General features: G+C 39.5%; 4 protein-coding genes across 4 annotated transcripts in view; 3 read left to right on the forward strand and 1 right to left on the reverse strand.

Moving 5' to 3' along the window:
* Window positions 1-5,370: 5,370 nt before the first annotated feature.
* LOC131197918 (vomeronasal type-2 receptor 26-like) lies at window positions 5,371-20,360 on the reverse strand. Its single transcript, XM_058182420.1, has 7 exons — window positions 20,312-20,360; window positions 19,917-20,181; window positions 18,446-18,623; window positions 15,242-16,096; window positions 12,205-12,432; window positions 7,283-7,409; window positions 5,371-6,266 (listed from the first exon to the last, which is right to left on the reverse strand). The coding sequence occupies exons 1-7, from the start codon at window positions 20,358-20,360 to the stop codon at window positions 5,371-5,373; spliced, it is 2,598 nt and encodes an 865-aa protein (XP_058038403.1).
* Window positions 20,361-23,935: 3,575 nt separating this feature from the next.
* Window positions 23,936-36,525, forward strand: LOC131197919 (vomeronasal type-2 receptor 26-like). Its single transcript, XM_058182421.1, has 6 exons — window positions 23,936-24,237; window positions 25,115-25,403; window positions 30,468-31,313; window positions 33,180-33,407; window positions 35,136-35,262; window positions 35,627-36,525. The coding sequence occupies exons 1-6, from the start codon at window positions 23,936-23,938 to the stop codon at window positions 36,523-36,525; spliced, it is 2,691 nt and encodes an 896-aa protein (XP_058038404.1).
* A 2,981-nt stretch (window positions 36,526-39,506) lies between these two features.
* Window positions 39,507-52,190, forward strand: LOC131197920 (vomeronasal type-2 receptor 26-like). Its single transcript, XM_058182423.1, has 7 exons — window positions 39,507-39,519; window positions 39,989-40,274; window positions 41,732-41,909; window positions 43,239-44,093; window positions 44,542-44,769; window positions 50,552-50,678; window positions 51,295-52,190. The coding sequence occupies exons 1-7, from the start codon at window positions 39,507-39,509 to the stop codon at window positions 52,188-52,190; spliced, it is 2,583 nt and encodes an 860-aa protein (XP_058038406.1).
* A 16,232-nt stretch (window positions 52,191-68,422) lies between these two features.
* The window catches only part of LOC131197449 (extracellular calcium-sensing receptor-like), a 23,400-nt gene continuing 19,733 nt past the window's right edge, over window positions 68,423-72,089 (forward strand). Inside the window, exon 1 of the mRNA XM_058181526.1 lies at window positions 68,423-68,593. Coding sequence (XP_058037509.1) covers window positions 68,423-68,593 — 171 coding nt within the window. The remainder of the gene's footprint in view (window positions 68,594-72,089) is intronic.

Below are 72,089 nucleotides of genomic sequence, written 5' to 3' on the forward strand. Positions count from 1 at the left end.
TGGTTCTTTAATAAAGTCTGTAGAGTTGGCCACGACACCGATTGTAACGGCGTTGGCTCTGCCAGGGCTTCCGCGATATCAATGACCTCCGGACCGCAGTGGCTTAAGAAATAAGCCCTTTTGCGGTTATCTGGAACTCCTTGCAGTTCGTTGGCTTCTAGAAAGCTTTCGAAACGGGTCATATATGTTCCCCATTTCTCTTTAGCCGGGTCAAACGGTGCGGGCGGAGTGTAACTGGCCATCTCCGCTTTTCTGCCCTGTGTTTGCTGGGTTCGGGTCTATCGTGCTTCAGCTCGGTTCTGGTTCTCCTTAGCCTCGAGATCCCACCTTCGTCGCCAGTGTTAAGTTCTGGAAGTAACGAGGCTGGAGACCAGGGTAGTGACAACAGCTCTTTAATATAGGGTGAACCCAGCAACAGGCTGGGGGAAAAACCTCTCCTTTTATACAGTTCTGCTGGAGGCTTCGTCCAATCAGCAACGTGCTGATTTCCCGCTCAAATATTTAAAGGTACAGACAAGAATACATAACAGTAACCTTAAACCCCCTTCTCACCATTTTAACTTCAGAGAAATTTAGTGTAATAAAACGGCTTTTAGTCTTCCCATGCTGATGCTCAGTCAATATATTTCAAGACAGATTAAAATCTTGCTTCCCTTTTATTTACAACCTATTGACCTCATATCTTCTATGTATAATAAAAACTCATGAACATGCACCTCATGAACATGTTTATTTTCTGGATAAACATTTAAATTGAACACTGGGGACAGAGAATTAAATGATACAGAAAATTTCTGTCCCCATCAATCCAAAATTAATAAAATTAATAGGGTTATCAGTGCATGTAACATAGATGTCTGTGTGGGTTAGATTATCAGCCCTGCTATCAAGCAAAATCAAGCATTTAACAGTGAGTGCCATACCATGTGCACTAATCAAACAGATGGCAAGAAAGTAGGGGCAGTCAGGCACAACACAAGTTTTGTAGACAGTAAACACAAGGTCAATCAAAATGGACTCAAATGTCTATACTCCAATGCACAGAGTATGAGGAATAAACAGGGTGAATTAGAAATTCAAGTAAATGAGGGCAGATATAATATTGTTGCCATTACAGAAACTTGGTGGGATGAAACCCACAAATGGAACATACAGCTAGAGGGATATAAATTATTTAAAAGAAATAGACCAAATAAAAGAGGAGGTGGAGTTGCACTATATACAAGAAATAACTACATCTCTACAGAAATAGAGCACAACAATTATGAAAATCATCTTGAATGCATTTGGGTCAATATCAAAGTGGGGAGGGGATGATATTGCCATAGGTCTATACTATAGGCCACCCAACCAAACAGAGGAAGTAGACGAAGTTTTTGCTAATCAGCTAGCTAAGGTATGTCGGAAGCACATCACAGTAGTAATGGGGGATTTTAACTACCCTGACATCAATTGGGAGACAAACTCTGCACCAAGTGGAAGATCCAACAGGTTTCTAACAAACCTAGCAGACAACTTCATTTTCCAAAAAGTAGAGAAGGGAACAAGGGGATCAGCCATATTGGACTTAATTCTCACTAACAGAGATGAAATGATAGAAGGTGTTGAAGCTACAGGAACCTTGGGGGCAAGTGATCATGCAATACTGGAATTCAACATTATGCAAACAAAAGTAGTAGAACAAAGACAAATTAGAGTCTTGGATTTTAAGAGAGCTAATTTCAATAAACTTAGAGAGAGCTTGAGAAGGATTCCATGGATGACAATCCTCAAGGGGAAAACAACTCAAGAAGCTTGGGAAATTTTGAAAAGTGAGATTATAAAAGCCCAGTCTAGCACAATACCAGTGAAGAAGAAAAATAATAAATCTCAAAAGAAACCAGCACGGATGCATAAAGAGCTATCTGACAAATTGAGAGACAAAAAGGACAAGTATAAAAAGTGGAAAGAGGGGCAAATAACTAAGGCAGAATATCAGCAAATAGCCCGAGCCTGTAAAGATGAAGTGAGGAAAGCTAAGGCTCACAATGAACAAAGGCTAGTGACAAAAGTAAAAAATAACAAAAAAAGCTACTTCCAACATGTTAAAAACAAGAAAAAAGTCAAGGAAACAATTGGCCCATTGCTGGGAGAAAGTGGAAAGAAGGTTACAAGCAACAGGGAGAAAGCAGATCTACTTATCTCATTTTTTGCATCTGTCTTTACACAAAAAGAAAAAGCAATCCAACCTATCAAAAACAGCACCACAAAAAACAGATTAGGAACACAAGTTAAAATAGGGAAGAAAATGGTAAGTGAACACCTGTCTATCCCACACGAGTTCAAATCACCAGGACCGGATGGATTACACCCCAGGGTTCTGAAGGAACTAGAAGACGAGATCTCAGAACCACTGAACTATATCTTTCAAAGATCCTGGAGCACAGGGGAACTGCCAGAGGACTGGAAAAGAGCTGATGTAGTTCCCATCTTCAAAAAAGGAAAAAAAAAACAGATCCAGGAAACTACAGACCTATCAGCCTGACCTCAATACCAGGGATAATTCTGGAAAAGATAATCAAGCAACAAATCATTGAACACCTAGAAGCAAACAAATTGATAACCAAAAGCCAACATGGGTTTGTCAAAAACAGATCATGCCAGACTAATCTCATTGCATTCTTTGACAAAATGACAAAATTAGTAGACCAGAGGAATGCTATCGATATAATTTACTTGGACTTCAGCAAAGCATTTGATAAAGTAGACTATAACCTACTACTAGACAAAGTAGAAAAATATGGGTTAGACAGCACTACCACCAGATGAATTCGCAGCTGGCTGACCAACCGCACTCAGTGTGTATTCCTCAATGGAACTACATCCACATGGAGGGAAGTATGCAGTGGAGTACCCCAAGGCTCTGTTTTAGGCCCAGTACTCTTCAACATCTTCATCAATGACTTGGACGAGGGGATAGATGGGGAACTCATCAAATTTGCAGATGACACCAATCTGACAGGAATAGCCAACACTCCAGAAGTTAGGCTCAAGATACAGAAGGATCTTGACAGACTTGAACATTGGGCGCTAACTAACAAAATGAAATTCAACAGTGAAAAAAGTAAGATTCTACATTTAGGCAAAAACAAAATGCACAGGTACCGTATATGTGGTACCTTGCTCAATAATAGTAACTGTGAAAGGGATCTTGGAGTCCTAGTGGACAACCATTTAGATATGAGCCCGCAGTGTGCAGCAGCTGCCAAAAGTCAGCAGGCATGAGGGCCCATGGGGGCACCAGCAGCCAATAGAAGCAGAGGCGCAGGGCAGAAGGCATGTGATTCGAATGCACTGTGCAGGATGCAGGCAAGCTGAGAGATGTGAAGATGGGCCTCCTGTAGTTGCCTGACACTCCGGTAGGCTTGTATTCACATCTCTCAGCTTGCCTGTGGCCCACAGGGCATGTCTGGATCACCTGCCTTCTGTCCTCTGCTTCTGCCTCCATCTACTGCTGATGCCACCATGTGAAGACAAGCCTCTCATGACTGGCCACTGCTCCAGCCCATCGACTCTTGGCTTTTCCCACATCTCTGCCTCCATCTGCTGTTTGTACAAGTAATCAACTCACCTGTGCTATGCAGTCTGCGGCTGCTACCAGATACCATCAGCCCATGCATGCTCGCTGCCTCTTGTGCAGGGCACACCCATTTCTTTTACTCGGGCTTATATTTGGGGTAGAACACAGGCACAGGTGTGAAAATCATACCAGGGCTTATTTTTAGGGTAGGTCCTATTTTGGGGGGAAACATGGTAATATCTAAGTGGTTAACACAAAGAAGAGTGGGTCAGTCTATTCTCCAAAGGATCTGAAGGCAGGACAAGAAGCAATAGATGGAACTTATTAAGCAAAGACCTGATGTAGAACTAAGAAGAAATTTCCTGACACAATTAATTTGAAATTAATTTTTAAATTACCTAGAACAATTAATCATTGGAATAACTTGCCTTCAGAAGTTGTGGGTGCTCCAAGACAGGTTTTTAAGAAAAAATTGGGCAACCATTTCTCTGAACTAGTATGGGGTTTCCTGCTTGAGCAGGGAGTTATAATCTAAGCCCTCCAAGGTTCTTTCCAATTCTGTTATTCTGTTATTTCTAATCTAGTTATATCATTCTACTTGATTTATTCTTTGTACCGGGAGTTAAGTTCATAATTGGGCTACAATTATAAAGACAGTCAAAGTTAAACCAATGAGAGTCATTATTTTCAGCATATTTTAATCCAAGGCACATAGATTACTTTTTTTACATATTCTTAATTATTGTATTTTATATTCTGAGAACTAAATGATTAAACTAAACATTTTTAACAACATGGCCAAAATGAACTGTCAGTTTGCCAATCAATTTATTCACTATTAATATTTTAGAATATAAAGGACTATGTAATTGCTTATTGCCATCTCCATCTCCTTATACAGAAAGATATATGGCAAGTGAAAAGTAAAAAATAAAATAAAAAAAAACTATGATCTAAAAATAATAATTAAAAAATACATTAAAAAGAAAAGAAAAAACAAATAAATGTAAAGGGCAGACTCAATGGACTAATAGATCTTTTTCTCCCATAGTTTTCTATGATTCTATAAAAGTACATTTTCTCATAACCTACTCATAATTCCGATTCATAATGCCATGCATTGATGAAAAACTTGTACCCACTTAGACCTCAATTATGACCTGCTTTTGGATTTCACAATCTTCACTCCTATCCTCTTAATCTTTGCGGGGTTGTGTCTATCATTATTCATTTATTTATAGTGCCTAGCTGCAAATTCATGAGTATTTCCTGTGTCTTTGGTTTCCTAAACATTTTGTCTAACAATAAGTAACATTTTTCCTTAAGCAGCCTAGGAAATAATCATATGCTGGAGCAAAGCTTAGTTGAGCAAGTCTCTATAAATTACTCAGATCTTTGGGAATTAGAAGGAATTTACTTTGAGTAATGTTAACGGGATACATTACTTAGATCCATTATTTGGATCCAAGAAATGTATATGGTTGGAAAAAGGAAACAAGGATAAATGGCTTTGCAGGAGAAGGTGCATTCTGAGAATCAAAGAAAATTGAATTCTGCTGTGCTATAGATATTTTGAGAAGGCATGACTTAGTAGAAAAAGGCTGCCATAAGAGATAGCAGCAGTCATGAAAGTGATCAGGGCAAGGCTTCAGGCAGTGCTTAAATTTCTAGGTAGTATCTTAAAGACCAAATGTAGAGAATTCAGCTTGGAGAAAATAAAGGTCTTCATTAATGTCACTTTGTATTATTTTGTTAGAGTAGGAGGGAAGGCTGCATGGAATAAATGAGCAAATTGAACTTCATATTCAGGATTATTTTTTTATTAACTGTCCCTTTGTATTCAAATTGGGTCTCATAATAATGATGTAGCATTTGGGGGAAAAGATGCAGCTCAGTAATCCAGTTGCTGAAGCCAGAATGGAGAAGATCTCCACAGCCACCATATATTTCCCCTTGGTACTCAAATAGGTTGGAACAAATGATATCCAGACACTGCAAAAGACTAACATGCTGAAGGTGATAAATTTGGCTTCATTAAAGCTATCTGGTAACTTCCTAGCTAGGAAGGCCACAGTGAAACTGACAGCAGTCAAGAACCCCAGAAAGCCAAGCACTGTATAAAACATTGTGGTTGAACCTTCATTACATTGTAGGACAATTTCTTCAGCTATAGAGTGCATGTCAGAATCTGGGAATGGGGGAGAAATTGTCAGCCACACTGTACAAATGGTAAATTGTGCCAGGGAGCAAAACAGGACAATAGAAAAAGACAGTTTATTCCCCACCCATTTCCTCGTTTTGGAACCTGGCCTGGTGGCCATGAAAGCAAGAACAACAAGGATCGTTTTCCCTAATATGCAAGAAAGGGCTACAGAGAATATGATGCCAAAAGCAGCTTGTCTCATGAAACATTTTGCTTGGTCAGGTTGCCCAATGAAGAGCAAACTGCAAAGGAATGAAAGCAGGAGAACAATGAGAAGAATGTAAGTGAGGCTCCTGTTGTTGGCTTTGACAATGGGGGTGTTTCTCTGTTTAATGAAGACCCCCAGCACCAAAGCTGTGAGGAAAGAAAGGAAGAGACTAACAGTGGCCAAGGTGATTCCCAGTGGCTCATTGTAAGACAGGAAGGTGGTTGTTTTTAGAATACAAAGGTTTTGAGCCTTGTTTGGATATTGGTCTTCTGAACATTGAAAGCAGTCAACCGCATCTGGAAAAATCAAAACATTATGGTCAATTTCTAGAAATGCTCAGGTAGCAGAATTGAAGGTTAATTACTGGGTTTAATTTTTTCCTAATTAAATAATGGCTATTTATATTTAGTGCGATTTTTTAAATATGCTGATCTTCTGATACTTAGATATTGTTTGTGGTAACCCTTTCATTTTTAGTATTTATATTGTCAACCTTGTAGCCATTTTGGACCCACTTTAGGGCTGCCACAGCGAGGCTGGTTGGAGCTTTGGAAATGGCAGAAAGGAGTAGAGATAGCTGGGGACCTGTAGCCAAAATAAAATTCTTTCTCTTGGGAATCAAGGACGTTCCCACCGGGTGCTGGGGAGGCATGAATTGAAACCAACTGGAGTTTGGACTGTGACCTGGTTGTACCATGTGATGCAAGGGTAGGGTTCAAAAATTTTAGCAACTGGTTCTCAGCCCAGTTGCTGGGTGGGTGTGGTCATGGTGGGTGTGGCCTACTCAGCCTCCTGCACCATGGTGGGGAGGCATTTTTACCATCCCCGGGCTCCAGAGGCTTTCCTCAAGCCGCTGGGAGGGCAAAAACGGCTTCCCACTGGGCTCTGGAGGTCCTCTGGAGGCCAGAAACGGGCTCATTTCTAGACATCTGGAACTTCCGGGAGGCCCATTTTTCACCCACCCAGAGCCTCTGTGTGAACCAGTCCGAACTGGCTGAATCCCACCCCTGATATGATAGACATGTGGACTGGGGGAAGGAACTTTGGATTTAATTTGAGTGGGGAAAACCTTGGGACCTTCAGAGTTGGTTTTCACCATATGTGCCAATATGTCATGTCAAAATGTCAATTTGGACTTTGGGGAGCATCTTGGCCTCAGAGTTTTCATTGCGTTGGGTCTGTTACATGGAACCCTGACAGTTGTATCATTGGTTTGATCACCTCATTAGAAGTCAGTTGTAGAAGGTTTGGAAATTAGCATTTTGAATCACAGAAAAGAAGACTGAATAGTTTTGCACAACACAACTCTTACCCATCTGGTTTGAAATTTTTCCTTTTGCACATGGAAGGCAAGTATAACAGCAAAATGGCTTCCCTTCTATTTTCATCTTCCTCCACCCAGAATAGCAATGGTCATTGCAAACAGAAAGAGGTAGAATCTATCAGGAAGTGAAACCAGGATTTATTAAAACTCAAAAGTTTTAGAACATTCAACTTGAATGTCGTATTGAGAAAAGTAACAAAGTAAGAACAACAATTTCACCATTCTTCCTGTCATTTTGGACATAAAGGGGAAATTGGCAGAATCCACATCCATTATCCTCCTCCTCCTCCTCCCCATCATCATCAGAGTTGGAAGGGATCTTAAAAATACAATGTGTAAAAATACACCGTGGGTACTTTTATGGGTAGAGGGAAAAATGTGCTTTGAACCTAACTTGAAATGAGATGAAAGGGACTTTGGAGGTCTTCTAGTCCAACCCCATGCTCAAAGAGCAGACCCTGTACTAGCAGACCCTATACTATATCAGACAAATCAGTCCAATTTCTTCTTAAAAGCCACCAGTGAGGGTTCATCCATAACCCCTGAAGGCAAGTTGCTGATTGTTCTCATTCAGAAAAATTCTCCTTATTTCTAGGTTGCTTCTGTCCTTGATTAGTTTCCATCCATTGTTTCTAGTTTTGCCTTCTGGTGCTTTGGAAAATAAGTCGACCCCCTCTTCTTTATGACAGCCCCTCAAATATTGGAAGACTGCTATCATGTCCCTCTAATCCTTTATAAATTCATACCCCCATCTACCGTATTTATTCCTGTTTTCTGCATTTCACTATTCCTCTGCTGACTCTTTTTAAGCATTTTACCACTCTACTGCTGAATGCCACCAGAAGAAGAAGGAGGAGGAGGAGGAGGAGGAGGAGGAGGAGGAGAAGAAGAAGAAGAAGAAGAAGAAGAAGAAGAAGAAGAAGAAGAAGAAGAAGAAGAAGAAGAAGAAGAAGAAGAAGAAGAACAACAACAACAACAACAACAACAACAACAACAACAACAACAAGTTTATTGATATCGCTGTAGCAGGAGACACTAGAGTTGAAGAAAAAGAACTGGTAAAAATCACGAAATATTGTGACCTGGCCATCAAACAATGCTGCTATGGATAAAACATATAACAGCGATACCAATTGTCATTGGGGTCCTTGGTACCATGTACAAGAATTTTACAAAACACTTCAAGAAATTACAGCTTCCTGCAATACCACCAGCAGAACTGCAAAAAAACTGCACTACTCGGAACATCATATATTTAAGAAGGTACTTGGTTGATACCTAGGATGCTGGCAGCAACCCATATCAACCATTAGCACCAGTCAATAGTATTTGTGACACATTTTTAAATGTTCAGTTGACTGAGTTTCATGTTTAATGAATAAATGTAAGTAATAATAACCATCCAGACAGTCCAAATGAAAGACCATTGAAAAAAGAAAGCGGAGTTTGAGAATGGTGGAGTGGGCATACTTGCCAGAGTAAACCAGCATCCATAGGAAAGATAGCAGATGGGGGGAACCTTTGCTTTTGATATGGGAAAATAAAGCATGATTAGAAATAGCCTTCCCAGCATCTTAGAATAGGCTGAGGACAATCGTATTATTTCTAGTGTCCCCAAAATGGTAGGTGGCCATTCATCTGTTGCTGAAGGAAAGAAAAATGCTGGTTCAGCCCTCACTTTGGAAGTAAAAGAAAAAGAATGTTTTTAAAACAAATAAGAAAAAAAGTGTAAAAGGTGTAAAAAGTAGCTGCAGGCTTGTTCGAACATACAACTGAAGGTAATAGAGGAAAGGATTTTGCGGTTGTTTCCAAGGATTCAATAACAAGCAAAGTGGACAATACACGGAAGACATGTAGAAGAGATTCTAGGAAAGAAACCAAATGACTTTTTTAAAAAAAAGGATGAAGAATGAGGATATTTTGGTGACAAGTTTAAAAGATGGCCACCTATAACGCATGTCTTGGAATTGAGGACATAGAGGATAAAGAAGAAAGAAAAAGATAGATAGTTGCATATGATGCAGATTTCACATTAATATCAAGAGGAACATAGATGGCAAAAATAACTCTCAGGCCCAAGCAAGCAAGCAACAAGAATGTTTAGGAGGTTGGAGGCTAAAACCTATGAAGAATGGTTACAGGAATTGGGTATGTCTAGTCTAAGGAAAAAGAAGGACTAGGGGTGAAATAATAACAGTGTTCCAATATTTGAGGGTTCCTATAAAGACAAGGGGATAAAACTATTTTCCCAAGCACCAAAAGGCAAGATGAGAAACAATGGATTAAAACTAACCAAGGAGTCAAGCAACCAAGAAGTAAGGAGAAATAGCCTAACGACAAGAGTAATCAACCAATGGAAAGCGTGCCTTCAGAAGTTGTGGGTGCTCCATCACTGGAGTCTTTCTAAAAGAGACTGGACAATGATGTAGAGTCTCCTACTTGAGCAGGGGGTTGGATTAGAAGACCTCCAAGGTTGCTTCCAACTTTATTATTCTATGTACTATGTTCAATAGATCAACACATGAAGAATTCAAATTGACTAGTTCGACTTGTTCAAATAGTTCAAGTGTTTGGACTAAAAGACTGCCAAGATCCCTTTCAGCTCTATTCTGATTGATTTATGGACTATTTTATGGCCTTATGCATGGTCACTCACGCTCTGGTTATGTCTAGGCTGGATTATTGCAATGCTTTCTACATGGGGCTGCCCTTGAGGTGCACCCGGAGGCTGCAGTTAGTCCAGAATGCGGCTGCGTGAGTAGTAACAGGAGCCGCTAGTGGCTCCCACGTGACATTGCTGCTCCGTAGCTTGCACTGGCTTCCTGTGGTCTTTCGGGTGCGCTTCAAGATTCTGGTAACTATCTTTAAAGCACTCCATGGCTTAGGACCCGGGTACTTACGAGACCGCCTGCTGTTACCCTTTGCCTCCCACTGACCCATACGCTCTCACAGAGAGGGTCTCCTCAGGGTGCCGTCCGCCAAACAGTGTCGGCTGGCGGCCCCCAGGAGTAGGGCCTTCTCTGTGGGGGCAGTGACGCTCTGGAACGAACTTCCCCCTGGCTTGCGTCAAGTGCCTGATCTTCGGACCTTCCGTCGTGAGCTCAAAACATATTTATTCATTAAAGCGGGACTGGCATAATTATTGATGAATTTTAATTGGGTATTCTTAATATTTTTTAAATTTTAAATCTAAATTTTAATAATCAGCCTTTAAAATTTGCTCTTTTTAAATGTTGTTTTAAATTGTATATATTTTGTTTTTATTCTGGCTGTACACCGCCCTGAGTCCTTCGGGAGAAGGGCGGTATAAAAATCTAATAAATAAATAAATAAACAAATAAATACTATTTATAATACAGGAATCTCTCCAGACTTCTTGCCTTCCCTGGGAAACATATAGATAAGGTTCCATGGAGCTTGGGAGGATGTGGGTCCTTGATTGCTTGTGATTCAGGCTAATTGACAATATGTCAGAACTGTCGCGCAATTGGAAACTCCAAATTTCAACTAATAAATGCTCTGTCTTACACATTGGCAATAAAAATCAGAACACCAAATACAAGTTGGGCAGAAATGACCACGTAGATGACCCTCCCTTTGTCAAGGACATAGGAGTGCTCATCTCAAACAATCTCAGTCCCAGAGCTCAGTGTATCAGCATTGCCAAAAAGGCATTAAGAATTGTTAAATTAATTTTGGGAAGTTTCTTCTCTAATAACACTGTATTGCCAAACCAATTCTTGAATACAGCTTGACCACCTGGAACCCACACTTTATATGGGACAGTAACACAATTGAGCAGGTTCGGAGGTATTTCAAAAGAAGAATACTTCCACTTCTCTACTCACAATAGAATTCCCTATGCTACCAGGCTTGAAATTTTGGGCGTTGTCAGTTTCTGCAACTGCACCACCTGCGGTTCGATCTAAGCATAGTATACAAAATTGTCTGCTATAACGTATTGCCTGTCAATGACTTCTTCAGCTTCAGCCACAATAATACACAGACAAGCAATCGATACAAACTCAAGGTAAAACGCTTCAAACTCAATTGCAGCAACAGAGTGGTCAACACCTGAAATGCTCTACCCAACTCCATTGTTACAGCCTCAAACACTCTCAGCTTCAATCTCAAACTACCGTGGACCTTACCCCATTCCTAAGAGCTCTGTAAAGGGGGCCTGCATAAGTGCACTAGCATGCCTACCATCCCTGTGTTACTGTCCCCATTTATCTGTATTTACTTCCTTTGTTCATGTTTGTGTTCATACCTATACTTGTTATCTTGTACATGTTTGACAAACAAACAAACAAACAAACAAACAAACAAACAAACAAACAAATAAATCCCTGCTTGATTTCTTCTTTCTCCCTGGCTGGGCATTTCCCAGTCAGGATAATCAATCCCTGGATCAAATAAAGGCTGACTGCTCCCCAGATACAATGATTATCAAATGAAAACTTTAAAATCTGGACATGGCATTTAAGAAAGGAGAAGACTAAGGGGAAAATATTATTATTTTTTTGTGGGGAAAATCAACATTCAGATTAATGGGACTGTTTAACAGACAAACTGAGATATTTCTTATGTTATTATTTTGTGAATTATATGATAGCTTTAAATACTTTAGCAACTTTCAAATATATTTTTAAACTAGACAAGCTTGAAATGCCAGCAGAAATAGACAGCAGCTATTGGATTAAATTCTCCTATAACCATTAAGATTTAATGAGGATATACCAGTAAATTATTTTGCTATACAGAGATTTAAGTCTTTATATTTCAAAATCTCTGGTCATTATTCCTTCGTCTTTGTAGTTTTTGGCCTGACAACTTTAAAGGTAAGATCCATTCTGGAAACAAGAAGGCAAAGGGAAGAATATACAGTTTGAAATCTGAGCAGGAAATACCTGGTTAAACACGGAAGGCCATGTGATGTCTTGTGCAGGAATGGTCAATACCTTATCTGGAGAAGCCGCTGGGTCGATCTTTCCAACTTTGACTTTAACAAAAGTCTCATTTGGGAATGTGACCCAGTTGATAATGTCAAATCCAGTGTCTAAATCCCCATTTTCATTAAAGGAAATTTTCTCTCCTGCAGTGTTATTAAATGACATGGTTCTCAAATAGTGATGTAACTAAAATGAAGCAAAGGTTGGTAATAAAAAGAATGTAAGAGGAGGGGAGGGGGAGGAAGGAGAGAGGGGGAGGAAGAAAGAAGGGAGGGAGGGAGATCAATTTCAATGGTATTAAGATGGATATTGATTTAAAACAACTGAGTTCATTAATACAATTAGTGTTTTTCAACCTTCATCCATGTTTCTCCCCTGTCCCAGGTGTTTTGAACCTGTTCCAAACGGAGAAACCGGAAGTGTCACGGCGATACTGGTTGGGAAATAGCGAAGTTCCGATGAGCTTTGCGAAAACCCAACCAGACAAACTGCTTTTGGGGGGTCTTTGGACCGGAACTGTCTTGGAGGTATGGGGGAGAGAGTGAGGTGCCTCGGAAGACCAAGAAGAACAGGCAAGTTCCTCAAAAGGTCGGAGACAGCTCTTTGACCTGGCAGCAGGGGCGGCGGCCATTGAAATGACTGCTACAAGCTGGGGCAACTGGGCTAAGATTTGAGCAGGAACAGCGATTGAACTGAGTATTGTTACCGGGTAAGTGATTGGCCAACTCACAGGTAAGAAGGAAACATTTTTAAAGCTTGAAAGAAGTCCCAACCTGATATTAGTGGCTAAATGGCACATGGGAATTCAAAGTGAAGGAGAACAAAAAACAAAGAGGAACTTTAAGATTAAAGCCCTAAAAGGAACACTTTCCATCTGGATTTAAAATTGGACTTGGAAGGAACTAAAAATAATTAAAAGAAAAAGACAACTGAGGAAAAGCATTCTTTAACAACAAAAGGATTTAATTGAAGAAAAGGAAGTATTTATTATTTTGTGGATTAACAATTGACATTTTCTTGACGGGGGATTTGTGAATTGGAGAGAGACATCTGCTGGTGGAAAGAAAGTATTGCATTACTCAGACCATCGTGGATACTGGAGGAGTATTTGTTTAAATAGCTGGAGCACGATTTCAAAAAGGAGTGGAAAGAATAAAGACACAAACTGGAACGGTTTAAATGAACATTTGAATTGGACATTATTTGGAAAGAAAAAAGAGACATTATATGGACTTGAATTTGAATTATACATAAGCTAAAATAATAAATTTAAAAATCCTTTCTCTTTAAATTAATAACATGGAGAGTCAGAAGCATGAGTATAAGGATCTTAGGGAGATGTTTCAAAAGGTGTGAGAAGCATTTAAGGGAAATAAAGAAGTGGAGGATTATATTAGAATGCAAAAAAAGGGAAAAAGAAAATATGAGTGAGAAGCAAAAGGAGCAAGAATACAATGTTGAAAAGGAAATAATTGAAGATAAAAATATAGATGATTACACTGGGATCGACAGTGATAGAATAAAAATGGATATGGGGAAGTATATCTCAAAACAGAAGAGAAGAGAAGGAAATGGGAAAAGATTAATGGGGAAAATTAAAAGAGTAAAAATTAGAGAAAGGAGACAGAAAGAAAGTTACAAGAAAAAGAAAAAGAAGACGATAAGAGAAAGGGAGAAAGGGAGAAAAACATTAAGAAATGGAATTTTGGAGAGACCAAAAGAAAATGATTAAAAGGGGAAGAAAAATGGATAGCAGAAAGGAAATTAAAACATCAATAGCTTGATTTAAGGGAAGGATATTAGTAGTAGAAACTGTATGCAAGAAGTAAATTAGAAGAAATATATAGATTATTGTAAAATGGAAATAAGCAAGGATGAAATGAAGTGTACAGTATGTAAGAAGCAAAAAAGAAGAAATATACTGTTTAATGCAAAATGAAAAATAGACCATCAAATGAAATGTGAGAGATAGAATGGTTTATGGGTGAAAATAATTGAAAGTGAGATTTAAAATTGAACAAAATTGAAATGTTAGTAAATGATATATACTAATGAAAGAGAAAAACAATTATTGAACTGGGAATAAGGATTTAAAGAAAAGAAGAGGTGGAAGATTGAACTAACTAAAAGGTTGTAAGGTAAAAATGTAATAAATTGAAATTCATTGTTAATAATTAAAATATATGAGGGAAATTCTGAGAAATACATTCAATAAATGGAGGAAAAATCGGGGTTGTCTGGATACCATAGTGAAAAATACTGAATTGAAAATGAATACAGCAATAGAGAGAGATAAGAAGGAGTAGAGACGGAAGAAAGAGAGAAGGAGAGAGAAGAATAGAAAAAAGGGAAGAGGAGAGGAAGAAAGGGAGGGGAAATAAGAGTAGGAGAGAAGGTTAGATAGGGAGAAAGAAAGGAGGAGGGGGAAAAAAGAAGGGAAGTAGAGAAGGAGTAGGAGAGGAGGGAAGAAAGTAGGAAGGTTAAAAGAAGGGAGGGAGAGGAAAGAGAAAGAGAAGAAAGATTGCTGTGAAACAAAAAAGATGAAATGGAAGAAAGGCAACCTTGAATATGTTTGAACATATCTGGATAAAGATTGAATTATTTTAAAAATAATAAAAGAGAATATATATCAGTAAAAATGGAGAAATTAGAACCTGAGGGCAAAAGATGTGATTTATATAAACAAGCATAGAAATATTAAGATATGATTAAAAATATGGAAAAAGAATACTTTGGCAGAAATTGTAACTAAGTAAAATGTATTTGGATATGATAAGTTGTATAAGATATGATATGGCCTCCATATTGTTGTATCATTGTTGTAGCCTTGTTACCTATTCACAGTTACAAAGGTTTCTCTACATCCCAAAAGGATAGGGGAAAAGGAGTAGCCGGAGACTTAAAATCATACATGTCAATGGTGTATTCATAAAAGTAGGACAAAGCACTGCATTAGCAAGAAGAGCAATGGGAAATGTTCATTCAATCTTATTACCTGCCATGCCTTTTGAGTCAAAAGCATTTCTCTCCCAACTTTTGCTCTTGTTGTGTGTTTGGGGGAAAACATGGCTTGTAAAGCATGTCCCACAGCATAAACTGCATTGTAGATGGTGTAACTCTGTCCAGTCATGGTGGTATCAAAGACAGACTTAGGTAGATTTTCCAACTTCTCTTCTCCAGTGCACAGCTTCCCAGCATCTTCATCTAAATTATCTTTAGGAAAAGAACATTCAAAAACCACTTCCCAAAACACTCTCATTAAATGGTCTTCTGCTTCTGAAGTTGGTTTTCTCATCTGAAGGAATTTATTAAATCCAGAAATCTCCTTGGAAGAAACTTCAAAACTTATAACACCATGGAAAATGTCCATAGCGATAGTTTTTTGAAAGGGAAGAGATGTAAACTCCATCTGGGCTGGCATTATCCAAACTTTATCTTTTCTCTCAATGGGCAACTCTCCAAATTCTGTAAAATAGGGCAACATTCTAAAAGCGACTGTGACTTGGTTTTCACAATATAGGATAATGACATTGGTAGTGCTCTTCATGATAATAATGAACATTTCGGTATAAACTTTATAGGATTCCATTACATCATTAGAAGATGTTTCCATGGGCATCTCTCTCATGAATGCAAAGCAGATACCTTGTTTGGAAAACAAAGGAACAGTGTTTTGAATGAATCTGTCTCCACTCTCAATAGCTTGGCGAATCAGCCCAATCCATTTCCAGCTAAAATACAACAGCAACTGGAGAATAGCCACAATCTGTTGGTCTCCATCTGGGAAAAAGCAATGGAAGAAAGCAGCTTGTATCTGGTCATCTTGCATAGGAGAAGATCCATATATCAGCTAAATGTAAAAAAAAAAGGGGGGGACACACATGGTTTTCCAAATTGAAGTCTTTTATTTTTGAAAAATCTGTTCTTAATTCATGGTCTTTGTTCTAAACATTAATGCAAACATTAATAGATATCTAATCTTGGTCATAAATATCTGATGTTTAGAAGTGGTATAATTACAAAGCTAAAGACAGAAATGCATTCATTTGTGACCAGGATGTCAAAATCGACCGTTTTTAATTAAAGGGAACAATTTACTTAGTTTTGTTTTCGCCTGGAAACCACTTCTGAATTTACATTTAAAATGGAGAAAAAATGAAACTGATTTTAGATTTTGATGATTTGATCAACTTTGTTGTTATAGAAATGGTTTGATTTAACTGGAAATGTAAAGAAAAGATTGAGGTTGTAGCTTTTTCATATACCCGACTGAGACTAAAAAAAATCAGAAACCTTAAATCTAGGCAACAACTTCAGAACCAAGCGGTAGATCTAGCTTGGTAGCCTTATTTCCCGATTCAGTCATGATATGAGAAAGACGCTAGAACATAGAGTGTAAATAAAGAACCAACAACATTTGACAAAATGTTAATGGGACAGATGAAAAAGTGATTAAAAAAACATATAATTATTTACTGAACTATAAAATGGAGGAAGAAATGGTTAAAGAAACAATGATTGCCTGTGCAAAAAATTTCAGTTATAATATAGATTTAGAGAAATGGCAAAAACTTTGGGACAGCAATTACAAATTGACTATGGTCTTGGCCTACAAAGAAAACCTATACAAAATGTTTTACAGGTGGCATTTACCATCTGCGAGATTGGCGAAAATGTTCAATAACCTATCCACCTAATGCTGGAAATGCAACCAGATCCCAGGCACCTATTATCACATGTGGTGGATGTGCTGTAAAGCAAGAAAATATTGGGAGAACATACATAACTGGCTGGAAATAATAACTGAACAAAATATTGAATTCAAACCAGAAACATGCCTCTTAGGTACACTATCTATATAGCTATGATAAAGCGACCACATATTTAGCATTACATGTACTGACGGCAGCAAGGATCACATATGCTAAATACTGGAAAAATATGAACATCCCACCAGACGAGGTTGTAATTAGAAAAAATTGGGAGTATGCTGAAGTGAACAGACTAACTTTAAAAATTAAAGATAAAGAAGATAAAAATAAAATTAAAAAAATCAGAAACCATTGGTTTATATTTTTCTTTCTACATCTTTGTTTCTTTTCTTTTTCTTTCTTGATTTCTCTTGACTTTATCTTTCTTTTTCTTTACCATTCTTGATTTCAAAAATATTGATGATATATTTTATCATATAATAGACTTTAATAAAAACAGTTAAAAGAAGAATGCTATAACCATCTCATTCAAGAAATGATATAACCACCTCAGAATTGACTCTTCCTAATTTATTGCAGTGTAAAAGCTGCTGAAGAGGGAAGCACTTTTAGGTGGGCAAGATTGATGTCAATCATTTGAGGTAATCCAGACCATGAACCCACAATCTTGCAAGTCTGAAAGCATTTCCCACCTACTGGTTTCATCTACAAAATGACATTTAAGCAAAACAACACAAATCATCAATGTCATGAACAATGCAGTGGCGACCATATGACATAGATATGTTTAGGTACTATATTCGATTTACTACTAAATCTGAATCCAAACTAATTAAAATGCTATGATTCCTTAACTTATAAATACACTTAATAGAAATGTTAATATATTTATTAACATTTAATAACATTCAATTTAATTTAATTTAATTTAATAACATTCAAGATGGTGCCGACGAAGGCTGCCTCGGTGAAATGCTCTCTAATGGTTTCTTTTATGTACACTGAGAGCATATGACCAAGACAAATTCCTTGTGTATCCAATCACACTTGGCCAATAAAAAATTCTGTTCTGTTCTATTCTATTCTATTCTATTCTATTCTATTCTATTCTATTCTATTTTATTCTATTCTATTCATCAATTCTTTTTCTCACCATGTTTTAATAATAGCATTAAGTATTCGTGGGCTTGATTAAGCAATTCAATGTATTAGCACTTGGGAAGATTTATCTTGATCTTCATATTACAGAACGAGCCAGCCTTCCTTCCTTCCTTCCTTCCTTCCTTCCTTCCTTCCTTCCTTCCTTCCTTCCTTCCTTCCTTCCTTCCTTCCTTCCTTCCTTCCTGGAGTCAATTCTGAGATGCTTTCTCAAATTGGTTTCGGCTCAGATTTTTTTTAGCAGATCATTGTCTGGGCTACAGTTCTTCCTCCTATGTCTCAAAATTATTGTCACAGCCCATGATATGTATTTCAAGAGCAAATCTTACCTGGGGCATCTTGTAGACATTCAAAATGTTTGCCATGAAGGGATAGATGTCAGAGTTAGGTCCTGCAATGACAGATACTGCCCAGTCCTTAGTATCACACTTATAACTGGGGATAAATCTGCCCCGTGTTGAGAGGAGCTCCATTGAAGCCAAGTAGGTCCATCTTGCCATGGAATAACTGTTAGAGAGGTGCATACCCAGAGTCATGTTGAATAAAATGTGATTGTTTTCATTGATCTCCTTTACAGCAAAAACTAAGGCCAGGATATGTTGGTAGTTCTGTAGAAAAAATCTACACAGATACATTACAAATCATATTTGTTATCTTAAAGAATTTGGCATTAGATATACTTTATTTACAATTCTGCTAAATGTTATACAGAAAAAAACAACAGATTGCATAGTACCATGCAAGAAGAAAGCATGTAAAACATTATGTTTTGATGAAAGGGAAAATGGTCTTGGATAAAACTTTCTCTTTTTTAAAGCCAGCTGTTACGATTTCTAAAAATGATTCACTAGGAAACTGATGGATTGCTTGAAGGAACATTAATAATAACATTATGATCTACCTGTAATTCTCAGACCAACTTCTAAGTCTTGTATCTTTAGCTCTTCAATCTTCGCCTTGGGTATTTTTATGGGAAGAGGAATAAAACGTATTTTAAACCTTACTTGGGAGCAAACAGAATAACAGAGTTGGAAGGGATTTTGGAAGTCAGGAAACCCTATGCCATTTCAGACAAATGATTATCCAATTTCTTCTTCAAAACCTCCAGTGCTGGAGCACTCACAACTTCTGGAGGCAAATTGTTCTATTGATTAATTGTTCTCACTGTCAGGACAGTTCTCCTTAGTTCTAGGTTGCTTCTCTTTGTGGTAGCATCTTTGATATTGGAATGTTGCTTTTCATTAAACTGTGAAAGGTTGACATTCAATTAGCTATAAACTATGTTTCAATAGAAGAGCACTGAAAATTCATTCCACGGAAAGAAAATGAGAAAAGCCCAGTATAGAATTTAAACAAAAGCACTGGGGTGAGATCTGCCTTAAATATGTGCATATTTTTTATTTTTATTTTTGTCACACAGTATATATAAGTGTAAGCATGAAATAACTATATAATAGATAAGTATATATATAAGTATGAGTATGTAATAACAATATTAATTGGATATAATGAAAGGAAACAATAGGACAGGAACGATAGGCACTATTGTGCTCTTATGCACGCCCCTTAATGTGTATATCTATGTGCATATCTATGTGTGTTTGTAATTTATTTGCCAGGTAAAATGTATCCGTGCAAATCCATTTCTATTAGCTTAAGAATGAAGGAACTAATCAGCCAAAAACCAGGAGAAATAATTTGTGCTGCACGCAATATCACTGATTAACTCAGTCCAGGCATCTTCTTAGAGAAAGATATCTGGTTTGAGACATGCTACAGCTAATAAGAGAAAGTCTTTACATGAAGTCATCAATCAGTTCTTCAGATGGATGTCTGGTGAAACCCACTCGCTCAGATATCATGTAGAACTGAGAGATTATCCCAGCTATCATGAAATCTCCTGGCACAAAATACTTGTGTTTTATAAATTGAGGTTTCCCCACAGAACATGCTTTAGTATAAGAAATAAGGCATGTAACCCCTGGCAACAGGACTGCTATTATTGCCATGAAAAATACCATCTCTTTCAAGAAGATTTTCATCACCATATATGAATCAGCTCCATCTGCAATAATGAAACATTAAAAAAAGAAGAAGCTCTCATTATTCAGAATAATCTGCATATATATTCTTTCTCATATTATGGCATTTCTAGCCCTCTGGTTCCAAAAATAATAGCACCTTTCAGTCTTCACCTGTTTTGGGGGAGTTGGAGATCTCTAAGGATTTGAGAAGAAGTTGCATTACCGAGACTCTGCTGTTAATTATAAGAGAAATCAATGGATATTCAGTCAAACTCCTTAGAGATTTTGAGTAAGAAATAGGATGATGACATCCTTGGGCTCAGAACCAAAGGGGCCATAACTGACAATTATATAGGAGCTAGAAGGAAAAAAAAACAATTATCATTAAAACAACATTTTGCTAATTCTGTGGCTGTAAAGATGGAATTCTCTGGAACTATAGAATATTTTTTCCCACCCTGATGAATTCTTGGAAGCACATTAAAAAATGACCGATCCAAAAATCCAAAGGTAGGTGGATCCATCCTTTTGTAAACTTCCACAGACATCTTTATTCTATTGGGAACGTCTTTAAGTACTTCAGTTGTGGTATTTGTAGTTCAATTTTATTATGACATTTGATTTAAATTCCTATTAGAAACAAGTCTGTAAGTTTCTGAAAATCCTTTGGGATTGCAGCAGGGCAATGCCTCATAACTAAGCAAATAATAAAGAAATATCATTGGAGATAAGTTTTTAATTGGGCTACATTAGAAGTTGAATAAATTTCACAATGCAAAATGCTAAAATCTTGGAGAGGCACATTTTTAACACAGTTGCAAAATAAAATAGGGCTTGGATCTTTTAACTGTAAACCGCCCTGAGTCCTTCGGGAGAAGGGCGGTATAAAAATTTAAATAATAAATAATAAATAAATAAATAAAACTCATTCCAATGAGTCAATGGGGACGACAGAGAATGAGGTGGCTGGATGGAGTCACTGAAGCAGTAGGCATGAGTTTAAATGGACTCCAGAGGATGGTAGAGGACAGGAAGGCCTGGAGGAACGTTGTCCATGGGGTGGCGATGGGTCGGACACGACTTCGCAACTAACAACAATAATGAGTCAATGAGTTCACTTTTAACCCTTTTTCTCAAAGTAGCATAAAGTGGCTCATAATTTTTTTTCTAGGTTGGTGAATGACATGAGTCTCCATGTGATCAAACCTATCAACTTATTCACAACTGATATTTTACAGGCCTGCAAGAGGGCCTTTTGATTAGTGAAGTGAGAAATGGAAAAAATTGACCTATCATTCAGTGTGTTCCTTCCTATTTAACTGTGAAATGTAATTGGTGCTACAAATCTTTGCTAGTTTATCACCTGCAGAAAAATATCTGTGATCAGGGTCTCTTTAATAAAGATAGGAATGGCAACAATGCTCATTTGAAATCCTCAGATTCTTTTTTATTCTATATATCTAGGGCCTCATTGACTATGCGAAATAATCAGTTTTTATTTAATACTACTTGTTTTGACAGCAGCAAGAATTGTATTTGCACAGTACTGGACAAATGAGGAAACACCAAGAGAAGAAGATGTAATTAGAAAAATATTAGACTGTGCAGAAATGGACAGACTGACATTAAAGATAAAAGAAAAAGAAGATAGAGTATTTTCGAACATGGGAACTTGTTATATAAAATGGTTGGATAAGAGAGGTAGAAATTAGGAGCTGGAAAAGTGTTATTATGTAAGCAAATTGACCCAGACAATACATTGTTCACAAAGCACTTACGTATGTTAAATGAAAATGTATAAATAAATTGTTAAAAAAAAAGAAATAATCAATCAAGACCCAGACAACACTCTAGAACCGTGATGGCGAATCTATGGCACGCGTGCCATCTGAGGGCCATTTCTGTGGGCACGCGTGCCCGTCGACCTAGATCAGCTTCACCGTGCATGCGCGTGTGCATCCCACTGGCCAGCTGATTTTCAGGTCTCTGCCACGCATGCAGGAGATGCGTGCATGCCCATGCCACCCTGCCCCACCCAGGGGTCCCTACGCATCCCGTTTTAGATGTTAGGTAAGTACAGGGCTCGTGTGGAGGCTCTGGGAGGGTAAAAACAGGCCTACCAGAAGTCTGGAAATGGGCCATTTCTGGCCTCTGGAGGGTCTCCGGAGGGCCAGGGGAGGCTATTTTTGCCCTCCTGGAGGCTCCAGGAAAGCCTCCAGAGCCTGTGGAGGGCCAAAAATGGGTCTACCAGAAGTCTGGAAATGGGCCATTTCCAGCCTCCAGAGGCTTCAGGGAGGCCTGCTAGGCTCAAAACGGGGCACTGGGGGGGTGTATGTGTGTCATGCATGAATCCATGGGGGGTGGGGGAACAGGAATGGTTGCAGGAACTGGGTATGTCTAGGTTAATGAAAAGAAGGACATGATAGCAGTGTTCCAATATCTCAGGGTTGCCACAAAGAAGAGGGAGTCAAACTATTCTCCAAAGCACCTGAGAGTAGAACAAGAAGCAATGGGTGGAAACTAATCAAGGAGAGAAGCAACTTAGGAAAAATTTCCTGACAGTTAGAACAATTAATCAGTGGAACAACTTGCCTGCAGAAGTTGTGAATGCTCCAACACTGGAAATTTTTAAGAAAATGTTGGATAACCATTTGTCTGAAGTGGGGTAGGGTTTCCTGCCTGGGCAGGGGGTTGGACTAGAAGACCTCCAAGGTCCCTTCCAACTCTGCTGTTGTTGTTGATTTTGTTGTTGTTGATTTTGTTTTTGTTGCTGTTGTTGCTGTTGCTGTTGTTGTTGTTGTTGTTGTTGTTGTTGTTGTTGTTGTTGTTATCACTGAGTTTCTTCCTTACTCTCCTAAAGCAACAACTTTTATCAGCTTTCTGATAAAAGTTACAAGCTTTAAACATGAATATTTCCTGTGAATAAGCATTCTTTGTTCTTGCCAGACAGACTCCACAATTACAGGCTTTTTGATTTACTTTCAAGTGTGTGTCAAGACCTGGCTTTATTTTAACAGACAGCCCATCAGACTTTTGAGCAGAGAGTTGCTTGGAATCCTGAAACCTGAGAGAGGACATTTATCTTAGACAAGGTTATCCAACCTCTTCTTAAAAACTTCCAGTGTTGGAGCATTCACAACTTCTGGAGGCAAGTTGTTCCACTGATTAATTGTTCTAACTGTCAGGAAATTTCTCCTTAATTCTAAGTTGCTTCTCTCCTTGATTCCACCCATTGCTTCTCGTCTGGCCCTCAGGTGCTTTGGAGAATAGCTTGACTCCCTCTTCTTTGTGGCAGCCCCTGAGATATTGGAACACTGCTGTCATGTCTCCCCTAGTCCCTTCTTTTCAACAAACTATTATATATATTTATATAATATAAATATATATTTAACATGTGTGTGTATGATATTTCTAATGAATCTAATCTGTAGCCCTTTTGTTCAAGAGCTCTAGTACTTTCTACAAAACAATCATTATTAGGCAGTGATGGAGAAAGAGGGGGGAAAGGAGGAGTAGTTACCTCTGAGAATTTGCTGACTTCAATGTTTTGGAAAAAGTAACTGCATACCTTATGATTATCTAAGATGATTATTGTTTCTCTCAAAGCAGGGAAAAATACTTTACCATTCTAATTGCATACAGGTATATAACTCCTGAACTGATCAAAGGGAGGGTGTATGTAAGTATGTATGTTTACATGTATTTATCCATGCATTGATTCAGCAGATCAGTGTGTATGCATTTAGTGGTAGGATCCAGAACCGTAAAGACCATGGCATACTAAATAGCTGGATAATGACGATCAAAGTAGGAGTAGGAGATCTTAAATTAAGGGACCATCATTTCACCTGCTGGATGAGAGGGTCCTTCTTGTCCCTGAGACTTCTTGTGTGTTTGCTGCTGCTGCTGCTGCTGCAACCAACAGATTGTGGGATATCTCCTGCAGTGTGTATCATTCGTGAGTCTCTAAAAGTGCAATATCAATATTTTCAGCCAGGTGATGTGATAATTGGTGGGATCATTTCACAGCTGTTCTCCTTTTCTGAAGGAGCAGATTTCAGCTCACACCCTACACCCAAGTGTGATGTTGAACCTGTGTAAGGAAAACCTCATTGATTTCTGTAATACTTGGCTATTTCCTAGCAGCAGCACTCATGTGGTTTTAGCAACTCTGCATGGATTCTAGTAGTCAAATATTTTTATTCCCACATCCGCTTATTCTGCTCTTTTGGTAATAGAAAATAGGAGGTTGACATGGTGGCCAGATTCAAAACACACATGTTATTTTTCATCCCAGCAACTGCTATCTTACTGCTCTTGGGTTTAACCCAATCATCTGGCATAAATTAAACCTCCAGCACTGAGCAAGCAGTTGGATATTATGACCTAATCTTCCCTTCTGGCTCTAAGATTTTACAATATTTGCCAGATCTCCTTGTATGCTATGAGTTTATTCTGATCTTTTACATCTGATGGGATCAAGTCAGTCAGTCAGACATGCTAGATTTGATCGTGTGAAGGGGAAAAGCCTACATCAGTCTTGGCTCAATCTACTGTTGCTTAAAGTTCTTGCCATTATATACATAACATTGTTTATTCCCATAGACATCCTACCAAAAATTTCACTGGGGAAATATCTCTCCAGTAAGGTCCTTATTTCTCCGATTCAACATTGGAAAGCTTTACTGCATACTTTAATGAAGCAATGCTTAGCTTCTTCTGCAGTGTAAAAGACTTGTATTTACTTCTAAGCATATTTTCTCTGAAAATGGGTTTCTCTCTTAGGGGGATTAGTGAAGGGTAAATCCATTACAAGGAAATCAAGCTATTCTTCTAGTTAAGTTTCTCATTGTCCAATGTTCTCCACCACAAAATATAAGATATTCTAAGGCAGAGTGCCTCTTGCAGGAATGGTATGGGAACATTCACAAAATAGAACTTCATGGCTTACTCAAGGTCTATCTTTTACTTTAGTGTAATGCTGAAAAAATATCAGCACACCTTAGCCTTGGCGTTTGCGGTGAATGAAATCAATGGAAACAGCATGATCTTACCCAATCGGACTGTGGGATTTCATATCTATGATAGCCACTTTGATGCCCAGATAACTTATCAGAACACGCTAAACTTGCTCTTTAATCAGAAACCAACTATTCTCAACTACAACTGCAGCAAGAAGATACCAGCAGCTGTCATTGGGGGTACTGACTCAGAAACCTCCCTCCACATAGCTACTATCTTAGGGATCTACAAGATTCCACAGGTAAGGTGGATCACACATCTATTTGTTTAGGAACGTATTATCTATTACCGTGTGTCTCATTCTTGACAATTTTAAGATGGATGGACTTCAAATTTCAGAAGTCGGTACACTGAAAATTTACTATGAAACTTACTACATTTATTAAGCAAGTATTTGAATTTATTAAGAAACTTAATATCTTCATTATTTACATTTTGTCTACAGTGATTTAGCTTGATTTGAACAGGAGTAACATGACTTGTACCAAGTTTATTTGGGGAATACAAAGAAGTTTAAGATCTCTTTGCCAGCACCACAAAATATATGATCCTCATTTTTTTCTTCTTCTGGTAATCCAATACTATTTCATTTGCCTTCCCTGGTAATGTGATATTTTAGGCAGGAAGAGAGTTATTGCATTATTTCTCTCATTTGGGCTGAGGGAAATGTTTTTATAATGGTGAATCACTTAAAACCTAATTTAACTATACCAGTTATGGTTGGATGATATGGATATAAGTGGTTCCTTGAAGGACAAAAGTTTATCTTTCTCATCAGGGTCCATGTTTTAGTTCTCACAGTGTAACTGTTCTCTTTGTACAGGGGCCGTGGTAGCTCAGGCTGTAAAGAAGCCTGTTATTAGAACACAGCAGCCTGCAATTACTGCAGGTTCAAGCCCGGCCCAGGGTTGACTCAGCCTTCCATCCTTTATAAGGTAGGTAAAATGAGGACCCAGATTGTTGGGGGGGCAATAAGTTGACTTTGTAAATATACAAATAGAATGAGACTATTGCCTTATACACTGTAAGCCGCCCTGAGTCTTCGGAGAAGGGCGGGATATAAATGTAAATAAACAAAATAAAAATAAATAAATAAAATAAATAAATAATGTGATGATTATTTTCTTGCCCTTTTGTCTATTTATCGTGATCTTAACTGTTCTTTTTTTCCCCTCATTTCCTTTGGTTCTCCACATTCCTTGCTCTCAATGTCATTAAATCACAGAAGTAATCTGGGTAATGTACAAACTAAATCTCTCATACATTTAAAAAGTCTTTTAAACTTATTTAATAGATAAACAGGGATGTGGTGGCTCAGTGGCTAAGATGCTGAGCTTGTTGATCCAAAGGTTGGCAATTCAGCGGTTCAACTCCCTAGTGCCGCGTAATGTGGTGAACTGCGGTTACTTGTCCCAGCTTCTGCCAACCTAGCAGTTCAAAAGCACATAAAAATACAAGTAGAAAAATAGCGACTACCTTTGGTGGGAAGATAACAGTTTTCTGTGCGCCTTTGGTGTTTAGTCATGCAGGCCACATGACCACAGAAACATCTTCGGACAGCACTGGCTCTTCGGCTTTGAAACAGAGATGAGCATCACCCCTAAAGTCAGGAATGACGAGCACATATGTCGAGGGGAACCTTTACCTTATTAAAGGTAACTTTAATAGATAAACATAACAGGAAGGCTTCATTTTAATTATGATGTAGGCAGCCAGCATTTATTTGACACTGACTGATCATAGATTGTAAGCAGGGAAAAGAAATAAATGCAAGAAATAAAAGCAATAATCATGATTTAAGCATAAATAGTGAAAAATTAGAGCAAGTGGAGAAATGTTTTTGTACTTCATGGGTTGTTAACTAGAGATGGGAAAATGGATGGAAAAGGAAGATGTGTAAATGCAGATTAAAGATGTCATGGTAATATGCAATCTATTGTGAGGAATACATGGTGCATTTGGGGGGAGGTGTGGTTTGATTTAACCCATGATTAGGAAGGAAGAAAACTATAAGTTACATAGAGTCAGTTCGTGTGGCAGCTTTGGAAGCCATATTAGGCCGGAAGCTTCCGTGCTGCCACTTTCTCATGTGTGGGAAAGTAGGAAGTGGGATTTAGCAGAGGGGTTGTCTTTAGACATAATAGCATTCTTCCTGTCGGTCAAGGTCAGGCCGATCCTGCATCTGGAGAAGGAGTGGTCGGAGTGGTGTCTCAAGATGGGATGGATGGTGATTGGAGCATGTGATCGACTAAGGAGTGAGGGGATGGTTTGGGGGTTTTGATTGACTGAGGGAAAACCCAGACCTCTCAGATTCGGGTTTTCCCAGATGTGCCAGTTTACCTATTCTAGTAAATAGGACTTTGAAAAATACTTGCTTCTGAGTTTTTACTTGGAGTTGGGGGTTTTTTCTGGAACGCTAACATCATGATTAGAACAGCCTGTAGGTGCTGTAAACTAATTAAATGTCTCTTTTTAAAGGAAGTAAAAAGTACTATATTCTCCACATTTGCTATGTAAAAGAGAATTAGACACGTTGGAAGAAACATAAAAGTCAGTTGAATGCAATGAGAATGGAATACTTAAGAATTATGTGTTATAATAACAGGAGAGGGTCAAGAAAGGAGGAATGCATTTGGGGTTAATTGAAAAATAGCACATTTTGAACTGTATACCATGGTCAAGCATCAGCAATTGACCACAGGAAATGTTTTATGACCCGTTGTTTTACATCACAAAATGTTTTCTGATCATTTCTATGTCATAAAACATTTTATAAAATAGATTTTTCACAAATGAAATGGTGTAATATATGGATTAGACCAGGTTGGCACTGACATAGAGGATTACAAAGGTAGTCTAATCTTGGTGATCTAATATAGCCTACAGATTAGATAAGAAATAAACAAAATATCAGGAGAAGGTATTCTTAAATTAATTCCTAGAGCCTCAGTGGCGCAGTGGTTAGAGTGCAGTTCTGCAGGCTACTTCTGCTGACTGCCGGCTGCCAGCAATTTGGCAGTTCAAATCCCAAGGCTCAAGGTTGACTCAGCCTTCCATCCTTCCGAGGTGGGTAAAATGAGTATTCAAATTATTGGGGGTAATATGCTGAACCTGTAAACCGCTTAGAGAGGAATGTAAAGCAGTATATAAGTCTAAGTGCTATTGCTATTGCTAAATTACTTCCATATTGTGAGTTAGAAAACAACATAGTGTGTTTCAGTGGTAGGTTGCTCCCAGTTTGGTCCGGTTCTTGCGAACCATTAGTGAAATCAGTGGGAGGCTCCGCCCACCCACCTAAACGTCATTATAGACAATCTGCACATGTGCAAAAATGCGTGCGCTTCCATTGTGAACCGATAGTAAAGGTAAGTAGATCCCACCCCTGTTGTGTTTGTGAAGTCAACAAGTTTGTGAGCATTTTTATTTTAAGCTTCTTATCATTCACAATTAGTTGTCAACATCAGCATCTCTGTTCACTCAGGATTTCACCAAACTTGTGCTATTAGTAGTACGGTCCCATTTTTGCTGTCTTGAACTGATTTCACAGCTATAAGTGTCATCATTCCAACGAACAGAATGACAATTGTTTAGATTGTTTTAATTTTTGCTTCTTTAATATTCATTAGTTTCTTTTGTTTGCCAGGCATTTAGTGGAAATCAAACTAACTGTTGCTGTAATTAAATACCATTGGGATAAATAAATTTCTTGGAGAGGATGAAGACAACAAAATTTAACTTCCCCAGGTTCTCGGGACACTTAATAGAGAGAAATAGAGAGAGGGGAAAATAGATATCTCTGACTTCTAAATAAATAATTCCAGCTTCTCTTATCCAATTAAAAAATAGTTATGTGGTAGATGTTGTATAGCAGACATACAAAAGAATGGGGTGGGTATATGGACTGTGATTTCATAATAAGTGAAATCAGTCTACTGAAATATTTTACTCGATAATTAAGACAGAATTTAGTTAAGCATGAAAACTTAAGATGTGCCATCTGTGTGAGATAAGGAAGCAACTACATTTCTCCATGAGGTTTAAAACACAATTTTAAACAGGTTTAAATTCACAATTAATATTTTAAATAATACATAGATTGCTATATCAAAAATAAACTAGTGGAAATATATATATATATACTTTTAAAAATATGGCAACAGACAATTAATATATTAAGAAATCTTAATTTCTTAATGCTTAGGAGAAGAAAAAAGCATGCTTGCTTCCTGCATTAAAAATAGTAAAGTAGCTCCAGATATCCATCTCTATGGAAAACTAAGAGTCTGCCATGGAGGTGACTCACTTCTTTAGAGATTACACCAAGATCTTTGAGCATGACTTTAGACCGCAGAAGGGGATTTGAAGATTGGTTTTGTTCATTATTTATTGATTGAATTACCATATTTTTCGGATTATAAAATGCACTTTTTTCCCTCCTAAAAGAGGCTGAAAATTTGGGTGCGTCTTATACTCCAAATGTAACTCCGCATGATGCCCAAAATGGCTACAGGGAACAGCTGCTGCCTTCCCTTACCTCTTCCGCGTTTTGCCTGCTTTAGTTACTGGAGCTCCATCAGAGGATCAGCTGTGCTTTGGAAGCTGTTTTTCATCCACAACACAGCAAAGCAATCTTCCATTCTTTGCCTTCTTTTCTAACTGCTGCTCCCTCCGACAATCAGATACGCTTTAGAAGCACAGCCCCAACCAGCCCCAACCTCAAAACCAACGAGCAAACTAATGTGCTGGGACTAGGCAGATGAATATCTGGTAGGCAGAATCTCCCCCACTATTTTCCTACCCAAAAGCTAAGGTGCATCTTATACTCAGGTGCATTTTATACTCTAAAAACTACGGTACTAAATGTATATGCTGCCCCTCTCACCACCACAGCAACTCTTCATATCTCCATAACTTCTTGTTCATATCTGTGATCCTAAAATGTAAAGATAATGAAGTGAAATATAAAATGACCGATATATTACAAAATATCCTAAATAGAATAAATCTATTTGGATCTTACTTTAATGTTTATTCCAAAGCAAAGAGAAGACAGGGAAGACAATAGGCTGCAAATAAAGAGAAAGCAAGATCTGAGTCAGACATGAAATATTTTGACTGAGCTTCAGCATGGGATAACTGCAAACTTTTTAAAAATTTCACTACACTTTTGTGAGGTTAAAGCGGAGAGGGGGAGGCAATTTTAGACTGTAAAAGTGAGAAAAAGAATTAGCATTATAGAAAAGTGCTTGATCTTGTAGATATTTTTATATTTCCCTATTATGAATGTAATTATGTTGTCCTTTAGGTCACTTATTGTTTATATACTCCACCAGTGAATGATATAAGCCACCCGTCTTTCTTATACCGCATGGTACCTAATGAAGCACATCAGTATACAGGAATAGTCCAGCTATTATTGCATTTTCAATGGAAATGGATTGGAATCATGGCCATGGATGACGATAAAGGAGAAACGTTTGTGCAGACCTTGGAGAAAAGCTTTTCTGATAATGGAATCTGCACTGCCTTCTCTGAACGAATGCCGCTCCAAAGCAATATTTTAGGTGTTGTTAATTTCAATGACATGTTCAGGGAAATGGCCCTGTTGCTGAGTAAACCAAGCGTCAACGTCTGTGTTATAAGTGCTGATGCTCACATGATGTTAGATTTGCAGATAGTGCTCAATCTTGCGGAATCAGACATGAAGCTGCCTGTGCAGAAAGTATGGGTGATGACGGCCCATTGGGATTTTTCAGTGGAGTCCTTTTTAAACAATTTAAACATGCAGATCTTCCACGGTGCCTTATCCTTTGCAAGTCACACCTTGGAGATGTCAACCTTTCAGAATTTCCTTCTATTTCAGGACCCCCGTTCTCTGACCGATCATTTCATCAGAGTCTTCTGGGAACAAGCCTTTAAATGCTCATTTCCAGCTTCTGCAACAGACAAAGGAAGCTGTACTGGCAATGAGAGACTAGAAAGCCTTCCACAGCCTTTTTTTGAAATGAGCATGACCAGTCAAAGCTACAGTGTTTATAATGCTGTCTATGCTGTGACACACGCTTTGCATGCCTTTTATTCATCCAGAAGTAAATATGGAGCGGTGCTGATGAAAAATCACCCAAGGACTTCCAAATCACAGTATTTTCAGGTAATATCTCATCTGGGAGGCAGATTAATTTTAATGCATCATAGTTACTGTTAATATTGTCTTCATTTATAGAAGAAGGATTCTCATTCTGTATACAATTAATCGGTAGAGCAGCTTGCCTTCAGAAGTTGTGGGTGCTTCATCACTGCAGGTTTTTAAGAAGAGACTGGACAGTGGTTCTCAACCTTTATAGTGCTGCGACCCCTTTAATACATACTGCAACCTCTTTAATACAGGACGGAGGCATTAAAGTGGAGACTCCTCCCCTTTTAAGTTTATCGCGCCTGAAGCCAGATTAGGCTAGCGATTGGGAGTGATTGCAGCTGGCTTGAGATGGAGACATCAGAGCAAAGATTTCTCTCTTTTTTTAATTCATCGCGCCTGAGGCCGAATTCGGCTAGCGATTTGAAGAGCCTGCAGCTGGCTTGTGGAATCAACCATTGGAGCACAATTCTTCGACTCGCAAGTATACTTCCCATATTTCCAGTGGTCTTAGGCGCCACATGGCAAATTGTCATTCGACCCCCAATGGGGTCGAGACCCACAGGTTGAGAACCACTGAAATAGAGTATCCTGCTTGAGCAGGGGGTTGGACTAAAAAACCTCCAAGGTCCCTTTCAGCTCTATTCTGTTCGATAATGCATTACAGCACATTCCCAAATGCAGAAAGGAAGTGAGTCACTATAGTTGTTAAGTCAGTTACATGATCATTAAGTAAATCCAGCTTCTCCCGTTGACTTTGCTGTCAAAAGCTGGATGGGAAGGTCATAAATGGTGATCACAAGACTCCAGGATACGGCAACTGTTGTAACTACATACCAAGTGCCAAACCCCCAAATTCTGATCACTTCACTGTGTGGATGCTGCAACAATCTTAAGTCCAGAGTCACTGGGAGAAAGTCAGCATATAAATGTAATTCAGTAGTAGACCTAAGTTTAACTCACAGAATCATCTACTGTAATGTCCTTCCTGTTAAAGACTACTTCAGCTTTAATTGTAACAATACAAGAGCAACCAACAGATTTAAACTTAATGTTAACCGCTTTAATCTAGATTGCAGAAAATATGACTTCTGTAACAGAATCATCAGTGCTTGGAATACTTTACCTGACTCTGTGATCTCTTCCCATAATCCTAAAAGCTTCAACCAAAAACTTTCTACTATTGACCTCACCCCATTCCTAAGAGGACCATAAGGGGCGTGCATAAGCGCACAAACGGGCCTACCGTTCCTGTCCTATTGTTTTTGTTTTTGTTTTTGTTTTTTTCTTTTCTTTTCTTCTTCCTATATATATATATTGATGCTTATACCTCCTAATATTTACTCATATATATGTTTATATACTATATAATCCTTTTTATATGATGTTGTGACAAATAAATAAAATAAAAATAGTAGCACCCTTCCCCTCAAAAATAGTAAACCTTAGCCTTGAAATCCTTGGATTCCAATCAGTGACTCAGGTATACCAGGATATTTCTATGCCAAAAGAAATTTTAGTAGGTTCATTTGAAACACATTATCTGATAGTTCTTAGTATCCTTTTAAACAGGGGTCTCCAACCTTGGTTCATTTAAGACTTGTGGACTTCAACTCCCAGAGTCCCTCAGCCAGTAAAACTGGCTGAGGAACTCTGGGAGTTGAAGTCCACAAGTCTTAAAGGGACCAAGGTTGGAGACCCCTGCTTTTAAAAACTGAGCTGAACTGGAATATTTGATTGGGGAAGGAAATAATGGGACCACTGATAATGAAGTGTTGAAACAATTAAATAACTTCAGGGTGTAGCAAATTGTTATTCCAAGCCAAACAATTTCCACTGGCTTAATCACTGTGGTAATACTTGTCAAAACTTCCTTTATTCCAGCTTTACCATTTCTTAAGTCAAGTCTCCTTTAACAACAGTGCCGGAGACAAGGTTTCTTTTGACAAGAAGCATGAATTGCTCGCTGGATTTGACATTATCAACTGGGTTACTTTCCCTAACAAATCCTTCATGAAAGTGAAAGTGGGACAAATGGATCCTGAAGCCCCATCAGGCAGAAAGTTCACCATCAACGAAAGAAAAATCACATGGCAGTCCCATTTTAAACAGGTATGGAGCCATAAATTTGCAATGGACTAGATGTCATAATTTGATATCCAAGAGAGCTAACTATGTAACTACTTCTGGTGTGGCTGTGATGAGAACATCTGAGGTGCCTTGAAATTTCCTGAGGAGACATTTTTGAACTCTATGCATCATAGTTTCTTTCCTGAGGAGACATTCTTGAACTGAATGTGTTATAGACCAGGGGTCTCCAACCTTGGTCCCTTTAAGACTTGTGGACTTCAACTCCCAGAGTCCCTCAGCCAGCAAAGCTGCCTGAGGAACTCTGGGAGTTGAAGTCCACAAGTCTTAAAGGGACCAAGGTTGGAGACCCCTGTTATAGGCTGCACCACAGTCACATTGCAGACTCTCCCAGCCATTTCCTACCTAAAGAGCCTTGCCTTAGTTCTGACAGGACCTGTCCTGATTCTCTCCAGGTGGCTGCATATTTTTCAGGGGAAACTGCATTCATGGTAGTGGTTTTTTTTGGATCTGTGTGTTCTGTTTGGTCAAGGTTATTAAAAGTTGGCCATCTTCATCTAGGTTGTAAGACTCTGGTATGTTATTCCAAATTGGTTTCTTAGACTTAAGCCTGGGGAGAGGTAGAGAGACTAATATTTTATGTATTGAAAGATCTCTTTTCAGCAATTAATGTTCCCTAGTACTTTTATATTAAGCATCTGGAAGAGAACAAATGTGAAGTTGTGGATTCTATTCAGGAAATTTTTGGATTTGCAAAGCTAGTTTGCAAGGGGAAGAAGAATTGGGGGGGGGGGGAGATGGCTTCCATTATTTTTTTCTGCACAAAAATGGCGACTTTTCAAACTGAGGAAATGCTTAGTTGTCCCAAGGTTCTACTGTGTATCTTAATACCTCTGATTGAGGAGATGATTTTTTATGACCTGTCTAGCTTTTAGGCCATCCTTCTAGCCTTAACCATTGTAATCTTTTCAAGCCACAAAAGGAAGGATTCTGACAAGGTGACTTCTTAATATATAAGTTTCCAAGTACCTGAGGCAAATATATTTGACGTGTCAACTCCACAGTGATAGTTGACTTCTCTGTGCCCTTTATATAATTAGGTTTTTTTTTGGGGGGGTATTGTGGATTCTCTACAGACGTACACACAGCCCCCTTTATCTATATTCTTCCAGTGCTTTAATTAAAGTACTCAGGAGCTTCTTCAGTGGCAGTGGAGAAAGGGACAGAGTGATACGAGCAATGAAATGTCCCCTTTTCTGCTTGTCTTGTGATATTAAATGGGCATCTAAAAGAATTGAAGTTTGCAGTGTGAAGCCACCTGTCAGACCTTGGAGATAGTTCAGACAAGAAACCAGTTCTATTAGTACTAACACCATCTTTACTGTATTCTATTAGTACTAACACCATCTTTACTGTAAGATTACCATAATATGTACCTATTTACTTCATGATGGTATAGATTGGGGACCCTTCAAGTCAAATACAAGCAAATCAGAATAATGACAAGACACTAATCACATACAGTAAATTATGGTGACATATTAGTGATGAAAAAAAATTATTCAAAGTGAGGGGAAGGTCCATCAATAATACATGCTATTTTGGATCAATTCTTTCTTATGTGTGTACATGTCTGCACAAACACACACACAACTAATGAATATTTCTCAGAAGTATATGACACATGTACTGATTTCTGAAAATGGTTGGATTCAAGGGAATAAAATGTATTTCTCTCTCATTGATGAATAGACAATACCTCTTGCTCTGTGCAATAATCATTGCCCACCAGGTTCCAGAAAGAAAAGGAAGGAAGGGAAGCCATTTTGTTGCTATGATTGTAATCTTTGTCCATCAAGAAAGTTTTCAAATGAAAGAGGTAGGAAATATGGTATTGTACGGTTTGTGTGTATGCAAATGAGTGTATCCATAAAGGCATACACGGAGATTTCACACAGAGATATCACATACATACGGGTCACTCTCATTATTCATAAGAGTTGCATTCTAGTTGAGCTCTCAAATAGGAAGAATTAATGTTATTTGTGTTAATGTTGCTGGACTACATTTTTGTACGCTTTTGGCTAAGAGAATAAAGGCAATAAGTGAAGAGAATTGGTGCACATAGTTGTTCACTGCTGTTTTATGACATAAGATGTTTTAAATTAATAAATATTTCTCAGTAGACAAAAGTATACAAAATATGAAATACTGCCATGAATACTGAATATCTATTTTCACAGATATGGATGAATGCTTAGACTGTCCAGAAGTACAATATCCAAACAAGGCAAAAAACTTGTGCATTCCCAAGGATCTAAATTTCTTGTCATACAATGAAACTTTGGGCATCACTTTGACTGTTCTGGCTCTATCATTTTCTGTGATCACAGTGATGGTACTTGGAATTTTCATAAAACATTGGAATACTCCCATTGTCAAAGCTAACAACTGGAATCTCACTTATCTTCTCCTTGTCTCCCTCTTCCTCTGCTTCCTCTGTTCCTTGCTGTTCATTGGTCAGCCCCAATTGCTGACCTGTCTTCTTCGTCAAATTGCTTTTGGGATCATCTTCTCAATTGCTGTCTCTTCAGTTTTGGCCAAAACCGTCACAGTGGTTCTAGCTTTTATGGCTACTAAGCCAGGATCAAAATTGAGGAAATGGGTGGGGAAAAGATTTTCTAACTCTCTGATTCTCTGTTGTTCCTGCATTCAAGCAAGTATTTGCATATTGTGGCTGTGCACTGGCCCTCCTTTCCCAGATTTGGACATGCATTCTCTTCCAGAAGAGATTGTAGTAGAATGCAATGAAGGATCAGGCAACATGTTCTATTATATTTTAGGATATATGGGATTTCTTGCTCTCATCAGCTACATTGTGGCTTTCTTTGCTCGAAAACTGCCAGACTCTTTTAATGAAGCCAAATTTATTGCTTTCAGCATGCTGGTGTTTTGTAGCGTATGGGTGACTTTTGTCCCAACTTATTTGAGCACCAAAGGAAAATACATGGTAGCTGTGGAGATCTTCTCCATCTTGGCTTCCAGTATAGGAATATTGGGATCTATCTTTTTCCCTAAATGCTACATAATTGTAGTGAGACCAGAACTCAACACAAAGGGCCATCTAAAAACAAAAAACTAACAATTACAGATATTCCTTGATTTTGAAGAATTTAGCATGGTCTTGAAAAGAATGTTGGAGAGATAAAATGTTGATTAGTTATGAGGAAGTAGAATGTATAAGAAAAAGACTCAGAATAGCCTCAATTTGACCTCAATGTTCTTAAAATGGAGAAAGTGGATTTTCTGGACTAGGTTTCAACTGACACTATAACCTATAACAATAAAGTAGTATTCCTGGAATTCCTGCACCATCAGTCTCACGTCCTAGCCTACTTGAAAAGGTTGATACATCATTAGGAATAACATATTTGATTACAATATTTCTTTTTCAGATCTTAAACCAATGGATCTTGTCAGCTGAACAAAGACAAGATACTGTATTTATCTCCTTGAATAAATTGTATATTTAGGTTCACTTTTATAACAATAGCAATAACACAGACTTACATACCACTCCTTAGTGATTTACAGGACTCTCTGAGAAGTTTAAAAGATCAGAATATTTACACAACAATCTACTCCCAATTTTATCAACTTTGGAAGAATGGAAGGCTAAGTCCATTAGGGCTTCTGATGGCTCAGCAGACTAAGTCTGTCTGTTATTAACACAGCTGCTTGCAATTACTGCAAGTTTAAGTCCCACCAGGCCCAGATTGACTCAGCCTTCCATCCTTTATAAGGTAGGTAAAATGAGGACCCAGATTGTTGGGGGCAATAAAAGTTGACTTTGTATATAATATATAAATGGATGAAGACTATTGTTTAATACTGTGTAAGCCGACCTGAGTCTTCGGAGAAGGGCGAGATATAAATTCAAATAAAATTTAAAAAAATGTTGTTGGTTCTTTATTTACACCCTGTTCTAACGTCTTTCTCATATCTTGACTGAATCAGAAAATAAGGCCACCAAGCTAGCTCTACCGCTTGATTGTGGACTTGCTGCCTAGATTTAAGTTTTCTGATTTTTTTAATCACAGTAGGGTATATGAAAAAGCTACAACCTCAATCTTTTCTTTACATTTCCAATTAAATCAAACCATTTCTATAACAACAAAGTTGATCAAATCATCAAAATCTAAAATCAGTTTCATTTTTTCTCAATTTTAAATTAATTATACTACTACTTTTTTTTGAAAACAATTTTTTTATTATTTTTTAAAAACAAAAACAAAACATACAAATCTTTGTTGAACAAGATATCAGTCGGGTACATACTTTAACATATTTCAAATTTCACCCTCTCATTGTATCACTTATCCAATATTTTCCCCTCTTCAGATTTATAATAGCCCTTTTCCTTAAAAACCTTTATTCCATCCCTTTATCCTGGAAAATGTTTAGTCAAATCAAATTACCATATTTTTTGTCCCTTTTGTTGCCCCACCCTTCTTCCATTAAACAAAATACAACTCAATTATCTGTAATATTTATCGATGACATATAGCCAAAAAATAAAATAAAAACAAGGTCAAATTCTCTCCTGACTTAAATCTCACCTTAATTAAAAGGTCTCCCATTACTTATATATTCCAAAATCCCTTTCAAAAAAAAAAAAAAACCCTAAGCAAATTACACAAAAAATAAAAAACAAAACAAAAAAACCCCACACATTTCTTGCTTATTGCTCTTGTTGAAGTAATTATATTGGGGATTTTATCTCCCAATAAAAAACAATGTAAAATCATCAATTGTGTTGTAAATGTTGTACCTTGATGAACATATCTTTTCTTTTATGTACACTGAGAGCATATGCACCAAGACAAATTCCTTGTGTGTCTAATCACACTTGGCCAATAAAAAATTCTATTCTATTCTATTCTAAAAAGGAACAAACATACAGAAAAGAAAAGAAAATCTCCCTATCATAGAAATAAAAACAAATAAATCTTCAGCCTAACCTTAAATAAGAGGGAACAAACAGTATCTCATTTCTCACATATTATTCACATTCAACTATTCTAATTAAAAGCTTTAACTTCAGATTTTTTCAGTTACAATAAATGTGCTCAAAGAACTGTATTTTCATAACTTATTAAATTCCTTGTTTGCCCCCGTCCTCCTCATATCCTCAAAAGATATATTTTCTTAACTTATCAGATTCCTTATATCATATATTTTTAATGTATAATTCTTAAAGGTCAACCTAAGTATTTTATTATTTCTTTAAAATATCCTGAAATCACAAAGATATTTCCCTCTTAAATATCATTCTACCTTTTAGTATCAAACTTTAATCTAAATAGAAAGGAACAAACAGTATCCTATTTCTCACATATTATTCATATTCAAATATTCTAATTAAAAGCTTTAACTTATTAAATTCCTTGTTTACCTCTGTCCTCATTTACTCAAAAGGTATATTTTCTTAACCTATCAGATTCCGAATAGAATAGAATAGAATAGAATAGAATAGAATAGAATTTTTTATTGGCCAAGTATGATTGGACACGCAAGGAATTTGTCTTGGTGTATATGCTCTCAGTATACATAAAAGAAAATTCTATTCATAAGCAAAGCAAATACAGTTTTCCCCTGAAAATAAGACCCTGTCTTATATTTTTTTGAACCTCAAAATAAGGGCTTGGCCTTATTATCAGGGTGGGTTTATTATTTTGGTGGTGGAGGAGGCGACAAGTGTGGCTACCTTATGCCTGTTGCTGTGTTGCACCTCTGTTCGTTGGGCAACTCAAGGTGGGGATCTCCACGGTGTTCTTGGCACTCGCCCACTTCCAATCCAACCATCCGTCTATTTCCCATGCCTGCAAACTCCCACCCCATCCTCCACCGAGGAACCCCTCGGCAGCCCCAGATGTCCAAAGCCTGCACCCGCCCAGCTCCCTTTTCAGCAGCACCCTGCTGTTTATTGGGGGGGGGGGCATGTCTGCAGGCAAACACGCTGTAGAGTAAAAACAAACTTCTTGAGAGTTTGAGAAGTTTGAACTCGAGCGGGTTTTTTTAACCCTATAACGTATTTTCCTTTAGACAACAGCGAGACACGCAATGGAGCTAAAAGGTAGGTAAGACATGCCTCTCGTGTCTCCCTGGCCCCACCCCTCCCCACCTGCCACCCCAAAATTACATCCAATTTTCTATTGTTCCAGAGAATTCCAACTTTACAGCCACAGAATTAACAATATGTTTTTTTAATGATATTTTTTTTTCATTGGAATTCTTTTTTTCCTTCTAGTTCCTGTATAATTGTCAGTTATGGGCCCTTTGGTTCTTGAGCTTGTGGATGTCATCATCCTATTTCTTACTCAAAATCTCTGAGGATTCTCTTATAATTACCAGCAGAGTCTCAGTAATGCAACTTCTTCTCAAATCCTTAGGGATGTCCAAGGGACAACTCCCCCCAAAACAGTTGAAGACTGAAAGGTGGCTATTATTTGGGGAACCAGAGAGCTGGAAATGTCACAATCTGAGGAAGAATATATATGCAAACTATTCTAAATAATGAGAGCTTCTTCTTTTTCTTTTTAAAGGTTTCATTGATGCAGATGGAATTGGTTCATATCTAGTGATGAAGATCTTCTTGAAGGAGATGGTATTTCTCATGGCAGTCATAGCAGTCCTATTACCAGGGGTTACATGCCTTATTTCTTGTACTTCCCACAAAGAATGTGCCGTGGGGAAAACTCCATTTATTAAGCACAAGTTTTTTCTGCCAGGAGATTTCACGATAGCTGGGATAATCTCTCAGTTCTACATGATATCTGATCGAGTGGGTTTCACAAGACATCCATCTGAAGAACTGGTTGATCAGATATTGTAAAGACTTTCTCTTTTTAGCTGTAGCATGTCTCAAACAAGATCTCTTTCTCTAAGAAGATGCCTGGACTGAATTAATTGGTGGTATTGCTTGCTGCACAAATTATTTCTCCTGGTTCCTTCGTTCTTAAACTATTAGAAATGGATTCCCTGGCAAATAAGTAATAAATACACACAGATATGCAGATCTCACCCCAATGCTTTTGTTCAAATTCTACTGTATATTGGGCTTTTCTCATTTTCTTTCTGTGGAATGAATCTTTAGAGCTCTACTATTGAAACACTGTTTATAGCTAATTGAATGTCAACCTGTTACAGTTTAATTTTTCTGCTAAATATTAGGGAACAATGGCATTATGTAGTACTTTTAATTTGTTTGTTCAGCATGTATGGAGTACAAATGTAGGGCTGCCCCAATGAAAGAGTTGCATTTTTACCTAGGATAAGGGATTCCAGAAAAAGAGTTGCAGGAATTGGGTATATCAACTTTAATAAAAAGAAGGACTAGGGGTGACATGATAGCAATGTCCCAAAATCAAAGGTGCTGCCACAAAGAAGAGGGAGTCAACCTATTATCCAATGCACCTGAATGTAGGACAAGAAGCAATGGAAGGAAACTAATCAAGGAGAGAAGCAACCTAGAATTAAGGAGAACTGTCCTGACAGTGAGAACAATTAATCATTACAACAATTTGCCTCCAGAAGTTGTGGGTGCTCTACCACTGGAGGTTTTTAAGAAGAGATTGGATAATCATTTGTCTAAAATTCATTTTCTTTTTTTACCCATAAAAATACCCAAGATGAAGATTGAAGAGCTAAAGATACATCACTTATAAGTAGGTCTGAGAATTACAGATAGATCATATAGTTATTGTTATTATTTTATTTTATTTTATTTTGTCAAACACAGCAATATATATAAGTATAAGCATGAAATAACCACACAAAATGAATACAACCAAAGGGAACATTAGGACAGGAATGGTAGGCATGCTGGTGCTCTTATGCACGCCCCTTACAGACTTCTTAGGAATGGGGTGAGGTCAACCGTAGACATTATTATTATTAATGTTCTTTCAAGCAATCCATCAGTTTCCTAGTGAATAATTTTTTGGAATCATAACACCTGGCTTAAAAAATTAATGTTTTGTCATGACCATTTTCCCTTTCATTAAAAAATAATGTTTTAGAACACTCTTTGGAATGCTAATGCATTTACATGATTTCTTGCATGGAAATCTGGTTGTTTTTTTCTGTATAGCATTTAGCTGAATTGTAAATAAAGTATATGTAATGCCACATTCTTTAAGAGAATATATATGATTTGTAATGTATCTCTGTAGATTTTTTCTACAGAACTACCAACATATCCTGGCCTTGGTTTTTGCAGTAAAGGAGATCAGTGAAAACAATCACATTTTATTCAACATGACTCTGGGTATGCACCTCTCTAACAGTTATTTCATGGCAAGGTGGACCTATTTGGCTTCGATGGAGCTCCTCTCAACACGGGGCAGATTCATCCCCAATTATAAGTGTGATACTAAGGACTGCGCAGCATCTGTTATTGCAGGACCTAATTCTCACATCTGTCCCTTTATGTCAAACGTTTTGAATGTCTACAAGATGCCCCAGGTAAGATTTGCTCTTGAAATATGTATCATTGGCTGTAACCATAACTTTGAAAGATAGGAGGAAGAACTGTAGTCTAGACAAAGTTCTGGTAAAACAAATCTGAGCCCAAACCAATTTGAGAAAGCATCTCAGAATTGACTCCAGGTAGGTAGGTAGGTAGGAAGGAAGGAAGGAAGGAAGGAAGGAAGGAAGGAAGGAAGGAAGGAAGGAAGGAAGAAGGAAGGAAGGATGGAAGGGTAATTCTGTAATATAAAGATCAAGATAAATATTCCCAAATACTAATACATTGAATTGCTTAATCAAGTCCATGAATACTTAATATTATTATTAAAACATGGTGAGAAGAAGAATTGATGAAAATATATTAACATTTCTATTAAGTGTTAAGTTAATAATAACTTAACTTATATTATTAAGTTAATAATATAAGTTAAGGAATCATAACATTTTAATTAGTTTGGATTCAGATTTAGTAGTAAATCTAGTAGAGTACCTAAACATATCTATATCATATAGTTGCCACTACATTATTCATCATGTTGATGATTTGTATTGTTTTTCTTAAATGTAACTTTATAGATGAAACCGGCAGGAGGGAAATGCTTTCAGATTTGCAAGATTGTGGTTTCAAGGTCTGGAAGACCTCAAATGATTGACATCAATCTTGCCCACCTAAAAGTTCTTCCCCCCTCAGTTTTTTTTTATACTGCAATGAACTAGGGAGAGTCAATTCTGAAATGGTTATGAAATTTCCTGAACTACATTCTTCTTTTAATTGCTTTTATTAAAGTCTATTATATGATAAAATATGTAATAGATATTTTTGATATCAAGAAAGGTAAAGAAAAAGAAACAAAGATATAAAAAGAAAAAGAAAAACCAGTGGTTTTTGATTTTTTAGTCTCAGTCAGGTATACGAAAAAGCTACAACCTCAGTCTTTTCTTTACATTTCCAGTTAATTCAAACTATTTGTATTACAACTAAGTCGATCAAATCATCAAAATCTATCATCAGTTTCATTCCCCCCCCCCATTTTAAGTGTAAATTCAGAAGTGGTTCCCAGGTGGAAACAAAACTAAGTAAATTTTTCCCTTTTAAATAATACCGTCGATTTTGCCCTCTGGGTCACAAATGAATGCATTTCTGTCTTTAGCTTTGTAATTATACTACTTCTAAACCTCAGATTTTTATGAACAAGATTAGATATCTATTAATGTTTGCATTAATGTTTACAACAAAGACAATGAGTTAAGAACAGGTTTTTAAAAAAATAATGAAAACTTCATTTTGGAAAATCATGTTTCCCCCTTTTTCTCCCCTACATTTAGCTGATATATGGATCTTCTGCTATGATAGATGACCAGATACAAGCTGCTTTCTTCCATCGCTTTTTCCCAGATGGTGACCAACAGATTGTGGGTATTCTCCAGTTGCTGTTGTATTTTAGGTGGACATGGATTGGGCTGTATCTCCAACGTAATGAGAGTGGAGACAGATTCATTCAAAATGCTGTTCCACTGTTTTCCCAACAAGATATCTGCTTTGAGTTCATGGGAGAGATGCCCCAGGAAACATTTTCTAATGATATTACAGCAGCCTTTAAAGATTTTAGTAAAATGTACATTACTATCATGAAGAGCACTACCAATGTCATTATCCTATATTGTGAAAACCAAGTCACAGCCATTTTTAGAATGTTGCCCTATTTTACAGAATTTGAAGATATACCCATTGAGAGAAAAGATAAAGTTTGGATAATGCCAGCCCAGATGGAGTTTTCATCCCTTCCCTTTCAAAAAACTAGGGGTATGGACTTTTTCCATGGTGTTATAACTTTTGAAGTTTCTTCCAAGGAGATTTCTGGATTTAATAAATTCCTTCAGATCAGAAACCCAACTTCAGAAGCAGAAGACCATTTAATGAAAGTGTTTTGGGAAGCGGCTTTTGAATGCTCTTTTCCTAAAGATAAGTTAGATGAAGATGCTGGGAAACTGTGCACTGGAGAAGAGAAATTGGAGAATCTACCTAAGTCTGTGTTTGATACCACCATGACTGGACAGAGTTATAGCATCTACAATGCAGTTTATGCTGTGGCACATGCTTTACAAGCCATGTTTTCCCCCAAACACACAACAAGAGCAAAAGTTGGGAGAGAAATGTTTTTGACTCAAAAGGCATGGCAGGTAATAAGATTGAATGAACATTTCCCATTGCTCTACTCTCTAATGCAGTGCTCTGTCCTACTCTTATGGATATATCGATGTCACTTATGATTTTAAGTATCCTGCTACTTCGTTTTCCATATCCTTTTGGGACCTAGAGAAACCTTTGTAACTGTGAATAGGTAACAAGGCTACAACAATGATACAACAATATGGAGGAAATGATTAAGATGCAACAAAATGGGCCTGTTTGGAACAGGTTCAAAACACCTGTGGCAGGGGAGAAACATGGATGAGGGGTTGAAAAACACTAATTCTATTAATGAACTCAGTTGTATTAAATCAATATCCATAACTTAATACCATTGAAATTGATCTCCCTCCCTCCCTTCTTTCTCCCTCTCCCTCTCCTTCATGCCCTCCCTTCCCTTCCTCTCTTTTTAAATTACCAATCATTGCTTCATTTTAGTTACATCACTATTTGAGAACCATGTCATTTAATAACACTGCAGGAGAGAAAATTTCCTTTAATGAAAATGGGGATTTAGACACTGGATTTGACATTATCAACTGGGTCACATTCCCAAACAAGACCTTTGTTAAATTCAAAGTTGGAAAGATCGACCCAGCGGCTTCTCTAGATAAGATATTGACCATTTCTGCACAAGACATCACCTGGCCTACTATGTTTAACCAGGTATTTCCTGCTCAGATTTCAAACTGTGTATTTATTTATTTATTTATTTATTTATTTATTTATTTATTTATTTATTTATTTAGTCAGTCAGTCACAACAATACATATAATCATCACACAAAAATATAATATAATATATATATAACAACAGAGTTGGAAGAGACCTTGGAGGCCTTCTAGTCTTACCCCCTGCTCAGGCAGGAAACCCTACACCATCTCAGTCAGATGGTTATCCAACATTTTCTTAAAAATTTCCAGTGTTGGAGCATTCACAACTTCTGCAGGCAAGTCGTTCCACTTATTAATTGTTCTAACTGTCAAGAAATTTCTCCTTAGTTCTAAGTTGCTTCTTTCCTTGATCAGTTTCCACCCATTGCTTCTTGTTCTACCCTCAGGTGCTTTGGAGAACAGCCCGACTCCCTCTTCTTTGTGGCAACCCCTGAGATATTGGAACACTGCTATCATGTCTCCCCTAGTCCTTCTTTTTATTAAACTAGACATACTGAGTTCCTGCAACCGTTCTTCATATGTTTTAGTCTCCAGTCCCCTAATCATCTTTGTTGCTCTTCTCTGCACTCTTTCTAGAGTCTCCACATCTTTTTTACATCGTGGTGACCAAAACTGGATGCAATATTCCAAGTGTGGCTATCTGAGATTTTCACGGGTGTTTGTATATAGGTCTTTGGTTGTTCGGGTTTTCTCCCGTGTAAAATTGGAAGTGTCTTGGCGACGTTTCGACGAAGTCTCATTCGTCATCTTCAGGCTTCAGCTTCGTGCTTCTGGGAGCAATGTGTGATCGCAGCTGTTTCTTCCTTTTAACTGCTAGTGGGGGTTTGAACTGATTGGGTGGGAGCTTGGCTGTGCTCTGATTGGATGGGGTTTTTTCTGTGCTCTGATTGGCTGGGGGTGTGTCCTGTGTTGGTGGGGGCTTGGTTGTGCTCAGTCTAGTCTGTGCTGCAGGGGGATTTGAGCTGGTGAGCTGCATAGCTGCTGTTTGGCTTTGTGGTCGTGCTACATCTTCATAGTGGGTGTCAGTCTGCTGCATGAATGGATTGGAGGGGTTTGAAATGGCTAATGTTGCAGCTGCGGTCTGGCTTCTGGTCCTTGGTCGTGCTTCATGATCAGTGTGGGTTTGGGTCTGCTTTCTGGGTGGATGTGCGGTGGTGACATCCTGTGTGGACCTTGTGAGTGTGGGTCTGGTGTCATTTCTCGTGTTAGGGACTCGTTTGTCAATAAGGGCGGGTTTCCAAATGGCTGGTAGGCGGGAGGTGTCATCTCGTTTGTTCATGCTGTGTGGGTGTTTTTCTATCTCAATGGCTTCTCTGATTATTCTGCTGTTAAAGTGTTCAGTTTTGGCGATAGTTCTGGTCTTTTTAAAGTCAATATCATGTCCTGTGACTTTAAAGTGTTGGACCAGGGAAGAAGTTGGTTCCTCTTTTTTGAATGAGTTCTTGTGTTCTTCAATGCGTGCACTTATTCTTCTGTTGGTTTGTCCAATGTATGTGGTGGGGCAGGCGGTGCATGGGATTTCATATACTCCTTGATTTTCTAACTCAATTTTGTCTTTGGGGTTTCTTAGGATGGTGGATATTTTTCTGTTTGTGCAGAATGCTGTCTTGATGTTGTGTTTGTGGAGGATCTTGCTGATTCTGTCTGTGGTGCCTTTTATATATGGGAGGAGGGCATCCCCACCGAAACCATTATATGCGGAGTTGAAACCAGCCTGACCAAAATCAACCCCGATGACGCTAACAAAATCAGACTCGAGATCTCCAACATCCTCTGCACCAGCAAGCCACCCAAAAGCAACTTACCCAAAGAGGAACAGACAGCACTACTTAACCTGAAAAAAGATACCAGCATAATAATCCTACCAGCAGACAAGGGCAACGCCACGGTGGTTATGAACACATCTGACTACCAAACCAAATTAACCAACCTACTCCAAGACCCTGCATACAAGCCCCTAAACACAGACCCCACCACCTACCTAGAAAAAACCACTAGATCCAAAATAAAAGCCTCCCCCATCAGCGAAGAAATCCAACAAAGAATCATTCCCAGAGAGAAATCATCCAGATGCCCTAAGCTCTATGGCCTCCCAAGATACACAAAGAAGGAACCCCCACTCAGACCCATAGTCAGCTCCATAGGCTCACCTCTACAAAACCTAGCCAAATTTCTCGCCAAACAACTACAGCCCTATGCAGAATCCATCACCTCACACGTAAAAACTCATTCCAGTTCATAGAGATCATAAAGAAACAAAACTTACAGCCCAGCGACCTACTCGTGAGCTTTGATGTCATATCCTCTTCACCCAAGTGCCAATCAAAGAAGCCTTGACAGCTATCCAAAACAAATATAACCCCCAAGCACATCCTAGATCTGACCAACCACTGCCTAACCAACACATACTTCATCCATAATGGACAAAGATACAAACAAGTAGAAGGAGCACCCATGGGATCACCCCTCTCACCTGTCATTGCCAATCTCTACATGGAACACTTTGAAACCCAAGCTCTAGAAAAATCTGATCACAAACCCAAACTCTGGCTCAGATATGTAGATGACACCTTCATAATCTGGCCACACGGGAAAGAAAAACTTGACAACTTCCTCACACACCTCAATAGCCTACACCCCAAAATACAGTTCACCATGGAAACAGAAGTTAATAACCAACTTCCCTTCCTGGATGTCTTAGTCTACAGAAAACCCAATGGCTCCCTAGGACACACCATCTACCAGAAGAAAACACACACTAACCGCTATCTGCACGCACTCTCACACCACCACCCAGCACAGATCAACTCCGTAGCCAAGACACTCATCTCCAGAACAAAATGCTTAGCTGATGAACAACACCTAAAACCCGAACTAGACACTCTCACTAACGTACTAACATCCAATGGATTCCAAAGAAATAAGATTACCAAGCTAATCCAAAAAGAACCCCCCACTAAAATCCAAGACAGAGAACAAGAAAACGGCACAGCCTTGGAGGTCTTCTAATCCAACCCCCTGATTGAGCAGGAGACCCTACATCATTTCAGATAAATGGTTGTCCAGTCTCTTTTTGAAAGACCCACAACCTCTGTAGTCATGCTGTTGCATGGATGGATTACTCTCAATTAGGATATTTCTCCTTACTTCTTGGTTGCTTGTCTCCCTGGTTAGTTTCCATCCATTGTTTCTCATCTTGCCTTTTGGTGCTTTGGAAAATAGTTTGACCCCCTTATCTTTGTAGGAACCCTTAAATATTGGAACACTGCTATTATGTCACCCCTAGTCCTTCTTTTTTTATTATGCACTTTTTTATTATGCACTTTTTTATTATGCACTTTTTTATTATGTGTTGTAAATGTTGTACCTTGATGAACCTATCTTTTCTTTTATGTACACTGAGAGCATATGCACCAAGACAAATTCCTTGTGTGTCCAATCACACTTGGCCAATAAAATTCAATTCAATTCAATTCAGTTCAGTTCAGTTCAATTCTATTCTATTCTATTCTATTCTATTCTATTCTATTCTATTCTATTCTATTCTATTCTATTCGACTAGACATATCCAATTCTTGTAACCATTCTTCATAGGTTTTAGCCTCCAACCTCCTAAACATTCTTGATGCTTGCTTGCTTGGGCCTGAGAGTTATTATTGCCATCTATGATCTTCTTGATATTAATGTGAAATCTGCATCATATGCAGCTATCTTTTTCTTTTTTCTTTGTCCACAGCGTCCTCATTTCCAAGACATGCATTATAGGTGGCAAGGCCATCTTTTAAATTTGTTGCCGAAATATCCCCATTCTTCATCCTTTTTTAAAAAGTTGTCATTTGGTTTCTTTCCTCGAGATAATGTCTTGTACATGTCTTCTGTGTATGGTCCACTTGGCTTGTTATTGAGTCCTCAACATCCTTCCTGCCGCAAGACTATTGATTGCACAATATTGGAAGAAAGAAGACTTACCTACAATTGGAGAATGGATTAGTAAAGTATCAAATTTAGCAGAAATGGCAAAAATTTCTGCCTACTTGAAAGACTGTACACAAGAAAAATATATTTTAGAATGGAGGAAGTGGATTGATTATATTCAAAATAAGTATCAGATTAAAAAATATCAATTAGTTTTTGAGTGAAGTTAGGAATTGCTATGTATTAGTTTAAGAAAGAAGGGAATTGATAGTGTGATGGTGTGAAATGGAATATGGTTTATGTTATATTTTAGATTATGTTTGTTAGTTACAATACCCTGTATTCTGTTCTGGGAAGTTTCGGGGGGGGGGGAGGGGGGAAATGGGGGGGGGGGAAGGGGAAGACTATAAATTGATTGGTTGCCATTGTACAGGAATAATGGTAGAATTAAACAAGTTGGAATGGTGTAAAGTCTGGACTGCTTGGTAACCACTCCCGAAGGGAAAGGGTAAGGAAAGAGGAGTAAAGAAGGAAGAAAGTAGGTAGGCAGGTGGGTAGGTAGGAAAGAAGGGAGAGAGAAGAAAGGATAGGAGGAGAAGAAGAAGGAGAAGATAGAGGGTTAGAAAGGATGGTAGTGAGAAGTGGGAAAGAGGCGGGGAAGTAGGAAAGCGAGGAGAAGGATGGTGGGGAAAGTTGAAGAAGGATGAGAAGGGTAGAAAGGATTAAGGGAGGGAGTGGCGGTCGAGCAGCCCTGATTGAGTATAATTCCCACAATTTGACCAGTGTACAATACAATCACTTATCCAACAATCGATCCTATACTCAATAGGATCGATTGTTGGATAAGTGATTGTATTGTACACTGGTCAAATTGTGGGAATTATTATGGAAAATAAAAAAAATTCCCTATAAAAACAAACAAACAAACATCCTTTCGTTGGTTGCTTTCAGTTGTATCTTCAAACGAGCATGCAGGTGCTTCTTATGCTCTCCCTCCCATTTTTTCCTCTTTTTCTCTTTTACTTTCAAAGTGAGGGCTGAACCACCATTCTTTCTTTCCTTCAGCAACAGGATGGGCCACCTACTATTTTGGAAGGTAGAATGGTGAAACTGTTGCTTTTATTTTGTTAGTTTTCCTATCAATTTTTGAAAGACGTGTTCTCAAAGGAAAACAGTTGGCGCTTCCCTTCCTGGCATGGAAGAGAAGGAAAAAGGCAAGGGGAGAATCCATTATCAAGGACCATGCCTGTCATAGTGTGCACAGTGTGACTACTATTTGGGACAACCCTGGAGCAAAATATAGTACACAGAGGTTTTTCAAACAGTGGTGGCAATCAATCTTCCACTATAACAGGAAGAACTACAATGGAGATAGAACCTGAGGGGAGAAAAACACCCTCTAATGGCCTCCTTTATATAGGCAGCTTCTTAAAAGGCAATAACCCTGCTGACTCATCCTCAGTCTTAAAGGGCTGGACAGCTTTAAATCATCATTACCCTGACAGTCCAGAAAGAACACCTGGCCACTACTGTGGCCAAAGAAGAAGAAAGAATTTAAATTCAGGGCTGGGGGGGAAATAATAATTCATCTTTATTTCCACTTGATGTATATATGGGAAGCACGTTCTTCTGGATTTTTATTTTCACCTAGCTAAATGACACTATTTTCTTTAGTTTTCCTACCTTCACTTTTGATTCTAGCGCAATATTTACATTCATTTAATATAATTCTTCTAAAAAAGAAGGCAATTTTGGGACAGATACATCCTACATTCATTGTGTAAAAGTAAAATCCACACCCAAATAGAATGTTCTGAAACTTTTGAGTTTTAATAAATCCTGGTTTCATTTCTTGATAGGTTCTACCTCTATCTCTTTGCAATGGAAATTGCTATTCTGGGTCCAGGAAGATGAAAATAGAAGGGAAGCCATTTTGCTGTTATGCTTGCCTTCCATGTGCAAAAGGGAAAATTTCAAACCAGATGGGTAAGAGCTGTGTTGTGCAAAACTATCCAGTCTTCTTAACTGTGATTCTGTTAGATCGAGGCAAGGAAGAGACAAGCAGTAGCTTTCAACACTTTATTCAGCAGCAGGCAGAATACAAGCAGCTCGGCAGCAGCCGAGCCCGAGTTCACAAAGGTCAGCCACAAAATCATTGATCTTGTTGGCAGCGCTGGTAGAATTTGCATCTGCTGACCATGGGGGTGGCGGCGGGTGCATAGTGGTCCCTCAGTTTGCTTTGTAGCATGGACCATGAGATGGACTCGATATCTGCAGGTGAGACGAGGGTCTGTGCCATCTTGTAAAGCTTTGGACTGCAGTAGGTTAGAAAGATGTCTCCTTTTCTGTCATCCGCCAAGTCTTGATAGTTATTTGCTTGCAGGAAGGTCCTGAAGCGGTTCATGTAGGTATGCCATTCTTCTGATCTTGGATTGTAGGTTGCCAGGGTGGGCTGGTTTGCCATTCTGCTCAGCTGATGGATGGTTGTTTCACTCGATAAGATGGCCACAGCTTGCCACATGGAGCTTAGTTAATAATTAACTTTCAGTCCTGTTACCTGAGTATTTCTAGAAATTGACTATGATGTTTGTTTTTTTTGCAGATGCAGTTGACTGCTTTCAATGTTCAGAAGACCAATATCCAAACCAGGCTCAAAATCTTTGTATTCCAAAAACAACCACCTTCCTGTCTTACAATGAGCCACTGGGAATCACCTTGGCCAGTGTTAGTCTCTTCCTTTCTTTCATCACAGCTTTGGTGCTGTGGATCTTCATTAAACAGAGGGACACCCCCATTGTCAAAGCCAACAACAGGAGCCTCACTTACATTCTTCTCATTGTTCTCCTGCTCTCATTCCTTTGCAGTTTGCTCTTCATTGGGAAACCTGACCAAGCAAAATGTTTCACGCGACAAGCTGCTTTTGGCATCATATTCTCAGTAGCCCTTTCTTGCATATTAGGGAAAACGATCCTTGTTGTTCTTGCTTTCATGGCCACCAGGCCAGGTTCCAAAATGAGGAAATGGGTGGGGAATAAACTGGCTTTTTCTATTGTCCTGTTTTGCTCCCTGGCACAATTTACCATTTGTACTGTATGGCTGACAATTTCTCCCCCATTCCCAGATTCTGACATGCACTCCATGACTGAAGAAATTGTTCTACAATGTAATGAAGGTTCAACCACAATGTTTTATACAGTGCTAGGCTTTCTGGGGTTCTTGACTGCTGTCAGTTTCACTGTGGCCTTCCTAGCTAGGAAGTTACCAGATAGCTTTAATGAAGCCAAATTTATCACCTTCAGCATGTTGGTCTTTTGTAGTGTCTGGATATCATTTGTTCCAACCTACCTGAGTACCAAGGGGAAATACATGGTGGCCGTGGAGATCTTCTCCATTTTGGCTTCAGCAGCTGGATTACTGGGCTGCATCTTTTCCCCCAAATGCTACATCATTATTATGAGACCTGATTTGAATACAAAGGGACAGTTAATAAAAAAATAATCCTGAATATGGAGTTCAATTTGCTTAGTGATTCGATGCAGCCTTCCCTCCAAAATAATAATAATAATAAACAAAATAATAACAAAATAATAGAAAGTGACATTAATGAGGATCTTTATGTTTTCCAGCCTGATTTCTCTGCATTTAGTCTTTAAGATACTACCGAGAAATTGAAGCACTGCCTGTGGCCTTGCCCTGATTACTTTCATGACTGCTGCTATCTCTTATGACAGCCATTTTCTACTAAGTCATGCCTTCTCAAAGTATCTATAGTACAGCAGGATTCAATGTTCTTACATTTTCAGAATGTACCTTCTCCTGCATACCCAATTACCCTTGTTTCCTTCTCCCAACTACATACAATTCTTGGACCCAAGTAATGGATCTAAGTAATGTATCCAGTTAACATTACTCAAAGTAAATCCTTTCTTATTCTCAAAGATCTGCGTAATTTATAGAGATTGGATCAATTAAGCTTTGATTGTTTCCTAGGCTGCTTAAGGAAAAATGATACTTATAGTCAGACAAAATGTTTAGGAAACCAAAGACACAGGAAAAACTCATGACTTTTCAGCTAGGCACTGTAAATAAATGAATAATGACAGACACTCCACCACCACCCCCTCAAAGATTAAGAGGAGTGAAGATTATGAAATCCAAAAGCAGGTCATAGTTTAGGTCTAACTGGGTTTCACCAATACATGCCAGTATGAATCAGAACTATGAATAGGTTGTGGGAAAATGTACTTTTATAGAAACATAGAAAACTATGGGAGAAAAAGAGTCTGCCCTTTAAGTTTATTTGTTTTTTCTTTTCTTTTTAATGCATTTTTTAATTATTATTTTTACATCATAGATTTTTATTTTATTGTTTACTTTTCACTTGCTCCATACCTCTTTTTATGTGGAGATGGTGATGGCAATAAGAAATTACATAGTGCTTGATATTTTAGTGGATAAATTGATGGACAAATTGTTCATTTTGGCCATGCTGTTAAAAATGTTTAGCTTAATCATTTAGTTCTCAGAATATGGAATTACAGTAATTAAGAATATATGTAAAAAAAAGTAATCCATTTACTTTTCATTAAAATATTTTGAAATTATTATTCTGACTGATTTACCTTTGCCTGTCTTTATAATTCTAGCACAATTATGAACTTAACTTCCAGTACAAAGAATAAGTCAAGTAGAATGATATAACTAGATTAGAAATAACAGAATAACAGAGCTGGAAGAGACATTGGAGGTCTTACTCCCTACTCAAGCAGGAAATCCCATATTATTTCAGACAAATGGTTCTGTAATTTTTTCTTAAAAACCTGTGTGGAGAACCCACAACTTCTGGAGGCAAGTTATTCCAATGATTAATTGTTCTAGGAAATTTCAAAATCAATTTCAAATTAATTGTGTCAGGAAATTTCTCCTTAGTTCTATGTCGGTTCTTCCCTTAATAACTTCCATCTATTGCTTCTTGTAATGCCTTCAGATCCTTTGGAGCAGCGGTCACCAACTGGTGGTCCAGTGGTCCACAAGAAAATTTTGGTGGTCCGCAGAAAAATTGTTTGCATTTTTTCTATTGCATTAAATCAGGGGTCCTCAAACTACAGCCACTGGGACAGATACATGGAATGAATGTTTGTGTTGCTGCAGAGAGTTTCCCCCTTCAGGGTCTTTTTGTGTGGGTTCGAGGGGGGAGAAATTCTCTCTTGGGGTCTGCTTCAGCCTCCTGGTGAGGGGCTTTGGGCGAAGGCTGGAGGGAAGAGGTGCTGGTGGCAAAGAGCTGGAGGACCTTGTTCCAGTGGGACTGCATCATGGGCTGGAACTGGCTGACAATCTCCAGGCACTGATACCTGGCCTTGCAATCCTGCAGGTCTTCCCTCTGCTTTGAAAGCCTATGCTCATAGTCATCAGTGAAGTGCTTCCACTGAGCCTCCTTCTAGGTCAGATCCAATTTGAACTGAGCCACCTATTTTTGCCAACTCTTTCTCATGGTGGCTGCTTAGCTCCAACAATTGCTTCCTGTTGGGGCCCTAAGGAGCCTGGGCGGGCAGGCAAGGAGAGGCTGGGAGGGGATGGGTGAGCAGAGGTCAACAAAATTTAAAATTATGAATTTAGTGGTCCTTGAGGTCCGAAAGGTTGGTGCCCCTGCTTTGGAGAATAGGCTGACCCACTCTTCTTTGTGATAGCCACTTAGATATTACCATGTTTCCCCCAAAATAGGACCTACCCTGAAAATAAGCCCTAGCATTATTTTCACACCTCTGCCTTATATAAACTCTACCTCAAATATAAGCCCTAGTAAAAAGAGACTATGTGGCCCACACAGGGGACGGTGAGTATGCATGGGCCAATGTTATCTGACGATAGTCGCAGACAGCATAGCACAGGTGTGCTGATTACCTGTACAAGCAGGCAGAGCTGTGGAAAAGAAAAGAGTTGGTGGGCTGGAGCATCAGCCAGTCAAGAGAGGCTTGTCTTCACATGGTGGCACCAGCAGCAGATGGAGGCAGAAGCACAGTGCAGAAGGCAGGTGGTCCATACATGCTATTGTAAGCCACAGGCAAGCTGAGAGACGTCAAGCCTACCAGAGTGGCGGACAGCCACAGGAGGCTCATCTTCACATCTCTCAGCTTGCTTGCATGGAGCATTCAGATCATGTGTTTTCTGCCCCATGCCTCTGCTTCCATTGGCTGCTGGTGCCACCATGGGCTCCCTTGGCTGCCTGCTGATTCCAGCCTACCAACTCTCGGCTTTTCTGCAATCCTCACGGAATGTCCATATGGCCTACCTTCCCCTTGCACCTCTACCTCCATCTGGTCCTTGGACAGGGGATCAACTCACCTGTGCTTTGTGGGCTGTGCAGCCCCAGAGTTTCCCAACCAAGGGACCAGAGAGCTGGCGGCCCCCAGGGGAAGATCCTTCTCTGTGGGGGCCCCTACCCTCTGGAACGAACTTCCCCCTGGTTTACGCCAAAAACCTGACCTTCAGACCTTTCGCCACGAATTGAAAACGTATCTATTCATTCGCGCGGGGCTGGCTTAAATTTTGCTGTATTTTTAAATTTATATTCCATATTCCTAAATTTTATATGAATTTTAAATGGGTTTTTAGAATTTTAAATGTTTTAAAGTTTTCGGCCAATTATGTAATAAGTTTTTAAATTTCGTTTTAATTGTATATTGTATTGTTTGCTTTTACTTTGGCTGTACACCGCCCTGAGCCCTTCGGGAGAAGGGCCGTATAGAAATCTAATAAATAATAATAATAATAATAATAAAAAAGGCAGAATATTATATTTTCCCAAAGGAGAAATGGAGAAACATGAAAGAGGAAGACAAGTATCTAGATAGTTCTATTCATAATCAAAGAACACACTCCAGGCAGAAATCCATTCAAGACAGGATATCTTGAAACTCCCTGCAACAGAGTCTGAACAAAGGCAGAATGGTAGGATTAGCCCCTCACCCAAGATCCAACACAGGACAAAGCCATTAAGCCACAATAGGAATCGGCCAACACCCATTCAGAACACAAACCCCTTCATTGCACGTCTCCCAGAGCAGTCCAACCTTCACCTTGGACCTCAGATTAACAATGAGGCAGAGGTTGACCAAATTAGCTCAGACAAGCAACTAGGATTTGCATTTCCTCTTTTGCCTAAAGAGCCAGCTATGTGTCAAGGTTCCAGAAAAACCTCTTCTGCATAAAAAAAACTCAGAAGCCATTGTCTTTAAGAGATCTTTACTAGCATGAGGAAACTGGCACACGATGAGTGAAATTCCAAAACTGAATTTCCGGATTCTTTTCCCAGTTATACAAACCCCAAGAGTCCCACCCCCCTGACCCCTTTGATGGTCACATGGTCCCACGTTCTCCCAGTTCATTCGAATATCTTCTTGCCACTCTTCCTGCAGATGTGAACACCATCCGACCTTGACCGCTTGAAGAATGTTACCATACCCCTCAACCCCCCTTCTTCCCCTCAGGGGAAAAATGTGGCAGCGTCTGGAACCCTAAAGTCTAATATGGTTTCCAGGCCTGACAGGCGTCCCCCCTTGGAAAAGAAGCTATATCCTAGGAAAGAAAACAAAGAGTCGATAAAGAAGAGTGTCAGTGGTCCACACTTCCCTTCTACCCCCCCTCCCCTCTCCAAGAGGTTTTTTAGGTTTGTCAGGGAAAGTGCGTCTGGAAACCGAAAGTTTAATATGGTTTCCAGGCCTGACAAAATGTTGTGAAATTGTTTAATCAAATTGTCCGCATTTACTTTCCAACTTTTGACCCAAGTAGATTCAGATAATGGATATCCCTTCCAGTGGACTAAATATTGTAATTGACCTCTATATAATCTAGAGTCAAGGATTTTCTTGATTTCATAGTGGGTTTCACCTTGGATTATCAAGGGTGGTGGGGGAGCGGCAGGTTGAGGTCTTAGACCAGACTGTCTAGCAGGTTTTAATAAGCTGGTATGGAATACCGGGTGTATTTTCCCCAACATTCGAGGGAGCTTGAGTTGGACGGTAACGGGATTAATAATTTTTACAATGGGGAAAGGACCCAAAAATTTTGGACCAAATTTTCTGCTGGGTATTCTCAATCTCAGACACTTAGTAGATAAAAAGACTTTATCTCCAATGCGAAAAGGGGGTTGAAGGGAACGGTGTTTGTCAGCTTGGGCTTTGTAATTCCGAGCTGTCACAGCTAAGGCCTTTTTTGTATTCTCCCAGCCTTTTTTCAACGAATTCATCCAGTCCGTTAGGGAAACGGAAGTGTGGGGTTGCACAGGGAGTTCCGACATTGGAACGAAGTCCATGCCGGAGGTTACTTGAAAAGGGGTTAACCCCGTGCTGCTGTGTATAGCATTATTATATGCAACTTCTGCAAATGGTAACAAATCTGACCAGTTTTCTTGTTGGTAATTTACATAACACCGTATGTATTGTTCTACCATCGAGTTTAATTTTTCAGCCACTCCATTGGTCTGCGGATGGAACCCAGAACTAAGTCCTTGAGACGACCCAATGGACCGTAGGAACTCCCTCCAGAACTTGGCTGTGAATTGAACACCCCTGTCGGATATTATCCTTTTAGGAACTCCATGCAGTCTGTAGATGTGTTTGACGAAAAGCTTTGCTAACTTTCTCGCCGATGGCAATCCACTGCACGCAGTGAAGTGGGCCTGTTTAGAGAACAAGTCTACTACGGTCCATATCACTGTATTTCCTCCACTAGGTGGAAGTTCAACAATAAAATCCATGGCAATCTCTTCCCAGGGTCTGGTGGGTTCGGCTACGGGTTGTAGGAGTCCAGGGGGTTTCCCTGATCTGGACTTCATGGTGGCGCAGGTAGCACAGCTCCGGACATAGTCTTCGACATCTGATATCATTTTTGGCCACCAGAATTGTCTTCTAGCCAAGTGGAGAGTCTTTAAAAATCCAAAGTGACCTCCTAGGCGAGAGTCGTGGCTTCTCTGTAGTATAGGCAGCCGCATAACGACGGGTACATAAATCTTGGTTCCTTTCCAGGGTATCCCATCCCTTAAGGTGAGGTGTGGCAAGTTTTCTTTAAACCAAGCATCGTCAGTGAGTGCTGATTTTAATTCCGCTAGTAGTTTATTTGGTGGGATGTTAGTACTATGGTGTGATCACGGTCGAGTAATTGCTTGGCTGGCCGGTTCGCTATCGGGAATCATCACATGTATTATTTCTTCGTGTTGGCTGTCAAATTGTGGTTTCCTAGATAGGGCGTCAGCGAGTAGATTTTGGTCGCCGGGGATGTATTTGAGGGTGAAATGGAACCGTTTGAAAAACTGAGCCCATCGAACTTGTTTGGGAGAAAGCTTTCGAGGGGTTTTTAAGTATTCGAGGTTTTTGTGGTCGGTCCACACCTCAAATGGTTCTTTTCCCCCTTCAAGGAAGTGTCTCCAGGAGAGGAGTGCCCAGCGTACTGCAAAGGCTTCCTTTTCCCAAACTGCCCATCTGCGTTCAGTGTCCGTCAGTTTTTTAGACATGTACGCGCAGGGCATTAGATTGTTGTCGGTATTCCGTTGTAATAAGACAGCGGCTATTGCTACATCACTTGCATCAGCTTGGACCACAAAAGGTTTATTTGGATCCGGGTGTTGAAGAATTGGTTCCATGGAGAATAGGCATTTCAGGTGTTCAAAGGAACATTGGCAGTCCATTGTCCAAGGTAGGGGTTGGGTAGGTTTGGGTTTGGCGGGTAATGGCCCAGTTTCTAGCAATTCTGTTAATGATAGAGCTACTTCTGCGAAAGAAGGAATGAATTTGCGGTAAAAATTCACGAATCCCAAGAAACTTTGAAGTTGCTTACGTGTACGTGCTGGTTGCCAATCCAACATTGCTTTTACTTTTCCTGGGTCCATTTCGATACCTTTGTTTGATATCCGGTAACCTAGGTAGTCTAGGGATTCCTTATGGAATTCGCATTTGGAAAGTTTGACATATAGTTTGGCCGCTAGGAGCTTTTTAAGGACTTGTCTGACCAATTTGATGTGTTCTTCGATATTGTTTGTGTAGATAAGAATATCATCTATGTAGACAAGAACTCCATTGTAGAGGTGGGGGTGCAGGGTTTCATTAATTAGTTGCATAAAAACAGCTGGAGCTCCTTGGAGGCCAAAAGGCATGACCCGGTATTGGAAACTGCCCAAGGGGCAGTTGAAAGCCGTTTTCCATTCGTCACCTTCTTTGATGCGGACCCGGTAATAGGCTTCCCTTAAATCCAATCTGGTGAAAATTTTGCCTTTTGATAAGTGGTTCAACAAATCGTGCATAAGTGGTAAAGGGTATGTGTTTTGTATGCAAATTGCATTGATATTTTTGAAGTCAATACACAATCTAAGCGAACCATCTTTCTTTTGTTTAAATAGCACAGGCGCAGCTACAGGTGATTTTGCTGGTTCAATGAACCCTCTGGCTAGGTTAGTGTCAATGTATTTTCTTAGTTCAGACATTTCGGCTGGTGTCATTGAATACATTTTGGGTTTTGGTAATTTTGCCCCCGGGTGCAATTCAATTGCGCAATCAGCTTGTCGGTGGAGGGGTAAGAGGTTACATTCATCCTCGCTAAAAACTTCTGATAAATCCATGTATGGTTTAGGGATGCGTGGTTCATTAGGAGATGGATTGGATATGGTGGTTGTTGGTTCCCTCTGGTGGTCATTTTGGATAAGGGTTTTTTTTTCGATAGGGGGAATTGGGTCTAAGGGTCTGAAAGTCCATATAATTTTCCTGAATCCATCCTCCCATTTGATTGTGGGTTCCCATTTGTCCAGCCAAGCTAAACCCAGGATGATGGATTCTGACATCTTTGGAATTACTATGAATCTTATAAGTTCATGATGGGCTCCAATTTCTAAGCGAACCAGTTGTGTGACTTGGGTCGCTGGAACGCCACCAATCAAGGTTCCATCTACTTGGTGGAATTTAATTGGGTGTTTTAAGGGAAATGTTTTTATACAGAGTTGGGCAACCGTAGAGGTTGAAATTAGGCATCTGGTGCATCCTGTGTCCACAATAGCCTCTAAATCTTTTTTGGCCCCTCCCCCTGGAATTACTAAGTTTACTTTGATAGCAAATGGAGGAATGGGTGCACTCACCATTGGGTCGTTTTCTGCTTGGTTTGAGTCGTCAGGAGGTGAATTAGATGACAGAAGGTCAGTAGGGAGGTTTATGGCTTGTCTCGCAAAGCGACTGGTATTCGGATTTCTTCGAGGGGGTCTGCATGGTTGGGTAGCAGTTGGTGGGCGATACTGTGGGAGGGGTGTTGGGGCTAGGCAAACTGACACCCAATGTCCTAGTTTTCCACAACGGTAGCATTTGATTATTGTTGAAGGCTGAAAGGTGGAGGGTGTGGTTGGTCTTAAGAGGGAGGGTCTTGTAGGTGGTCGTTGTGGAGTTGTAGTTGGTGATTGGCTTTGGAGGGGGTTGAATTCTCTGTCCAGAGCGATGGACACGTTGTACCAGTCATTTAGTTGTTCTGGGATTCCTCTGGTGGAGCAGGCTTTTCTGATGTTTTGATCAATCGCGTCTTTGAAGTAGTGGAGGACAATGCGTTCTGGCCAATGTCTAAGATTGCCAGCAACCCTTCTGAAATCCCATACAAATTATTTTAGGGGCTTGTTACCTTGCTTCATTGTTTTTAAGGTGGTTTCACATTCTGCAATTAGGTCATCATCTTGAAACCGGTTGGAAGCAGTGCCATGAATGTGTGAACATCGTTTAGTTCTGGTGCACGTTCATTGTGTAGTTGAGCTATCCATTCTGAGGCTAGCCCCACGTTCATACCATCTGAGATGGTGTTGATTAGGCTTCTTTCTGATGGGTATTGATGTCTATATTGTTCAACGTAAGCCTCAATTCTGCTGAGAAAGTAAGCCAGGTGGTGTGGATTCCCATCAAAGGTTAGTTTGAAAGGGGGAGGGGTTGGGTGAGGGGATGCAGGTGGGTTTAGCTGGCCTGCTTGCGGTTGAAGAAGGATTTGGGGGACGGCCGTTGCTGTTGTGGCTGGTTGCTGAGTTGTGAAGGGGGGTGGAATTCCCCCGGCTGCTGAGAAGGAAGTCCTTGAAATGCTTCAGCTTGCGAGGCAAAGCTTGGCCTGGGGCCCCCAGGAAAGAAAGGTGCTGAACAGGCTGGTTGCCATTGGTTCTGGATCCACCCTTGTCCAGGATAAAATGCCCAGCCAGGAGGAATAGAAGCAGCTGGAGGCAGCGTAGGCCTCTGTTGGCGGGAAAAGTCAATTGGAGGGGGGAGTTGCGATTCCCCCCAAGTCCCTGGTGCTGCCAGAACTCCCTGCCGTCTGAAGGAGGGAAGGGAGGTCCTCCTGCGTTCATCGGAACGGCTTTGAGCTTCAGTAATTTCTCCCTCTCTGGTGGGAGGGAAGGTGAATTTAGGCTGAGCTAAAGGCTCTCGAGTTGGGTGAGCTGAGCTTATACGAGGCCTCACTTCCAAACGCTCAAAAGTTTCAGGGAGGTCTAATAGGGACTGGGATTTCAGGGGGTTTCTCAGGTCCCAATCCAGTGACTCTCCCGATTCTTTGGGTTTTACTGTCCTCCAGTGAGGTTGAGAAGAGGGAGGGGGCTCTCCATTCCGCCCCGGGGAAATGTTTGAACGACAGCTTACCCATGAATCGGAGTCTTTGGGCCGTGCTCCAAGCTGACAAGCAGGCTCTACCACTTCGGGCTTTTGAGTCATATCTTCCGATGGGAAGTCGGTGATTTCAACTAAATTGTTAGATTCAAGTTTCTGTGCTGCATCCATGCTTTCAGATAGCTGCTCTTCCATCTTCACTGGGTCTTTGCACCGCTGTGGAGGTTGCGGAGGCTGGGGCCCAGCACCCCCCTAACGGGCCCCCTCTGAGTGGAGGAGAGGGTACCGTTAGCAAAAGAAAGTTAGGAGTTTTGGAATAATGTCAAGGTTCCAGAAAAACCTCTTCTGCATAAAAAAAACTCAGAAGCCATTGTCTTTAAGAGATCTTTACTAGCATGAGGAAACTGGCACACGATGAGTGAAATTCCAAAACTGAATTTCCGGATTCTTTTCCCAGTTATACAAACCCCAAGAGTCCCACCCCCCTGACCCCTTTGATGGTCACATGGTCCCACATTCTCCCAGTTCATTCGAATATCTTCTTGCCACTCTTCCTGCAGATGTGAACACCATCCAACCTTGACCGCTTGAAGAATGTTACCATACGCCTCAACCCCCCTTCTTCCCCTCAGGGGAAAAATGTGGCAGCGTCTGGAACCCTAAAGTCTAATATGGTTTCCAGGCCTGACACTATGACCCCTACTATTTAGTATTTATTAAATTTCTATACCGCCCTTCTCCCGAAGGACTCAGGGCGGTTTACAGCCAACATAAAAACAATAATTATAAACAGAATTAAAAGGCCATATAAAAATCTAATTCAATTTGGCTAATACCTATTAAAAATTATTCAAAAAACCATGATAGAGCCCCACTTAAAACAATAGTATCTTAGGCCAACCCTGCTCGGTGGAATAAAAAAGTCTTGAGCTCTCGTCGGAAGGTCCGGAGGTCGGGGAGTAATCGTAACCCCAGAGGAAGCTCATTCCAGAGGGTGGGTGCCCCCACAGAGAAGGCTCTCCCCCTGGGGGTCACCAGCCAACATTGTTTGTCTGACGGCACTCTGAGGAGACCCTCTCTGTGGGAGCGCACAGGTCAATGGGAGGCTATCGGTGGCAGCAGGCGGTCCTGTAAATAGCCCAGTCCTGTGCCATGGAGCGCTTTAAAGGTGGTTACCAACACCTTGAATTGCACGCGGAAGACCACCGGCAACCAGTGCAGCCTGCGTAGCAGGGGTATTATATGGGAGCCACGAGTAGCTCCCTCTATCACCTGCGCAGCTACATTCTGGACCAGTTGGAGCCTCCGGGTGCCCTTCAAGTGGAGCCCCATGTAGAGAGCATTACAGTAGTCCAGGCGGGAAGTTACGAGGGCATGAGTGACTGAGCACAAGGCATCCCGGTCTATGAAGGGGCGCAACTGGCGTATCAGGTGCACCTGATAAAAAGCTCCTCTGGCGACGGCTGTCATATGTTTTTCTAACGACAGCTGAGCATCCAGGAGAACGCCCAAGTTGCGGACCCTCTCCATAGGGGCCAATGACTCGGCTCCAACAGTCAGCGATGGAACCAGCTGACTGTACCGGGACACTGGCATCCACAGCCACTCAGTCTTGGAGGGATTGAGTCGGAGCCTATTTCTCCCCATCCAAACCCGCACGGCCTCCAAACACCAGGACATCACGTCAACAGCCTCATTGGGGTGGTCAGGGGTGGAAATGTACAGCTGAGTATCATCAGCGTATTGATGATATTGCACCCCAAAACCACGGATGATCTCACCCAGCGGCTTCATATAGATGTTGAACAGGAGAGGCAAGAGAACCAACCTCTGTGGCACCCCACACGTGAGGTGCCTCATGGCTGACCTCTGCCCCCCTGCCAACACTGTCTGCGACCGGTCAGAGAGATAAGAGGAGAACCACTAAAAAATGGTGCCCCCCACTCCCAATCCCTCCAGCTGTCGCAGCAGGATACCATGGTCAATGGTATCAAAAGCCACTGAGAGGTCTAACAGGACCAGGACAGAGGAACAACCCCTATCCCGAGCCCTCCAGAGATCATCTACCAAAGCGACCAAAGCCGTCTCCGTGCTGTACCCAGGTCGGAAGCCAGACTGGAATGGGTTTAGATAGATAGTTTCATCCAGGTACCGGGGAAGCTGTTGCGCCACCACACTCTCAACAACCTTCGCCACAAAGCGAAGGTTGGAGACAGGTCGGTAATTCGATAAAATAGCTGGATCCAGGGAAGGCTTCTTGAGAAGGGGCCTCATCACCCTCCCTCAAAGAAGTGTTAACAATTCCCTGTAGCCAGCCTTGTGTAACCTCCTGGTGGCCAGTACCAACCAGGAGGGACACGGGTCCAATAAACATGTGGTCGGATTCAGCCTCCCTAGTATCCTGTCCATGTCCTTGGGAGCCACAGAATCAAACTCATCCCAGATAACATCATCAAGAACAGCCTCCGTCATCCCACCTGCATCTACCCCATCAGAGTCCAGCCCATCCCAAATCTGAGCGATTTTACCATGCAGATATTGACCAAAGTCCTCAGCACGTCCCTGAAAGGTGTCCTCCCATGCTCCCTGATGAAGTAGGGAGCGGGTCACCCTAAACAGAGCGGCTGGGCGATTATCTGCTGATGCAATAAGAGTGGAAAAATACTCATGTTTTGCCACTCTTATCGCCACTAAATAGGTCTGAATATGAGACCTAACTAGTGTTCGATCCGATTCAGAACAGCTGGCCCTCCAATCACTCTCAAGGCGTCTTTTCTGGCACTTCATCTCTCTCAGCTCCTCGGAGTACCAAGGCGCTGGTCGAGATCGGCACCGGGTCAGAGGCCGCAAAGGCACGACTCGGTCCAGAGCCCCCGTTGCCGACCTTTCCCAGGCGGCGACTAGTTCTTCCACCGAGCCATGAGCTAGATCCTCAGGAAGTGGCCCAAGCTCCGTCAGAAACCTCTCCGGGTCCATCAGGCGCCTGGGACGGAGCCAATGAGTCAGTTCCGTCTCCCTGCGGTGTGGGTTGGCAGTTCTGAAGTCGAGTCGAAGGAGAGAATGATCTGACCATGACAGGGGGTTGATAACTAAGTCCCCTAATTCTAGATCATTCTGCCACTGTCCTGAGACAAAAATCAGATCCAGAGTGTTTCCCCCATTATGAGTGGGACCATTAACTAACTGGGTCAGGTCCAAGGCCGTCATGGAAGCCATGAACTCCTGAGCCACCGCCGATGACTCACCAACCAACGGCAGATTGAAATCCCCCATGACCATAAGTCTGGGGGTATCAACTGCAGTCCCGGCTATCACCTCTAGCAGCTCGGGCAGGGCTGCTGCCATGCAGCAGGGAGCCAGGTACATGACCAGCAAGCCCACCTGCATCTCCTGACCCCACTTCACAAGGAGAGACTCACATCCGACTATCTGCGGCACAGGGACCTCCCTCGGTTCCAGATCTTCTTTGATAATAACCGCCACCCCCCACCCCTGCCTTGGGCCCTTGGCTGATGAAATGCATGGAAGCCCGGTGGGCACATTTCAACAAGGGGACCCCCCTCTGTGCCCAGCCAGGTCTCCGAAATGCCCATTAGGTCCGCACCCCCCTCCTTTATAAGGTCACAAATAAGAGGGGCTTTATTCAACAGGGACCTGGCATTGCACAACATCAGCCAGAGGTCCAGGCTCTAAGGATTCTTGCTACATGGGGTACGGGTAAAGTCCGAGGACCCGGAGTGTGCGACCGCTCACAAACAGTGGGTACGCACTCCCCTAACATGATATGGGCCCCCACTTCAGCCATACCTGCCCCTCCCAATTACTGTGCCGATGGAATAACCCTCATGGGGACGAAGCCCAGCTTCCTCCCTAACCCCCGAACCTATAACCTCCGTACCGCGAGCTCTCACAGGGCCCAGCCTATCCCCGATGGATTTCCCCACAACCCATCTCAGCCCTCCCTCCCCTTAAAAACCCCTTAAAAGCAGATATTAAAAAATTCCTAAGTCTCTTTTTCGCCACATAATAGCAATAGCACTTAGATTTATATACCACTTTACAGTGCTTTACAGTCCTATCTAAGCAGTTTACTACTAAGCAGCAGATTGCCACCAACAATTTGGGTCCTCATTTTATCTACCTTAGAAGGATGGGAGGTTGAGTCCACCCTGAGCCTGGTGAGATTTGAACTGCCAAATTGGAGGCATCCAGCACTCAGCAGAAGTAACCTGCAGTACTGCACTCTAACCACTGTACCACTAAAGTTCCAAACCCCTATATAACCCCATAGGAATCTGACAACAACCAGTAGAATATTAAAGGACATTTTCAATCACATGGTTTGATCAGATGGAGGCTCATGTCATTCATCTACCTGGGGAAAAAATATGACCCACTTTCTGTTACTTTGAGAATATGGATTAACAGTGAACTCATTGACTCATTGAAATGAGTTAAAAGATCCAAGCAGTATTTTAATTTGCAACCGTGTTAAAAATCTGCCTCTCCAAGATTTTACATCTTTCTGTTCTGAAATTTATTCAGATGTAGCCCAATCAAAATTTTATCTCCAATGATATTTCTTTATTTGCTTAGTTATAAGGCATTATCCTGCTTCAATCCGAAAGGATTTTCAGAAATTTACAGACCTGCTCCTATTAGTACATCTAAACCAAACGTCATGATAAAATTGAACTACAAATACAATAACTGAAGTAGTTAAAGACCTCCTCAATAGAATAAAGGGGTGTTTGGGGAAGTCTACTACAGGTTGGGTCCACCTATCTTTGGCTTTTTGGATCAGTCATTTTTTAATGTGTTCCAATAGTTCATCAGGGTGGGAAGCAATATTCTATTGTCCCAGAGAATTCCATCTTTAAAGGCACAGAATTAGCAAAATGTTTTTTTAATGATGTTTTTTCATTGGAATTGTTTTTTTCCTTCTAGCTCCTGTATAATTGTCAGTTAAAGGCCCTTTAGTTCTTGAGCCCATGGATGTCATCATTCTATTTCTTACTCAAAATCTCTAAGGAGCTTCACTGAGCATCCATCGATTTCTCTTATAATTACCAGCAGAGTCTTGGTAATGCAACTTCTTCTCAAATCCTTAGGGATGTCCAAGGGACAACCCCCCAAAAACAGGTGAAGACTGAAAGGTGCTATTATTTGTGGAATCAGAGGGCTAGAAATGCCACAATCTGATGAAAGAATATATATGCAGTCTATTCTGAATAATGAGTCCTTCCGTTTTTAATGTTTCATTGTTGCAGATGGAATTGGTTCATATCTGGTGATGAAAATCTTCTTGAAAAAGTTGATATTTTTCATGGCAGTCATAGCAGTCCTATTGCCAGGGGTTACATGCCTTATTTCTCGGACTTCCCACAAAGAATGTGCTGTGGGGGAAACTCCATTTATTAAGCACAAGTATTTTCTGCCAGGAGATTTCACGATAGCTGGAATAATCTCTCAGTTCTACATGATATTTGATCCAGTGGATTTCAAAAGACATCCATCGGAAGACCTGGTTGATCAGATATTGTAAAGACTTTCTCTTTTTAGCTGTAGCATGTCTTAAATCAGATATCTTTCTTTAAGAAGATGCCTGAGTTAATTAGTGGCATTGCTTGCAGCAGAAATTATTTCTCCTGGTTTCTGCTGGTTAGTTCCTTCATTCTTAAGCTAATAGAAATGGCAAATAAATAACAAATGCACATCAATATGCACATGTTTAAGGCAGATCTCACCCCAGTGCTTTTGTTCAAATTCTATATAGGGCTTTTCTCATTTTCTTTTTGTGGAATGAATCTTCAGCATTCTACTATTGAAACACAGTTTACAGCTAATTGAATGTCAACCTTTAACAGTTTAATTTTTCTTCTGAATATTAGGGAACAATGGCACTATGTGGGACTTTTAATTTATTTGTTCGGCATGTATGAAATACAAATGTAGGGCTGCCCCACTGAAACATTCACATTTTTTTTCCTAGGATAAGGGATTCTAGATAAACAGTTCCATACATCATTTGTATGGAACATATGAAGTACGGTTGCAAGAATTGGCTATATCTAGTTCAATGAAAAGAAGGACGTTAGCAGTGTTCCAATATCAAAGGGGCTGCCAGAAAGAAGAAGGGTCAACCTATTGCCCAAAGCACCTGAATGTAGGACAAGAAGCAATGAATGGAAATTAATCAAGGAGAGAAGCAATCTAGAATAAAGAGAAATTTCTCTAGCCCACTTTAGGCACAGGAGTTGAGGAGCTTAAATCTGTAATGTTGGAGGAAAAAAAACGCCCTCTATTAATAGCCCCCAACTTTGTTGCTCCGGCCTGCTTGTATGTGAGGGAGGAGAAGCAGCATTGGATGGAAATTAATCAAGGAGAGAAGCAACCTAGAACTAAAGAGAAATGTTCTGACAATGAGAACAATTAACCAATGGAACAATTAGCCACCAGAAGTTGTGGGTGCTTCAACACTGGGGTTTTTTAAGAAGAGGTTTGACAACCATTTGTCTGAAATGGCATAGGGTTTCCTGCTTGAGCAGAGGGTTGGACTAGAAGACCTCCAAAGTCCCTTTCAACTCTGTTATTCTGTTTGCTCTCGAGAAAGGTTCAAAGCACATTTTCTTCCTCTACCCATAAAAATACCCAAGGCGAAGATTGAAGAGCCAAAGATTCAACATTTAGAAGTAGGTCTGAGAATTACAGGGAGATCATAATGTTATTATTAATGTTCCTTCAAGCAATCCATCAATTTCTTAGTGAATAATTTTTAGGAAATCGTAACACCTGGCTTAAAAAAATAATTATTGCTATCATTCAATGTATCTGTGGCAATGGGAAAAACTTTGGGGTGCTAATGCATTTACATGATTCCTGGCATGGTACTTACACCATCTGTTTTTTTTCTGTTTAGCATTTAGCAGAATTGTAAATAAAGTATATGTAATGCCACATTCTTTAAGAGAAGAAATATGATTTCTAATGTATCTGTGTAGATTTTTTCTACAGAACTACCAACATATCCTGGCCTTGGTTTTTGCAGTAAAGGAGATCAATGAAAACAATCACATTTTATTCAACATGACTCTGGGAATGCACCTCTCTAACAGTTATTTCATGGCGAGATGGACCTACTTGGCTTCAATGGAGCTCCTCTCAACACGGGGCAGATTCATCCCCAATTATAAGTGTGATACTAAGGACTGTGCAGTATCTGTTATTGCAGGACCTAACTCTCACATCTGTCCCTTCATGGCAAACATTTTGAATGTCTACAAGATGCCACAGGTAAGATTTGCTCTTGAAATACACATCATGGGCTGTGACAATAGCTTTGAGAGATAGGAGGAAAAACTGTAGCCTAGATAATGATCTGGTAAAAAAAATCTGAGCCCAAATCAATTTGAGAAAGCATCTCAGAATTGACTCCAGGAAGGAAGGAAGGAAGGAAGGAAGGAAGGAAGGAAGGAAGGAAGGAAGGGAGGGAGGGAGGGAGGGAGGGAGGGAGGAAGGAAGGAAGGAAGGAAGGAAGGAAGGAAGGAAAGCAGGCAGGAAGAAAGGGTCATTCTGTAATATAAAGTTTAAGAAAAATGTTCCCAACTACTTTGAGAGATAGAATGGAATGGAATGGAATAGAATAGAATAGAATAGAATTTTTTTTATTGGCCAAGTGTGATTGTACACACAAAGAATTTGTCTTGTTGCATATACTCTTAGTGTACATAAAAGAAGAGATACGTTCATCAAGAATCATAAGGTACAACACTTAATGATAGTCATACGGTAAAAGTAAGCAATCAGGAAACAATCAGTATCAATATCATTCATAAGGATACAAGCAATACTTAATATCATTATTAAAACATGGTGAGAAAAATAATAGATATTTTTGATATCAAGAAAGATAAAGAAAAAGAAAGATAAAGTCACGAAAAATCAATAAAGAAAAAGAAAAAGAAAAGAACCAAAGGTATAGAAAGGAAAATAAAAACCAGTGGTTTCTGGTTTTTTTAATCGCAGTATACGAAAAAGCTACAACCTCAACCTTTTCTTTACATTTCCAGTTCATTCAAACCATTTCTATAACAACAAAGTTGATGAAATCATCAAAATCTAAAATCAGTGTCATTTTTTCCTATTTTATGTGTAAATTCAGAAGTGGTGTCCAGGTGGAAATTGGTCCCTTTAATTAAGGTTGTTGATTTTGCCAACTCTGCCATCTCGGTCACAGATTTTTGTCTTTAGCTTTGAAATTAATTAATTAATTAATTAATTAATTAATTAATTAATTAATTAATTAATTTTGTCAAGCATGTATAAACACAATTATGAATTCATGAAGTGGATATGAATAAATGGGGATATTACATCAGTGATGGTAGGCACCACCCCTTACAGACCTCTTAGGAATGGGGTGAGGTCAACAGTAGACAGTCTAAGGTTAAAGTTTTGGGGATTTGGGGAAGTAGCCACAGAGTCAGGTAGTGCATTCCAGGCATTGACCACTCTGTTGCTGAAGTCGTATTTTTTGCAATTGAGTTTGGAGTGGTTTACCTTAAGTTTGTATTTTTTTTGTGCTCGTGTATTGTTGTGGTTGAAGCTGAAGTAGTCACTGAAAGGTAGGACATTGTAGTAGATAATTGTATGTTCTTAAGTCAGACCGAAGGCAGTGTAGTTCTAAATCATCTAAGCCCAAAATTTCAAACCTGGTGGCATACGGCATTTTGTTGCAAGCAGAGGAGTGGAGGACTCTTCTCGTGAAATATCTCTGGACTCACTCAATTGTATTAATGTCTTATACACAGTGTGGGTTCCAGACAGATGAGCTGTATTCGAGAATTGGTCTAGCAAATGTTTTGTATGCTCTAGTTAGCAGTACAATTTTACCAGAGAAAAAAACTATGCAAGATTAGCTTAACAACTCTTAATGCCTTTTTGGCAATGTTGTTACTGTGGGCTCTGGCACTTAGATCATTAGAGATGAGTACTCCAAGGTCCTTGACAGAAAGTGGGTTGTCTATGACATTGTATCCACACAGCTTGTATTTTGTGTTCTGGTTTTTTTTGCCAATGTGTAAGAGAGAGCATTTGTTGGTTGAGATTTGGAGTTTCCAATTGTTTGACCATTCTGACACATGACGCATTGCCGGTGGTGTTGATTAGTTTTACATCATCAGCAAAGAAAACGCAGTTGCTTATATGATCGCAAAGGTCATTTATGTAAAGTATAAAGAGTGTTAGTCCTAAAATGCTGTCTTGGGGGACACTGCTGTTAACAGGTGCAGGATTTGATAGGGCTCTCCCTATTTTGACCGCTTGTTGCCTGTTTGACAAGAATGCAGCTATCCAATTATGCAGGGGTCTGGAAATGCCATAAGATTTTAGTTTTAGAAGTAGTTTGCCATGTACCACTGAATCAAAGGCTTTACAGAAGCCTATGTAAATTGCGTCTATTGCTTTGCCCTGGTCGAGTTGTGTAGTCCATATGTTTTTGCAGTGTAGGAGTTGCAGATTACAGGACAATTTTTTTCTGAAACCAAACTTCCCAGAGCAAAATACAGGGTATAAGATCTAACAATCATAAGCTAAAATAAACTAATTATCCATAAATTTCCATCCCTCCCCTATAACCTCAACTCTCCTTCTCCATAATAAAGGGGGGGGGGAAAGGAAATGTTCATTCATAAGATATTTGATATTTCTTCATCCAATAATTGTTCTAATTCTGGTCAGTCCATCTTATTCATTCCAGTATATTTTCTTGTGGGTATTCATACAGGTACACTGAAATTTCCACCGCTTCCAACAGTTCAGTACTTTTAGCATCCATATCCAATAACATCAATTACTAAATAAACATTATCTTCTTCTAGGTTTTTTTATATATAATCAACCAAACTTTAACATTTTATAAAATTTTCTTTCTTAACTTTTTAACTTATATACAATTAACATTTAACCCAATTTTTTTCCTCCCCCATATTTCCATATCAATGAGTTACCAAATATTTTATAACCATTTTGTCATACAAGTCTTAACCAATTCCATTTCTTTTTTAAAAAAATTTTCCCAACACTTTATATGACCCAACATCAGTTTTTGTCCAACGTAACTAAATCCACCATATATAATAAAATAACATCAATATAATATATCTCCCACATTTAAATTACAGATTAAGACATATACACCCCAATTTAATTTCCAAATACCATCTATTTTATATAAGAAAAAATTTTTTTCCTGAATTTTATACTTATCTAATTAACTACTTACTAAAGCCAATTATAAATTATCCTTTTTACTTTTATATCCAAAAATTTTGCTTGTGATTTACCCTTTCCCATAAAAAGAAACTCTTTTCATTTGTAATTGTTGCTTCTTTACTCCTTGTTCTTTACATTTAGTAATTACAATCATTCTTTGCTCTTCCCCTACTGCTTTCAACCTTTCTTCTTTAGTCACAGCCTCTGCTTTAGATTGTATTTGCTTTGCTACCTTCTCACACTTTTTAACCACATCCACTTCTCTCCCCATTTTAACTTCTAGCAGTGGTGGAGTGCCAGCTTTCAATATGTTAGTATAAAAATCTCTTGCTTTAAACACCGTATTAAGTCGATATTTCTCTCCTGCATAATTTACTGTTAGTCCAGCTGGAACATCCCATTTAAACCGCATCTGACGATTTCTAAATTCATCCACCGAAAAAGCAAACTCATAGTTGGCTTTTTTAAAGTTATAATTGGGGATCCCATGATTATGATGATTTTTGTAAGGACGTAT

Source organism: Ahaetulla prasina, chromosome 4 (genome assembly GCF_028640845.1).
Source record: "Ahaetulla prasina isolate Xishuangbanna chromosome 4, ASM2864084v1, whole genome shotgun sequence".
Taxonomy (NCBI): Eukaryota; Metazoa; Chordata; class Lepidosauria; order Squamata; family Colubridae; genus Ahaetulla; species Ahaetulla prasina.

Coding starts and splice junctions, on each gene's coding strand:
- LOC131197920 (XM_058182423.1), top strand. Junction 41,910..43,238: donor ATGTCTACAAGATGCCCCAG/GTAAGATTTGCT, acceptor CCCTACATTTAG/CTGATATATGGATCTTCTGC. Junction 44,770..50,551: donor GGCCTACTATGTTTAACCAG/GTATTTCCTGCT, acceptor ATTTCTTGATAG/GTTCTACCTCTATCTCTTTG.
- LOC131197918 (XM_058182420.1), bottom strand. CDS start 20,360: ATGCAACTTCTTCTCAAATCCTTAGAGATCTCCAACTCCCCCAAAACA. Junction 12,433..15,241: donor TGACTCAAAAGGCATGGCAG/GTAATAAGATTG, acceptor GCTTCATTTTAG/TTACATCACTATTTGAGAAC. Junction 6,267..7,282: donor AAAAATTTCAAACCAGATGG/GTAAGAGTTGTG, acceptor TGATTTTTCCAG/ATGCGGTTGACTGCTTTCAA.
- LOC131197919 (XM_058182421.1), top strand. CDS start 23,936: ATGACGATCAAAGTAGGAGTAGGAGATCTTAAATTAAGGGACCATCAT. Junction 25,404..30,467: donor GGATCTACAAGATTCCACAG/GTAAGGTGGATC, acceptor GTTGTCCTTTAG/GTCACTTATTGTTTATATAC. Junction 35,263..35,626: donor AAAGTTTTCAAATGAAAGAG/GTAGGAAATATG, acceptor CTATTTTCACAG/ATATGGATGAATGCTTAGAC.